At 46.8% G+C, this 68,342-nt stretch overlaps 1 protein-coding gene and 1 long non-coding RNA gene across 2 annotated transcripts; one reads left to right on the top strand and one right to left on the bottom strand.

Moving 5' to 3' along the window:
- Nucleotides 1-1,311: 1,311 nt before the first annotated feature.
- On the bottom strand, nucleotides 1,312-9,365 carry LOC149362969 (uncharacterized). The gene is made up of 3 exons (XR_016288547.1): nucleotides 9,252-9,365; nucleotides 7,741-7,897; nucleotides 1,312-1,655 (listed from the first exon to the last, which is right to left on the bottom strand). It is a non-coding gene; the product is annotated as an uncharacterized LOC149362969 (long non-coding RNA).
- A 38,098-nt stretch (nucleotides 9,366-47,463) lies between these two features.
- LOC149362970 (uncharacterized) lies at nucleotides 47,464-49,027 on the top strand. Its single transcript, XM_089569847.1, has one exon. It carries the CDS (start codon nucleotides 47,649-47,651, stop codon nucleotides 48,834-48,836), a length of 1,188 nt encoding a protein of 395 aa, XP_089425973.1. The 5' UTR covers nucleotides 47,464-47,648; the 3' UTR covers nucleotides 48,837-49,027.
- Nucleotides 49,028-68,342: the final 19,315 nt, after the last annotated feature.

Consider the following 68,342-nt stretch of genomic DNA (forward strand, 5'->3'; position numbering starts at 1 on the left):
GCATATTATGCATGAAGGTGGAAAAAAAACGAATTATTAAGAATTTGTTAACCTTTTCCTAGAGCTCATAACAATTCCCCCCCCAAGTAGACATTCAGTAGAGGGTAGCCAGCTGGACAGCTCTCGAAATTCTGGCCATTTCGTAATTCTAGTGTACAGGACCAGTACAGTCAAGCACATACTACATCCAGGTTGACTATATGGGCTTGAATTTCATGCATTTCCTTCTGATGAATGGCGAGAAAACAGGTAAAATAGAGGGTTTTTGGCTGAGACTAAGTTGCATGATATTTGCAATATTCGGCAAATGAGGACCCTTTTTTCTCAGCGGTAAGCCTGACCCATGAGTATATACATACTAACAAAAGAGCAATGGAAACTAAATCAATTAGGTAGGAGCGTCTAGATATGAAAACTTCCTTTCATGCAGGATAACTGATAGATCACTAACACATATCTGCTTGTTCTTACAGGCATGACCGCCCCTACACGTCCCTTCTTAGTTAATTACTATGCCGAAACAAAATCGTGGTTTGGTCGCGAAAAGGCGCACACCCACGTCATTCACTACTACATTGCTTCGCTAGATTTGAAGAGGGTGTTTTTTTTTTTTTGCAGCGTTAGCTTATGTTCCTGCAAGCATACATTCAAGCATGGTCCAGTTTAGGCGACAAACGACCCAGGCAGCACGCCAGCATTGTACCAACAATGGCTCAGTGTTGGAATACATTGGCATCAATATTGGGCTGGCATTGGCATAGGAGCACATTACTACATTTTCCAACCTTGGCCCATACTTCATACCAAGATTGTCCCATTGTTCAGCCATTCTGGCACTGCCAGTATGGGCATATCACTGGCCTATCCACTCATACTTCATTGGTCCTGCAAGTATCGGTCCAATGTTCAGCCATGCTGGTACTACCAATACGTACTGAATATCAGCTATTCCATTGATGTCCCATTGTTGATGCCAATATTAGTCCCATGGATAGCCATTTGGCCATACCAATATGTACTGAAAACCAGCTACTCCTTTCATATACTCCATTTATATCCCACTGTTGATGCCAAGATTGATATGTTCAGCCATTTGGCACTGTCAATGCAGACTAAGCACAGGCTTTTCCATTCATGACAGCGCATACAACCTGTCACATCAGTGGCTGAAAGATTGGCATGCCACTGCCCTTTTCTATTTACTACTCACCAGTAAAGCCTATGTTAATTTTTATCTTCAGTGGGCAACATTAATGCAAATGTTCACTCGTAAGCAACCACGCAAATATTCATAAAATGAGACAACCAAAGTATTCATGAAAAGAACATTTATTTTACGAAAAAGTCCAAATAGAATTAATCGTTAGGGGCTGGGAAGGGTGGTGGCAGGTGCTGTCGGATGGGTGATGGCCGGGGCTGTAGGGAGGGAGGGCCCTCGGGAAGTGGAAGAGGCCAGGGGATTGGGAGGCACACATGCAGGCACAGTGCAGGGGGCTGTCCCCGCACTCGCAGGTGGCGTGCTTGGTTGAAGGGGGGAGAAGACTTCGGCAAAGCGTCTCTTCCTTCCACCCGCTCTATCACATGAACCGGGCAGCTACCTGCGAATAAAACCTTGTGCCTCTGATGCATCAAATGCAGTTTTTCGCAAATGGCATCTGCACAGGAAAAGTGAACAAAGAAAATAGACATTATTTCCAAACACACAAAAATCATGTCCATCATTTTAGAAAAATGTACAAAATTAATTCGAGGAAATTGCCAATGAGAAATGCTGTACTCAAGGGCTCCAGATTAATTTTGGCCACCTGGAGTTCTTAATTTAAGATGCACCGACATCGCTTAGCACACGTGCTTCTTTGCATTTAGCCTCCAGAGCAATGCAGCTACTATGGATGGTGTTTGATCCCTCACTTGGAATCAGTAGCTGAGCACCTGAGTCAGGAAGGACATCAGGTAAAAAATATAGTAAACAGATATATTATTACGTGCCTCATAAATCAAGGCAACATACAAAACCTTGACACAACTAAACAATCAAGTAAAGAATCACTAGAGGGGCCTCAATCCATTGACACTGACTTCTCGTTGCGGTTGACCACCTTGCACCTGCTAAGTGGCATCATAGATGCCTATAAATAGAAGGCAAGTGACTGCAGCTTCTATTACACACCGCAGGTTCGAAGGGCATTTTCAGCTCCAATAAGCTTTCCAAACGATTAAAATAAAACTGTGAAAGCATGTTAATTAAAGGGAACATGAAAAACTATTTACTAAAGCTAGAATTTGTTGCCATCATTAAATACTTGTAAATGAAATCAAAACATAATTCTCTTTTCTATAAAAGGGAGATAACGCATCTGTCCAACTTCCATTTATGAACTGTGTTGCACTTAACTGTCATGCACAACAATGAATTTTAACCTGACTCTAACTCTTTAACGTGGCTTGCAAGGCATGGGCTTTGTCAAGTTGCGACGACAGTCCACCGCTGTAATATATCGCACCTTGCGGAAATATTTTACACTGTAGTTCAAAAGGTGTACTGTCTTGTTCCCTTATTGCATCATCCTTTTGTTGATGCAACCATTCATGCTATATACACGACATTACCTTTACATTTACCACTTGAAAGCAACACAGTCACTCTACTTGAATTTGTCAAAGAGAGTACACATCACATTTCCTCAAGGCAAAGCTTTGATCAGCAGGCAACGGCACATAAACCAATCTAGGCGGTCTTAGGAGGGCAGGTCTGGAAGTGGAAGGTATCAGAAACATTCCTTTCAACTGGACAACTCTGGCAGATCAATGCATCACTCTGGAGGAAGCACTTGTGACCATCACAAGGTGTACAACACATGTACTGATAGGGTTACGCATTACTTGCTTCTAGTCTAAGTGAGCATCATAGATGACCAAAGATATTTTGAATTACATAAACAATTATACCAGGTGTTTTCTGCAATATCCTGAAAACCGTGACACAGGACCAGAAGAAGTCACACACTTTTGGCAAACTTACAAATGATTCATTTTTGGCTCATCCATGTACTTGAAGCCATTTTCTCGCTCAAGCGCCGATGCAAATGAAAAAATCAAGTTCAATCATCTTTCCATCCAAGGCAAAAAACGGCAGTCTTTCACTATTATAAGGATAGATGGCTCGCTTATGCAGGATTGCTCTTTCTTTTTATTAAAAATGCTTCAACCAGTCCTCGCTCGGCAAGGACTTCCGTCTGCTAGTAATGCTCGTGTGGTGAAACAGTGGTAAACATTTGCTACAGTCCCTAACATGCAACGCCAGGTTGCTCCCTGTGCTCACATGCAATTTGTTTCCTGAGGCATTCATTCAGGCATTGCCCAGCCTGCTCGATGTATACTTTCCCACAGCACATGGGGTTGAATACACAAATCCCACCACACACTTTGTGAACCTCGTTTGGTGGTTGGTCTTGCATGCTTGTTCTCTGCACAGCCAGAGATGCGGGTGAAAAGACCAGATAGCTCATGAGGGGCTGAAAACACCATGTTGATACCAAATTTTTCGGACGCTCTTTACAGCCCATGGGAAATTTTATGGAAGAACAGGATCACCTCAGTGTTTCTTGTCTCATACTTCCATAAAATTTCCCATGGGTTGAAAGAGTGTCCGAAATTTTGGTATCCAGTTTGTGTTTTCAGCCTGCAAGAGCAACCACTAATTGGAGTTCACAGTGTGTGTAATGAGGGTTGTGTATTAAATCCATATGTCGAGTGGGAAAGTATACATCAGGCAGACTCGGCAATGCCTGAATGAACGTCGCAGATAACATGGCAAGAAGTTGCAAGCAGGCACCTGTAGCAACCTTGCTTTGTATGTGAAGGACTGTAGCAGATGCCAGCCTGTTTCACAGCACAAACATTATTAGCAGGGTTAAGTCAGGCATGAGCAAGAACTGCTTGCAACTCTTCTAACACATTATAAAAAAGAATAAGTGGTACAAACATTATTAGCAGGGGTAAGTCCAGGCATGAGCAAGAACTGCTTGAAACACTTCTAACAAATTATAAAAAAAGAATAAGTGGTTCTCTGTCCTATCACAGAAAAAAAGTGGCGCTTTTTATCAGGAATGGAATGACGACTGGGCTTGTTTCAGTTTCATATGCGCTTGCAAAAATAAATCAGCTGTAAATTCGGCGGTAGTGTGTGTACCGTCTCATCGACCTGTGTCTCAGTTTTTGCTGTTTTTTTGCTAGAACACTGAATAACGTGTAACAAATTTGGTAAACGCTGTAAGCGATGGAAGGCATGTTGACAGGCTAGTAGGCTTTCCATCTTTAAACTTGGGAAAAAAAAGAGATGAGGAGACAACGGACAGGCGCCAACTTCCAACTATTTCTTGCTCGGAAAAAAAACACATAAAATTTATAGTCTCAGGCAACGCCCACATTTACACACCAAGTGCCTTATCGCAGCCCTGACTTATCGCCTAGCACGAACATTACTGCTCAGAAAATCGTACTCCGCCGCATACAACCTAACTGAAGTGTCACTCACGCACAAGGCTGCCTTTTTCTTTATGTGAAAGGCTTCCAATAAAAGCCTCGCCTGCTTGAATTTGCTTTTGCCCACAATCCTCGCCTTTTCCAGTCGAGGTGCACACTTGCACGTGTTGCGGAACACTGTGCACGTGTTGCACATCGTGCGGAATAGTTCCTTTCCGAAGGCAGAAGGCGTAGCGTCTTGCTTGGCACATGGCATTCACAATGGAGCACACCGAAAGCTGGCGCGTAGCACGGAGAGTAGACACACAGACACTTCTGCCTTCGGAAAGGAACTATTCCGCACGATGTAAGTCTACTATTTGGTGCTGTGAAGCCTTCTTGGGGACACGTTAAGCGGGTAGGCAAGATACTTAGATCTGAACTGTGGCGCCAGGTTCGTTTTTTTTCACGACTGGCTACATGTCATCTGCCGCAGTGAGTTTCCAGAGTGGCTTGCAGAGAAGAACTACGCTTTCTTCAAGCGGCAAGCTGCCCAGCTGACAGAGGACAAGTGGAGGGAGGTTCTAAAATGTCTGCTCGGTGATGTTAACAAGCAAAAGGACAACAGCACGAGCCGCGTGGTGGTGTTAGGGGATGCAAATGTCCCAGACAGGTTGTTAGATGTGCCTGAGAGAGGACCAAAGTACGGCATTCAACCGGATGTGCCTGCCCATGAACTGCTCGCCACAAACAGGAACATTGCTGCGAAAGCAAAAGGAGAAAACCAAGAACGGTCTTTGTTGGAAGGAGTGGACTGCCTCAAAAAATCTGTTAAGATGGCTGTAACCAGTCGACTGGAACGTGATTCAGTCATGTTCCCTCTTTTTTTTAATAGGAATGAGCTGTGTCTCCTTCAGTCAGACAAAGATGGCAGGTTTGTGGTCATGAAAAAAGGACTTTACAATGAAAAAGCATTGCAAGCAGTAGACAAGAATTTTATAGCCAATAAAAAAGCAGCAGTGAGAGTTAAAATCAGGTTCATTAACTTTTGTAAGGACCTCCATCTGCCGAAGCTCGCTAGTGATATAGCGAAAAGCAAACGGAACTGTCTTTCCGTATTCTTTACTGCTAAAACCCACAAACCTGACATTCCGTTCCGCACTATAGTGAGCGAAAATGGTTCGTGGCAGCATAATGTTAGCTGTTTCTTGCAAAGCAAGCTTAATTCTCTTAAACTGGACGACCCTTTTCGGGTAAAGAACTCGATAGATGTAGTTCATTGTTTTGAAACGCATCCAGAAATTCGATCTGCCTTTGCTGTAGACATAGAAGATTTGTTTTATTCCGTCCCGCATGCTGAGCTACTGGCGTCTGTTCTTTCGTGTGTTGAAGGTACAGGGGAAATGGACTTCCGGGATGCTGCTTGTATGTCTGTGGAAAACTTTTTGAATTTATTGGAGCAATATCTTAAGGTCACTTTTATCGTTTTTAATGAGCAACCCTACTTACAGAGAAAAGGCATATGTATAGGTTCCTGTGTCGCCCCAATTTTATGTGAAATTTTTTTAGTTGCTTTGGACAAGGAACTTGCACAATTATTGGTAGGAGGATCTGTTTTTAAAATTTTTAGATATGTTGACAATTTTCTTATCCTTTTATCCACTGGTTTTTACAATTCTTTTAAAGCTAATGTGTCCAGGATTTTAAGTGTTTTTAACTTCAAAGGGTGTGTCCTAGTTTTTACGCATGAGCTCCCAAGGGAGAGGAAACTACAATTTTTAGGCCTAAGCTTGGCGTTCCGGGAGGACCATTTATGTTGGGGTTATTTTCCTCGTACTAGCAAGGAACTGCTGCCCTTCAATACGGCGCATTCAAAAATTGTGAAGCGCGCCATCGCCTCGTTATGCTTTGAGTCCTTGCTTTCGAAGTCCTGTCCGCACCAAATGCACGATAGCTTAAGAAATCAGATTGGACGCCTTTTGGCTGCTGGCTTCCCCTCGGTGGTGTTGACTGCTGTCGCTGAAACCCTCCTCCAAAAGACAAAACGCTGCACCAGTCCAAAGAATCTTGAAGAAAGGGGCCCTGCGGTAAAACCTGAAGTCATGCCTTATGTGCACAAACTGTCACACAATTTGAAGAAGGTGGCTAACAGGCACAAGGTACCGCTTGTTTTTTCAGCCCCAAACAAGTTGAGCAAACTTACACCCCGGATTTGTGGCACTGAGCGCCCTGGGTGCAGCATAAAACATCAGCGCACCTTTATACGCTGCACGGAAGGAGTGGTGTACGAGATACCCCTGACCTGTGGTATGTCCTATATAGGGCAAACGGGGAGGTGCATCAACAAACGCCTTGGGGAACATGACAAAAAGGTAGTGAATAACAAAGACAAATACGCCACTTTGGTGAGCCACGTTAACACGTGCAAGTGTGCACCTCGACTGGAAAAGGCGAGGATTGTGGGCAAAAGCAAATTCAAGCAGGCGAGGCTTTTATTGGAAGCCTTTCACATAAAGAAAAAGGCAGCCTTGTGCGTGAGTGACACTTCAGTTAGGTTGTATGCGGCTGAGTACGATTTTCTTAGCAATAATGTTCGTGCTAGGCGATAAGTTAGGGCTGCGATAAGGCACGTGGTGTGTAAATGTGGGCGTTACCTGAGACTATAAATGTATGTTGTTTTTTTTTTTCGAGCAAAAAATAGTTGGAACTTGGCGCTTGTCCATTGTCTCCTCGTCTCTTTCTTGTGTCGTGAAATCATTTGTGCCTAGGTGGGTTTTTCCCAAGTTTCAAGCTGTAAGCGATGATGCACGATATGAATAGTGCCAGCTTGCTGTGCTAAGGGCTGCCAAGTTATGAGATTACTCACTAGTGCATAAACCATAAATCCCTGAAAGAAAAGATTTCAGTCCTGCACCTTGTATTGCAGCACCCTATAAGAACCCACAAAGCCAAGGAAGCTGACCAGAGGTCACCTAAGCTTTAACAAAACTTCTGTTTGGGCTAGATGGTGCATAGCTTATTTTGAAACGAATTCAAGCACACAACAACACGCACACAAGAGAGGAAAGACACAGGACAGGCGCTATCCTGTGTCTTTCCTCTCTTGTGTGCGTGTTGTTGTGCGCTTGAATTCGTTTCAAAATAATCACCTAAGCTTCTTCGTTCGAAGAAGTACTCGATTTTAAGTCACGCATATTATTTGAATAAATATTTTACTGGTCCTGAAATCCCAACCTTTATAGAAAAGGTCCTTCTAATTATTTCACACTCATTTACCTCTGCAAACGTTCCATAGTGAGAGGGCTGCCGGGTGGATCACAGATGTTGAAACCAAGAAAGGCTCCAAGAAGGAGTCCCACTGCCTTGTCTAGACTTGTCCACTCCTCTCTGTCGACTGCAAGGGCAAGTAGGTGGATGTCGCCCATACCTGAGCCTGCATGGGAACAAAATTACTAGCACGTAATACTATTGAGTCAAAAGTTTTGCTGTGTAATTTCAAGACTAACACAAACTATGCATACGGCAAGCTTGGTGCCATAGGAAAGACATCGAGATTATACTCGGTTCACCCTTAAGGTTACAGGGCAGCGAAGGCTCTCGGTCTGGGCTGATCTTTTGCTTTCGAATATGTATTCCTAGCAAGATGCTCGTTCTAGAAAATCGGGGCCCGCTTGCACGAAGCTATCGCAGCTTGCTGCAGGCACAGCGGACCTCGGAGTTATCACGTCAAACTACGGCCAGTGCAGCAGGAACATAAAACAACCAGCGGGCCGACCGCCGCCGCCTCGCACGGCTGCAGCGTTAGGAGCCGGGGCGAGTACAGCCGACCGAAGAGCTGCAGGACAGTTCCGGACAGACGAAATAGGCGCGGCAGAGCGCGAAAGTAGACGATACAGGCGTGCTCGAGATGTCCCCGCAAAAAAACGAAGGAAAAGGCGAACGCACCTAATGCAGGTTGAAGCAATACGGCAGCGAACACGCGGGATCATCGCGATGCGGGCCGATCGAGCCCCTGCGGCTGTTCTAAAAACTGGAGGCAGGCCACGTCTTGAGCAATACGATGCGTGCGTGCTATACTTTTGGAACAGTAAGAGTTTTAAAACAGTGAGGACGATTTAATTCGAAAGCCAAATACGCACCGAAGGAGCACAATGGGGTAATAGCTGTCACATCACATCTTACCAGCCGCGCGACCAGCAGTCTAGCAGACCGCGCAAAAGCACGACAGCGCGTTGTTTACAACAGCCACAAGCGCGCGATCGGCTCGCGTGTTCCCTTCACCTGAGTGTTGAAGCATACAAGGCCACCTCTCGCGTTAGGAAGGAGCGGGCTCACAGGGAACGCACAGAAGAAAGTTTGCATCGATGGTAACCCTTGTATAGGAAAGCGGGCGAACACAGCGCGAGACGAATCCACGACGGGCTTGAGGCGAAAAACGTACAGGCGCGGACAAAAGTAAACGGAGCACGCAATTCTCTTCGAATATTTTTCACGCGTCACCTAATTAAAATTTCCAGCAGTGGTACGCGCATGCTGGTAGAGGAGGTTGGTGGGCTTTCTTGTAGACAAACAACGCTTCTTTATTACCAATGGAGAAAACGTGATTGCACTTCAAACGCACTAGCGTGCTCCGTTTACTTATGGCCGCGCCTGTACAGTACGTATGTACGCCGGCCGCCGCGGTGTGCACGCCACGACGGCTCGAACGAGACCCTCCGCGCTTGTGTCATACACCACGTTCCGAAAGGAAAATGTAAGCAAATATAGTAAACATGCAGTACACCTACCGTAATCAGGCGCACTTGGTTTGAGACAGCAGCCGCTTCCATGAATCCAAGCCTCGCCGTCTTCTCACCAACGCGGAAAAACAAAATGGCGCCAGAACACGAAAAAAAACAAGGTCAGCGCACACCGACGACGCCAAGATGGCACGAGGAGGCCAGAAATGCTTCACACGCAGAGTCCGCGCGACGCCAAACGCGACCGCATCGCGATAGGTCAACGGTCGTATGACGTTTGCGAAGAAGAGCTAATCAGAAGGCCGAGAATTTGTTTATTTTTTTGTGCTCCTCGTTGCTCTGCCCTCTCCCCCCGATCCACGCCGAAGGAATGGTCTTTTCGGAATACGCCGCGGACCCGTGAAAATTGACCAAAGGATGACCGTCAAAGTGACGGCTAGTTTTTACAGTGCAACTGTAAGAAAAGCGCATAACACTAGGACGGCTGATAAGCTCCGTTTACATGAACGCGAGAGCAGCGCAACATGTCAACTTTCTCGTGCATCCCACTCATGTAAACAGGGAAAATGCGCCAGGAAAATGCACTAATCCCAGAGGCAGGGCGCAGATCGGCAAGTGCAAGTGGTGTGCTGGGGTGAATAGAAACAGGTGCTCGTAGCCGTAGGGCACCTAGATGTGCGTGCGCTTCTCTCCGCTCTCCCCTCCCGCACATCGAGACACCCTCGTTTTGGGGCCCCCTCTTCCGCCCTGGGCGCCTACACAATACACTCTCGGAAGGAAAACAAAGCAGACCACGCTCAAGTTGTGACCGGCTGTCCCCCCCCCCCCCTCCCCCTACTTCCGCGTGCCGTGTGCTTACATGCGAGCATGGCGTCTCCCCTCCGCGAGGAAATTTCGGGAAAAGAAAATGCGTCACCAACTAGCCCCGCCGCTGGGAATTACGATGCGCTACTGCGGTATTTGTGTAAACGCGGAGCTCTTCTTAGAGAGCCTTCGTTCTCGCTCAACTAATTCTTTTTCAAGCTACAGGAGGGCTGTTGCCCCATTAATCTCCATATTTCAGAAAAAGCTTTCCAACATAGCTTCGTGACTTCAGAACGGGGATCAAGACTTTTTTTTTTTGTTTATCTAACCCACCCTTTTTTCTGCTCCTAGACTGCTCTCAATGTCGTAGGCAGCGTCGAAAACGAAATATGCGCTTTAGTTCTATTAAATAGTCTCTTCTCTTCAGTACCGGTTGTAATCTGTGGGAAGCGCCGACGCGATCGCTCGCCTGAGAAGCACTTGACAGCCGGGTTGACATCGCGTAGGACCGGCGCTTCTCGCTAATTTTCCCGGCTTCCTCCGACATGCCCAGTACTTTATTTTAAACTACTTGATCCAGAAGTATGTTTGGCGACCGTTCGCGTTAACTGAAACGGCCTAACTTGTTACCCACAAGCTAGCGACGGCGACGACTGCTGCTGGCCGTAAAGCACGGCTCGGCAGCCCGAGTCACACCGCCGCTTCCCGTTCATCGTATGCGCGTCCTGCGATGTAAGCAATAGTTGATTTCATGTCACTGTTGTCAAAACTACACTCGTTGACCATTTGCATTCGCTAGAACTTGTGAATTCGTTCTTCACAACCACCGCAGTCACCGATCCAACCCTGCAGACTCGCTAGGCCTAGTCGTCGCGGAAGGGAACGGAGTCGTCGTCGACTGAAATTAATTTGTCAAGTGCTTATCGCTAGTGAGTGTCCAAGTGTGCACATGTGAAATATAGCCGTTCGTTTCGCTTATTTCCAATGCGGATAACGTATATGCGCACATGTATTCCCACCGTCACCTCATCAGCGTGTTTTCGCTTAGCCGCCGAACTCCCGAGGGCATGAAGGCTGACCGTCCGCCGATCGGATTCGTCGGTGTCGTTTAGCCAAAAAACTTGTCCCACTACAACAATATTAAAGTGAACTAGATAGTTCACTATAATCACATGCTGCTGTTCACCGTGATAGTGCCGTTGTCGGACTAGTGTGACCGTCGTCGTCGTTGTACACTGAAAACGAGCTGAGAATTTCGAATGCGTTTGGAAAGTGTCGTGTAGCACCGCGGGAGTCCATCGAGTTCGAATGCCATTCCAAGTCTCGACTGCCATTCCACTCAGATGTCATTCGAAAGTGCCCGTGTAGCACAGGTTTAGCCAAGGCGGGGAAAACACCCGAGAAACTGGTCCAAGACTGCCAACTTCTAGAAATGGCTGAGCCAAGGCAGGGAAAACGCCCGAGAAACTGGTCCAATACTACCAACTTCTAAAAATGGCTGAGCCAAGACAGGGAAAACGCCCGAGAAACTGGTCCAATACTGCCAACTTCTAAAAATGGCTGAGCCAAGACAGGGAAAACGCCCGAGAATCTGGTCCAATACTGCCAACTTTTGAAAATGGCTGAGCCAAGGCGGGGAGAACATAGGCAACGCGGGGCCTTCATAGGACTGTAGTTTGCCAACTCAATTCCTACATTGGACCACTGTCATGTGCTGCTTGGGGAATTACCACAGGAGAGCGAACATTTCAGGCACCGCCTTTTCACAAGTGACATACAGGCTGAAATTATTCATTGCACAATCCCTCACCCAGCCACGCACATCACCGCCGGAACGTTAGCTGACGATAGCAAAGATTAGGCCAACTGTTTTGCGGCGTCGAAAGCTGCACATCGACACCGCACCGATTAGAGACATTTTCGTTGAAGAGGAACACCTTGGACATTTGGAACAATCGCTGATTTTTTTATTTTCTTTCTCTCTCCGGCAATCTTGTTGTCATAAGCAGTTTGCATGTTTAACTTTCATAGGCACCTTATTGCAGCGAGAGACAGTTATCATAAGGAAAGAACGCCAGCCTTAATCTGTCAACATTTCAGGGAAACTCTCACACCAGCGATAAGTAAGCTATGAATTTAACCTCGATTGTCGCCCGGCAGTTAGCGATCCCAACATTTTACAGTGCGCGTATTAAAATATGTAAAGCGAGTACTGAGAGGAAATGACCCGAGTAGCTCATTAGGAAGTAGTGAAACTTCAAACATGAGTTAAGTGTGTGTCACTAATTTCATTGTACATTCGATAAGTGGTCACGAAGCGATATAAAGCTGGCCTTTGTGCTCCCTACAGGGCACGCGAACGATGCAGAAAAACCCACTTCTCACCGACAGAGAGCGCGTATCATCGAGCGTGTTGAGTGACGCCCTCTGCATTTTGCTCCGAAGTGGCGGCGTATACTGAGTGGAATACCACCATGTCCAACATTCTGAGAGAGAATTTTGAAAATGGTAACTTGTAAGATACTCTTATAAAATATTGAAGGTAATGGTTCATTCTTGTGATATGTAGCAAAATCATACACTTCTTCTGGAAACACTTTCTTTTAAAGTGCTTCCAGAGGAAGGCCTGGTGAGGGGGTGGAGGGTGTAAAGTGTGTAGGGTTAATCGCGTCTAGGCATGGTAACTGCTAAAGATGATTAACAAGCTGACCTGCAAAACTGTGATAAGAAAAAGGCCAGCTCAGCAGAAATGGGTCCAGAGATGTGGAGAGATAGCCTGTGCTTGAAAGGCGCTGTGTCCAGCTGCAACAAGGGGCTTAATATGACTCCGTGGGTTTACCTTGGAAACTCAGATAAAGGAATGAGGCAGCATGGCAGAGCAAAGTATGGGGAAAAATGAAAGGAAAAAGAAAACAAGAAGGTGAGCTCAAAGTGTACCTGGAAGGAAGGGGGAAGGTGAACGAATGCGGAAGTCAAGGGTTCCTGAGAATTGGTAGCAAGTTATGCAGGGGATAAGCTAAGCATAAATTGAACACCGGGAGAGAGAAATGGTCCGGTCCGGAGGGATGGCAGGGTGAAAGAAAGGGTAAAGCGCAGTTATCGGTTACCTGGAAATGCGCTGACCATATGCAAGACCATTAAAAAAATTACGCCAGTGCTGGAATGCACGAGAAAAATTGCAAGCTACCTCCCGATATGTTGATCCCGGGAGCCGGAAAAAATGTCCCCAGAAAAATATCCCAGTAAGATACGTCCCAGGAAAAAATGTCCTGATTTTGCGAAGCTGGAGAAAATGTCCCCAAACTGGAGACATCAAACACCGCCAACAAAGAAAACGCAGCTCCGTTTTTAATACTGGAGCTCAGTAAACTAACCTGATTTAAGCACGCTTAGCGTTCGCTGAGTGTTCGTTGTTGCTGAGGTGCTTTCAAAACCAAAAATAGATAGATGAGTATGCTCAAGCAGATATTAAAACGTATTCTTCAAACGATACGTTGCAGCTAGCATGCTAGTGACGTTCGTAGTAGAGAGTCGATCGCAGTTGAATAGAGCACTAGAGATGTGTTTTGCTGTGGAAATAAAGTGAAATTCCGAAGCAGTCGCTGAGTTACTGTGACTGCTTCGGAATTCTTAGTAACATGTTCACCATGGTTTACAGCCCTTAGCGAAGTAGCGTTAATAAAGTTTCGGTTTATTTGCCCCGTAGCAACGCTCTCGAGCGCTCTCTACAAGTATGATCGACCATGTACGTCGTTCCTGAAGTACGGTTTCCGTTAGAAAGACCGCAAAAAGCACACTTACCTATTTTGCCCCAGAAGAAGTCATGCGGCGCGAAATGTTTACTGCATACTGTCATTGCTTCAGTGAAGCGTTTCCCAGTTCGAAGCTTCATCGCCCATGTCTTCCTCCTACGCCGGTCCGAAGAAAATGCGTGAAGGCATGTCTTGGCGCTCACAGCACGATCCGTGCAGTAATATACGAGCGCATCCGGTTGCTGTTGCTCGTCTTTTTGCTCATTTCCACAGACTGTCACCGGTGTTAGAGCAATGAAACAAGAAGCACAAAAAGCGGCAAAGAGCACCAAGGCCGCGAGCGCCGCGAGAACTCAGTTCCCGCAGTCTACAAAGCGTTGATCACCGGCTCGACGTTTCGAGAGATCGCCGCGTGGCGGCGACACCGTCTGTTGAAGTTGCGAATATCGACGCTGGAACTACGGGTGGGTCGAAGTGCGGTATTACTGTCTGTGTTACGTGTATCTGAGAGCCTGTCTGGGCGCGAAAGCACTAAATGAGCGGGTTCGCCCTATAAATTCAGGACGCAAATTGATGGCGAGCAGTCCTTTGGCGTATTTTAACACCAAAGGGCTCCCGTACGACTCCTGGAATTTTGACACTACAAAGGCAATAAATCCATAAAAGTGAAAATTAGCTGAAAATAAAGTTCAAATGTTCCAAACCACTGAATCACTAAGCGAAAAAGTCATTTGCGTTAATCTTCATGCTCTAAATACTTCCGTGGTATTGGTGAATAAAAAATGCATGAAAAAAAAACTACAACCTAGCGGTCGCTCTAAAGAAAAGAGAGCTCGAGAAGATAAAGGGACGGCCGCAGTCCGCAAAAAAAAAGAACATTAGACAAGACTATTCGTAAAAGATTCACAGTAGTAACCCAGCAAACCAAAAACCTCTGATGAGAGGTTTTTGGTTTGCTGGGAAACACTTTGCCGAAAAAGAAAGACAGGAACACGGAAAAAAGGCACGAATAAAAAGGCGGGAAGGATGTGAAGAATTACTCTGGAATGGCAGAGCCAGGTATACAACAATATCGCTGCATTCGTTTAATAGTCTTCGTTAAGTCCGCATTCTCTGGACATTTTATACTGCAACGTAGTGTTTACATTTCCTATCTTCATTTTTCGACCTGTCGTTTTGCAGGTCCATGGCGGTTTCTTCCGCTAAGCGTTTGTTATTCATATATATCTTCAAAAATTTTAGTGAACAAGAACCACATATACGAAAATATTTCTGCACCAGCTGAGGCGTAAAGGGGGATTGCAAAGGGTTGATCAGACCTTCTATGGCGAAAGAACGCTGTTATTCCTTCACATGGCGCTGCCATCCCGTGCATGCAGAGGCTGCCGCCGGTGGCCACGATTAGCGTAACGAGGGCGCAGGGCCTTCTATCAATCTCTCCCTGTCTTGATATTTCAGATTGAAATGGAAAACACAAATCGGTGCGGCATCTCAGTTATCTTCTTACGTCCCCAGTCCTCCTGCATTATGGCACTTCGAGTAACAAAAGAAGTATTTTCTCTTGAAAACAACTTTCAAACACAGTTCTTTGTTATTTTTTTTAATCGTAAATTTTTTAGCTTGATATTCCAGTTAACAGAACGAACATTTGAGGACCATTTAACGAGCTCATCTAGTTCTTTATTGCAGCCAAGATCCGGGGCTTGATTATTGGTATTTTGCACTGATAGTACGCCAGTAAGACATTCCTATAACGCTTCTGTGTCCAGCTTCAGGACACCATTGATTATGAAATGGAGCCCATGTATTTAAATGTAAAGAATTCATTGACGTAGATCATAACTACATTGCTGTGCACTCCAGTTTCGAAAACGCAAGAATGATAGTAGACCCCGACAAATACCATAAATTTTAACCAGGTAGTTACCACTGGCTTGACGACCGGAAGCACGTTGCGTTGTGGACATTCATACACGCAGCAACCATTGCGGTTGCCATTTCAGGGTTGAGGACGAATCTGCGGAGAAAAAAATTCATGTTTAGCCAGTCGTTTTATTACATATTATGCAGAAACCATTTATTGCAGTGATCATTATTGTATCAGCGTGATTTCTTTTTACCGGTTGTTTAGGCATAGAAACTAGCAGTGAACACCAGAGGACCGCATTCTAGCAGCACGACAAACGATCATTCCGGAAGCCTGGGCAGCCGACGAGATTTTTTCGCATTCAGTTTTTCAAATGCAACCACTGCAAGATGGCTGCAACCCTGATTCCGTGGTCCCCAAAGCGCCGGAGTGACTCAGCTCTTTGCCTGCAAGCTGAAGTTCCTGTTCTTATCGCGCCTTTTTGGCCTAGGTGGTATCTCCTCCCTCTCTCCCTCGCTCCTGCTTTCTATTGTCAAATTGTTAGAAAGGAAACCCCGGAATGCGTTCTACTGTCAAAGAGTTAGAAAGGAAATCTGGGAAAAAGAGGAGAGTCTCAAAACTAGGTCAAAGCTCTAGCACTTCTTAGAAGAGAGAAGGGCTAGCTGTCCTTAATCCCTCGCGCATGTGTAGGTCTTCTTATCTACCTAGTTTTCCATGGTCGAGTGCTTTTTGCGCTGTAGGTAACAGGTAAGTCTAGTGGTGGGGCCGTGGTATACCTCTACTCTTGCCACCAGCACCCACTGCCCATTGACGTGAAGATCTTGACGACTTGAATGTGTTATTCGAGGTGTTAAAGCTGAGCGAGCTTGATCACGGTCCTGTATACTGTGCTATTTTACAACGTTTACGTACGGGAACATGGAGATGAACAAGCGCGACATTGTCTCAGCAGCCAAGAAGAAGACAGCAAAATACTCCAAGATCAAGCAATACCCGGGGATACGAAAACGCCTCACGCTCTTGATGCGTATTCGACAGTGGTCCTGGCGGAGCGACAGCGATTCGGAAGCGAAGGGAGAAAGCAGCAACGTGGAAAGCGGTGGGAGCAGAGGCAAGGACGACAGATACGCCCCGCACCACGCCAACGTCACAAGCGCAAAGAATGGCAAGCGAAGGCGAGATGAACTCAAAGGTATGTAATTGTTTTCTGAGCACTTGAACCAGTTTAAGTATTTTGGAGCGGACAAAATTGCTTGAAGAAAAAGTGTGCCCTTTGGAGCTATTTTGACACTTTAGCTGCTGCCATTTCGGAAGCATACATTAAATAGAATGTTACCGAAAATAGACACTTTTCCTGTGCGGAGCTACATTATGTTTCAATTGACACCGGGATTGAAGAATTGTTTACTCGAAGACCTTAAGGAAGCCAATTGTGTTCCTCATATGCTGTCACTTGGTCATTCTTTGTGTTCGAACCACTGCTCCTTGTCTATACGAAATATTGAGTTGTTCTCAGTGGTCCCCACGTTTTCTGAGCACATTGATTGGAGATTTGATACCGCAGCCTACTGCGGCGTAGAACTGTGTGGGCGGGTTTATTCTGCTGTGCACTCCCTAGCCAGTAGAATTTTAGCATTACGTGCGACTCGTTATAGATTCGGAAGAAGTGACGGTTATCGACAAAGTAAAACGGACAAAATATATCCGGTACCCAGCATCCGAAGTCTCTATTTCCTGACCTTGTTCCAATCAAGCTGCTGTGTAGACCAGTTTTCACTACGCTCTCTTAGTTCCTCGTGGCGCTCTCTCCATATACTATGCCTAGGTCACACGACCAGTTTCACGGCCAAGTGTTTTATAGCTCCTACACGGCAAATCTCAATAGGCTATTGGTATGGTTCTCTCGTTTTACGCCAACCTAGAGTGGCATCGCAATCGTTACTTTCATTTTTGCGCAAACAATAAAAAAAATTCTTTTATACATCCAAACTAAATGTGTAAATACACTTTTTTGGAGTCAAGAGAGGTTTTTTGTTATTAAAGTCCAGTTGCGTTGTTTTTAAAGACGCTGCCTTTTGTACGTTTTGCTGCGAAATTTACCTCGTGTTCTGGCAACACTGATGCTGTTGGCGTTTTCCTCTTTTGCGATCGAGAAGCTACAGTTAATGCGCTTTAAATCGTACCCGTGGAGTTTTTATGTTATTGTAAGGACTAATATATTAGTGGTTTAATTAAACTTTTAGAGAAAGACGTATGCTCTTGCAACGTGAGCGTATCGTGCACAAACGTGCGCTGTTGTGCCGCTCGGAGCAGCGCTAGTACCACTGGGCAACGCTCAAAGGCGTTCAAAATCTCCATAGAATTTCGCGCTTCTTCGTTTACTCGACGGCGTTTGAAACTGCCCGTGTGACAAGGGTATTAATTTAGAACGGAAACATCGTCTCCTTAGTAGCACGTACTTTCTTTATGCGATGCAAAGTTGAATATTGAGATTGTTATCGTCACATGGCCGGCCTTCTTCAAATCTGTGATTCTGGTGTGGAAGTACCACTCAATTGTATGAGAGGGAGTGAGAAAGCACGTTCCATAGGCCACACCTTCCTAGTTGCATTTTTGTTCAGAAATATCAAAATAAATACTGTTGAAATACTTCCTACCATCATGGCATCGCGCTCATCAAATCTTAAAAAGCAAGCTGAATAGAAACACAATAAAATTTAACGATAATCAAAACGCAAAAAAAAAAGCCGCATTTTGCCCACCCTATGATGTAGAAAGAGATGATCCTACGAACTCACCATAGTACTCGCCCTTGCAATGAATGCAAACGAAGTTTTCTCCACGGACTACACAACCATTTCGCGCCTATCCTAAAGAAATAAACTGTACTAATAACGAAGCCGCCAATGTTTTCTTTTATCGACTACGCACTTCTACTGCTGAGCACTGCGTGTAGCCTAGCGACGAGAAGTTTTTACTATCGTACTTTCATTGCAACTCTAGTCTTTGCGTGTTACTGGTGATGTTTTTTTTTTTTTTGCTCAGCCGTGCTTAATGGACCTGCGAGTTAAAACATCGTAGCTTGTGGACACGACGTTTTCAGCAATACCGTAGGCCAGAAAGAACAGAGCTTGCTGCCTAATGGGAATTAGTTGTCAGTATAGCTTTTCACACCAACCGAAGAGTGTCTGACTTTGTAGTTCCCAAGCCCTTTTTACGGTTACTCAACTTCATGTTCTCTCATTTTCTATGCTATGCTGCCGTCGGCGCCATTGGGAATACCAAAACGGTTTAGAGCACCAGTGCTCCTTGCGTCTCTTTATATTTCTTTGCGTTTTCAGGGCGTTACTGGGAATTCATTACAAAGTTGTAGTTTTTTTACTCTGATACTAACGCAGAGAGCGGCAGCACATGACCAGTGGTTTAAAGCATGCAATAAAACAACTGCATATACTTTAGTCCCCACAGAACATCACAACAAGATGCTTTGTCCCCGAAGTGGCCTGCTGCTAAATTAATTCTGTCTGAATTATCCGAGGAGCAAAAGTTCTTAGCTCTTGCATTAATCCGTTACTCCGGGTTGACTGATCTGCACAGCGTTGAAAATCTGGCCTTCAGAGTTTCGCGCCTTTCCAAATGCATTTTCGCTCAACATGTCTTACTTTTGATTTTTTATTCTATTCAGCTTACAAGAATTTGAACTAGTCAAACTTGAACTGAGTAGTAGACAACAAGGGGCGGAGCCCAGCACATAGCACAGAGTTATCAAGTTATAATTGTCCGTTTCAAAGTAAGGGGCAATGAGTAGCAAACTGTCGCGTTTAATTCACTCTCTCTTCCTTGAATTCAGCACAGTCAACAGGGGACTTTCCTTCCTGCGCAGGAATTCCTTGTCAGATGCGCAAATTCTTGCGGTTCATATTTTTCTCGCAGAGTCATGTTTGCCGCCTTTTCTTGGTTATGTACTATGAGGAGGAGATAAAAATGTAAGATCTGTTTCTAGTCTCACTACCGGGATGCCATATCACAGCGTTGCTAAACACTTGTGGTCATTGCCGTGTAAACATGGGGCGCCGAAAAGAAGAGGCCTGCATAGAAATTTTCTAAGCATGTTGAGTTCTAAACAATATTTTCGATGTCTAGTTCTGCTGAGTCGCAAGCCGCTTTACTGTTCATAACATTTAGCTTCTCCTGTTGACAGATGAATACCGGACCCCCAAGCGTAGCAAGCCAAACCCCAACCCTGGCGACAACGAAGAGGCTGGCCCCTCGCGAGTGGTGAATGGCTGTATGGTCTCCAATCCTGGCCAAGTTACGTTAAAGGAGGATGGCTTGATGGGTGGAAGCCAAGAGGAACAACATCGTCCCACCGATGATGATGAGGCCGTAGACTGGGAGTGGCTCTACAACAGAATCTGTGATGTGCTGCAGGACACCCAGATTCTGGGCTTGCATCCCTCCTGATTGCCGAATTAAAAACAAAGCTGACCAAGAGATGCAAGAAATGCATGCTTGAATTTGAATACTATTCAGAGCACGGCATCTGCTTGCTCTTCCAAAAAGTGTCAGAAGTGTCCAAACGGACATGCATTCTGCAATATACTTGTTAATCAATTTTTTTCGCTGTAGGAATCTTTTACAGAATGCTTGCTTTTTTAAATGCTAAGTACGCCTGAGAAAAAGTGCCATATACTTAATGATGTGAGCACTCCTTTTTATGATAGCGTGCTATTTGAAATACATCTTTCAAACAACCTGTGTGGCTGTTGGCTTTGCGTTATTTGTGAGATGATACACTGCGCCCTGCGCATTCATAGGCGGGAATGCAGTAAAAGGTCATGAATAGCGGTAAGACGTATTGGCGTTTTGAAGCTGCATAATTAAGAACCGCCTGGAACTAAGAGGCCCTAGCAGCTTAGACAATAATGTCTGAAGCATTCTGAAAAAATTCGCGTTGCCGTTGGTCGCAGTGGTGTAAAAACTGAGCGCTGTAACTAACAACTTTTATGAAATTTATTAAGCGATTTGCAAGATTTCCGCGCATTGGTGTAGTCGCCTCCGCGCGCAGAACTGAGCAATCGTTAGTGTAATAGGGCGCAAAGTGGTACAAGATGCGCTAGGGCGACATTTATTGCTGCTGCTGCTGCTGCTGCTGCCGTGCCACGAATGAAGGCGGTTTGGCAAGCGCCGAGCAGCTGTAGATTACGGCTGCCGTTTATTGATTGTAAAACATTTTATTCGCCGGAAAAATCTTGGTAAGAGATCGCGTTAAGTGGTCAAGAGTACATAGCCCTCGACGACTTTGTCAGCCCACTCCACCGCCAAAACTTGCGTTCTGGGGCCGGAGCTAGCCAGCACGGACTCACATCGCTCGAGAGAAGGAGCGGTAACTAGATCACCCGGAAGTGGCTCTATTTTGCAGTCCCACAGGATGTGATCATAGGTGGCTCGTTTGCCGCAGTGTTTACAGTTTGGGTTGTAAAGATCTGCATAAATGTGCGCGAGGAGTGATGGCATGCGTATCAATGTCGTCTGTAGACGACGCCACGTAACCTCTTGTTCTTTAGTCAGGCTTTTGTTCGGAGGAGGGAAAATTCTTCTCTCTAGTTTAAAATGATTGGTGAGATAATGATATGTGATCATGGAGTCCATCGTGAAATTCAGGGAGCGAGACTCATCCACTGCCCGGTCGGTGAAACCTCGGGCTTTATTGTGGGCTGCCTCGTTCCGCGGATTCCCCGAATGGGCTGGGACCCCTATAAGTTAGGAATAATTTGGTGCGAATTTGGTTGCAATAAGGATTCTAAGGGAGGTGTTTGTAAATCGCCCTTTTGCGAAATTATTGATACCAATTTTGGAGTCGCTGAGGATTATGCTCTCTTGGGTATGCGCTAGGGCGAGGGCTATAGCCGCCTCTTCTGCCGTTTCAGACGATTTCGTTTTGTTTCTTGCCGAGACAATATGGTCACAATTCTCGTTCACAGCCACAATTTCAAAGGCATTCGTATGTTTGTATTCTGCCCCATCTACATAAAGTATTCCAGCGCACTGTCCGTATTTATTATGTAAGGCTTTGGCTCGGGCTTGTATTCTAACCTCATGGTGTAAGGGGTGCATGTTTTTAGGGAGTGGTTTCATTAGTAGGGCCGTCCTATAATCACGGTGTTGGTCTACTTTAGCATCTTTATTTGTAGGTTGAAAGTTAATTCCAAGCCTGGTAAGAATACTCCTGCCAGTTTTGGAATTGGCTAATCTCGCTGTTTGAGCCATTAAATAGGCTTCTTTCAGCTCCTTGATGGGAACAGCCGAAATAACAAAACGCGGACACAGAAAGGCAAACATAGAACGGAGACGAACCTGACTGTCAACTAAAATTTTATTGGAAAACCCGTGCTTTCTGTTTCCTTGTCAGAAATGATCTTGCTTTTATCTCCCGTGGGATTCATTCAAGAAGGAAATCCCTTTTCTTGATAGAGAGATTGATGGTGTACTAACGCACTGCTGTACTGTTTCCCGTATCGCCAAAGGTTCAAGGATCTCACGTGTTACTTGGTCTGCATACCTTTCCATGACTTGAACTTCATGCAACTTGGGCTATTTCAGCTGTTCCCACCAAGAAGTATGAACCAACTAGCTCAGTTTTCTACTCTATTTCTTTCAGCTCATTGTAGGCGTCATGTATTCCTAACCTCAGATGCCTTTCGCTTGAGGCATTTAGTGGGAGTCCTAACGCAGTTTTGTAGGCCTGCCGTATCATGCTATCTGATTTGTCCTTTTCTGCTTTCGCAAATTTGAGATAAGGGGTGGCATAGATTATCCTGCTTAGCGCAAAGGCCTGCACTAGTCGGCATAAATATCTTTCTCTCACCCCTTGTCTTCGATTAGCTATGCGGTGGATTAATCACGCCGTCGCTTCTACCATGCGTGTTAGCTTAGTGAGTGCGTCAGTATCCTTTCCGTTTGTTTGTAAATACAACCCCAGTATTCGCATGGTTTCTACCTCTTTGACCGATCGTCCATTGACATAGACGTTTATTTGCGGGCGGGAAGTCGTAGTACTCCTACCTCTTTGTTTACGACGGATCGCGAAGAGTTCAGATTTTTGCTCTGACCAAGTTAAGCCGGATTCCCATGCGCATGCCTGAATGATGTGCATTGCTTCTTGGCGTGCGTCTTCTATGTAGTCTTCCCATCCTTTGGTTACCCAACGCGTGATGTTATCTCCATAGAACGTGTGATGTAGGTCTAGTATATGTGTCAATTTGGGGGGAATTTTGATGAGGGAGAGGTTAAAAAGAAAAGGGGACAGGACGGAGGCCTCTGGTGTTCCTTTAGTTCCTAGTGTAATTGGGGCAGACTCTATTGTTCCGACCGTTATCACTGCTGGTCTGTTAGTGAGGAAGGATCGGATGTAGTTGTACGTCCTTTCGCCGGGGTTGATTTCTTGTCAAAATGGCTTTGTGGGTGACGTTTTCGAAAGCTTTAATAAGGCCTAACCCCATTATTGATTTCGTTCGCGTTCCCTCGTCAGCTTCAGTTATGTCCTTGTTAAGCTGCAAGAGTATGTCCTGTGCACATAGTTGTGCCCTGAATCCTAACATTCTTTCAGGTAGGAGGTTCATTTCCTCCGCATAGTTTCGGAGCCTGTTGAGGATGACATGCTCCATGAGTTTGCTTAGGCATGATGCTGCCGTTAGAGCCGGCGCCTGAACTGTTCCGTTCTTCCCGCTCTCACCATCTTCTTCTTCATCACGCGAGCATAAACGGTGGCGCCATAGGGGCTTCCGTCAGCGCGAACTCGAATTTGGCGCAAAAAGTACGGGGGAGATGCAGAGAAAAATTGAAAAAAAAGAACAGTATGGCCAAGTTTCCACATTCCGGTCAAGTTCAGGTCAAAGAGTACGTGAGGGCCGTCGGACAGGCGAAACAAGCTCACGTGGGTGAACCTGACTATTTCGCAGTGGCTTCGTGATGACACTAAGTGTATGTGCAGACAAAGCGTCCAAGTTGGTAACGTCTTCCAAGCGAAACCGGTTGGCTCGTTTACTGCCTGGTATCGGTGATCCGGATTGTTCGAGCGATGGGCTCGATGGATTCATCTAAGCGGTGAAGGAAGTGCGGCATCCACGCTCTGGAGTGTTTTGTGTAGTGCGGCGAGGTCGACGCGAACGGCAGCCGGGTCGGAACACGTGCACCAGCTGGTTACCGTGCCAGCGACACAAAACAACGTCGCATGTCGCTGCACATGCTTTCCCACTTCTTTCATCGGCGGTCAGGCACTGAACTTTCGCAAGCGACGAAACCGGGGTACGCGACTTAAGAATGTCAGCTGAAGTGACTGGAGCGCACGCTGTGCTAACTGGAGCGTAGTGAATGGAGGAAAAGAAGGATTCGGGTATGGCATTGTCACAATTGGCTGTGAGGAACAGTTTTGACTCCACCCAATGCGCTGAAAACGACGCACGTTGGTGTCTGGATGCCTTGCGGCAAACAGGGGCAGCCATGGTTGCCGCGGCTGTAATAGTGGCACAGTAAGAGTCTACAGTGTCAGAGGTATAGCAACTGGCGCGGAACGATTCAAGCAGTTTGTCTGGCGCAACTAGACAGTGTTGAGTGGCCGCTGAGACGGACAGCAGGAAGCAGAGTGGGCCACACTGTAGACAGTGGCGCAGGTTACGATGAACTGTCCGCGGAAGGCAATAGGGATTCGCATGTTGATGAACCAGTCTAAGAGATGCGGCATATAGCGAGTGGTAACTTAGCGGGTATTAGCGCAGGAGCGCTCACCAGAGCGTGCGAAGAAGGCTGAGCTGGAGCCGCTCTCAGATAGGTACTTGCAGCCGTACATGCATCCTTTGCCAAACGATGTGGAGCAGAGGCGGCAGCGGAGCGGTGGAGTGTAGCGCGGAAAAACTGAAAAGAATGCTCCCTTCAAACCGTCGAACAGGTGGTTTTTTGGCGGTGGATGGTCGAGCTCGTACCAGACGTTGGCGGGCAGTTTTCACTTGACAAGAAGGAGCCGCCAAATCTGGGGGTATATGTCCTTGGCGTATAGCTGTGCCTCCATTTCCGCGAACCATACACCGAAACTGCGGGCGCAATGGCCACAGCTGTCCTGGGGCACGAGTGGGCCGCACTCGTCTTATGGTAGGCCTATGAAGAGGCAGAAGCTCGAAGGTGCAGCTGCAATGCGCCGCTTGCGAGGGAGTTCAGGCTATCCTTGGTCACGAATTGTGGAGCGCACAGGAGTATAATATGGGGATGCATATATTGTTGCTGCTGCCACGCTATGGAGGAAGGCAATATGGCAAGCGCCGAGCAGCTGTAGTTGATGGTTGCCGGTCGAGCCGGCGCCAGAACTGTTCCGTTGAGCTCGTACTCGCCATCTACTTCAGCGCGCGAGCAGACAGAAGCGATGGTGCTACAGGGAGTTAACTCAGACGGGGTAGTTGAATGCAGAAATATTTGACTTTAATGTGGAACTTAGCATGTAACAGGAAGGAATGAACAAAACATTAACTTCAGTAATCGCCGCGATAGCTATACGCCACTAGCTAATTTTGGGGTTGTCAGTGAGCAGATGTACTAGTTGTGACACAGGTGACATAAGCCAACAGTCACCGAAAGCAAGGAGCATAGGAGTGTATTTTTTATTTTTCAGTTTGTAGTGTTTTGAGAGCAGGATAAAAAAATAGCTAAGGTTTAGCTCTGGTTAAACCGGGCAAGTTGCATAAGAATCGTCGAGAGCGCGCGACTAGGCGCGCGGCGGCGGCGCAGCGACGATCCTGCCGCCTGGTGGAGCGAGGCTGAAACAGCTGCTATGGCAACGGCTCTCGACGCTGCTTACGCAACTTTCCCGGTTTAACCAGCGCTAAATCTCATGTAATTTTTTCTTTCTGTTCTTAATTTTAGTTTTTATTTATTTTATTTTATTTATGAAACCCATCCATTCACTGGATGCGTCTTTATCCATGCTGATACCCTGAGCCTTCGTGGCGGAGTGGTAGCGTCTCCGCTTCAAAGGGCGAAAGCCCTGGTTCGATTCCCAGCCTCGACGCAGTTCTTTTTTTTATGTAGTGACGCTGAAACGGTTGCTATGGCTACGGCGCTCCATCTCTTTGACCTCGCTGCGGCTAAAGGTCAACCATGACCACCGCCGGGAGCTACGCAACGGTGCTAAACCTGGGTTGTTTTATTACGCAATAAAACAACTCCATCCCGCCAGTGGGATTCGAATCCTACCGCTCCGAATTGAGCACCCGGTGCTCTACCAACTGAGCCACGGCGAAGGCTGTCCAATCTTCTGCTTTCGGGGGTCTTTATGTGAAGATTAACCGAACCTTGAGAGTGTTCACAAGCGTGACGCTCGTCCACAACGGCACACGTGGTATCTCCTCTACTACCGCGAATGTCACGTGAAAAGTGATCAAACGGTAAGGGTGGTACTTTTCAGCATACTTTACGGTCGGTGCTTGACAACCTCAAATATTTGTTTGACCCTTTTTTGCGCATAAAGTGGTAGTATCTATAGCAGCTGGCACTGCGCATCGCGGCCTGTTGAAAACAAGTATATTAGGCCGTAGTTCACATCGTTTTTTGTTACTGGGGAGCAGCGGCGACGAGGAATGGAAATACTTCCCACTCACCTTTTCCCTAGGTGTCGCCGGTACTTAAACAACATCACATAACTTTGTAAATAAATGGCAACGAAATTAAACTGCTTATACTTGCTTAACCCTAAGCCTTTTAATTTACATTCGACACGTATCGAAACTCCTAGTATCTGTTTATGCACTTTCTCAGCTGCTGGTCACTTGAGTTCCACGAAGTCTTTTTCTCAAGCAAAAGAGTCTATCCGCTTCGGCATGAACCGCAGCGGCGCTCTTAGTGGCCTTACGACTAGTTCACACTTGGGAAATCGGCGGCGAGAGGGATCGAAATCCGTTAGCAGCGAAATTTTGCGTTGTTCACACTTTCCGGCTACTATTTCGCCGCTCGTGGCCTACCCAGATGTCGTTAGAAAAGAGTATGAGGCGACGCCGTCGACGTAACATAACCGTATTCTTGCATACGTACGCTAAACGCGGGTATTTTGTGGTGTGTTACACCATTGCTCACAATCCCTCATTTAGTTCTGCGTGTGCAGAGAGAGAGGAAACGATAAGTTCAGCCTAGTGGCGCCATCGGGACATTAGAACGGGAACCATTTTTGTCGGCAATCCGACTCAACAATTCCGCCTAGAAGCGGCAGAATCGTTGCTCAAAATGAAAAATAAAGCAACATTATTCTTATATCACTCATACGTTTTGTTACAGGCGAGATGAGACGGGGCGAGAGACCAGTTCTCCATTTATCTCCACTAAATGTACTGAAAAGGGCAGTAAAACCGACGAAATCAGTCTGAAGCGATGGATCCTGCATTGAAGGGTGACGAAATGTTTGTTTGGGGAGTAACGGCTAAGCAGAATGAGCAAATTCTGCCGTTTGTCCTTCAGTTGGTCCTTTTCAGACGAAGGACTAATTATTTGGTCCGTGAAGTTTGCACTCATCGCGCACGCGGTCACAGTTGCTCCTTTCGCGGTGCTGACGGGGACCAACGGCTGCTATAGCTCCAACGTGGTTGGAGTTACTTAAGTGGTATCCGGCTTCTTTTACTCCGAATAGATTTCCGAAAGGAAATTGCTTCGTTGCGTAGCTCAATCGAGAGGGATGTACGGAAAGAGTGCCGCGAATTAACCAACAGTGTTGACGTTTACTCCAAAAAATTTGATGACATAGCTGGTGAGTTTACAGCGCTTAAGGAAAAAAACAAGGTACTCAGAGCTGAAAATGCTACACTGTCATCTGAGCGTGATGGACTCACGAAGCTTGTAGAAGATTTTGAACAGCGATGCACTGTTCTAGAGCAGTGTTCCAGAAATAAAAACATTGAAATTAAGGGCGTTCCCGAAACTGAGCATCAGAAGCTTCAAGACACATTACAGAGGGTTGGTGAAGTGATCAATGAGTCCATAGCGCTCAATGAAATTGATGCTTGTCACCGTGTTCCTACCAAGAATACCACAATCCCGAACATCATTGTGCAGTTTCGCAACCGCTTGAAGCGGGACACCGCTTTAACAAGGGAGAAAAAAACCAATATGACTACAAGCGACCTTGGCTACCCCGGACAAACTTCTATTTACATAACTGAGCACTTGTGTCCCGCCCTGAAAAAACTGCTAGGAATGGCAATTTCGCGTAAAAAGGCGAAAAGCTGGAAGTTCGTCTGGACACGTCATGGCCAGATTCTAGCTAGAAGGGACGAAAGTTCGGATGTGGTCAGGATCGCTTGCCTGAAAGACTTAGACAAGATAAACTAGGTGTGCCCTCCCATACACTTTTTTTGTTACTTAAGTGGTATCCGGCTTCTTTTCACTAAATGATGTTTCATCTTTGTACGCAAAAAACCAAAAAGCCTCAACTTTTTTTCATCTGAACGCACAGTCACTCTGTAACAAAGAAGATGAAGTTGTTGCCCTTTTCGATGATTTTACCTTTGATTTTGACGTTATTATGATAACCAACACGTGCTATAAAAAAGATACGGGGCCATTGAAACTGCCGCAGTACGATATTCATCTCCAAACTCGCCTGAATAAAAAGGGCGGAGGCGTGTTGATAGCTGCTAAGAAATGTTTCCAATGCTGCCTTATTCCAGAATTCTCAAAAACGAACGAAAATTATGAGATAATTTCTTTGAAATCTGGCCGCAATGTATTTTCTGCTGTATATATACCGTCCCCCAGGTGGGAACATCTCAGTCTTTTTGTCTTTTTTAGATCAAATGTTATCTTGGGTAACCGAAAATGACTTAAAGCTAATACTAAGGGGTGACCTTAATATTGACTTTTCGTCCTCATCTCCCGAGACACAAGAAGCAAACAGGTTGTTCGAATGTTACGCCCTTACCAACTTCAAAAATGAAGAAACGCGACCGTCAACACAGACATCCATTGATGTTTTCTGTAGCAATGTGTCAAAGGAATTTATCAAGTCTGGAGTGGTACTAGCGCAAGTTAGTGATCACCTGCCAATTTTTCTTTTTGTCGAGTTGCCAACGGCATTTCGAAAGAGTAAGCCTTCCTATATGACATACAAGTGCATAACAAATCAAACTATCGAAAATTTCAGAAATGAAATACGAAAAGTTGACTGGAATCACGTCTACAAAATAACTGACCCTAGCAAAGCATATGACACATTTATAAACACACTAAAATTTTTGTACAATAAATGCTTCCCTTATAAAACAACTAAGAGGCCTAGTAAAGCGCGCAAGCCCTGGATAAATCGTTGTTGCTTAAATATGATTCAAAAGAAAAATAATCTTTTTAAACGGTTTCTTCGAACTAGGTCTTCCGACGACTTAGCCAAATTTAAATTATATCGCAACAAAGTAACTTCATTTCTTCGAGAAACCAAGAAGGAATACATGTAAAAATTAATTACTGGCAATGTACAAAACCGAAGCGACCTCATGTGGAAAGAAATAAATAACGTTCTAAACCGTACAGAACACGAACCCGTCGAGCTAGAAATCTTAGTCCGAAATCAGAAACTTTCGGGACAAGAACTAGCAGATACTTTTAATAATTATGAAGACATAAATATACGCAGGACACAGAAAAGATGCAGACAAGACGAGCGTAGCCCTGTCTGCAGTTGTATGTCTTCAGAATGTCTTACCAACTAGCCTCTCATCACACACTTCTAGATTTCATTTTAATAATTACTTCGTGTCTTTAGTTAACAGTGTACAGAATCCTGATTCTCTGAGCTATCTCAAATCTAGAAATCACAGTAGTGCATTTTTATCACCAACGGATCGTAGTGAAATTGAAAACTGTTTTCTTGCTCTCCGAACGAGTAGTACAAGGTTCAACAAGGGGAAGCTTTGGTACCCACAGTTCAACAAAGCCACCATCATCGGAAGGGGCAGGTCGAGGCTTTAAAGAGAGATTTTAGAAGCGGCACACATGCGCAAACTTGGGCTTGATATGTGTGTGAGTGAGCCTTCCGTGGCGCTTTCAGATAAAGAGACACGGTTTCTGTTAAGCCTGTGACGGGCATTTCATTGTTTTTTGTTCGTTTTTTGTTCCTTTCGATGTATTTCATTAACTATCTCGTGTGTTCCACGTGTCACTATCTCCGTTCTCGTACGCTATGCGCAGATGCAACCTTTGCTGCTACATGTCTTTTTTCAATAAACTTCAGTTGCTAGTTACCGCTCGTCCTGTCCTCTTCTCGTTCTTCAGTCCTGTCAAGCTTGCGGTTATTCCTCCCCTCCAACGAGTAGTACAAGGGACATAAATGATCTAAAAATTCAACCTATTAAACATACCATAGATCTAATTAGTCCTGTTTTAGAGCCTATACTTAATCTATGCTTGCACTTGCAAGCATAGATCACACTTTAATCACACTTGCAAGCATGATGACAGAGATTGTAATCGAGCCGCCGCGGTGGCTCAGTGGCTATGGTGCTCGGCTGCTGACCCGAAAGACGCGGGTTCGATCCCGGCCGCGGCGGCTGGAATTTCTTTGGAGGAGAAATTCTAGAGGCCCGTGTACTGTGCGATGTCAGTGCACGTTAAAGAACCCCAGGCGGTCGAAATTTCCGGAGCCCTTCACTACGGCGTCTCTCATAGCCTCAGTCGCTTTGGGACGTTAAACCCCATAAAACCAAACCAGAGATTGTAATCCGCTTTTCGATAGGACTAAGATTATCGGACGCTCGAGGGATAAGAAAGAACGAGAAATTATCGAGGCCTTGGAAATCGCGAGGTTAGGGCCTGATAAGTGCATTAGCGATGCTTCAGTACACCTGTACCGCAAGGAGTTCGAGTTCCTTGATTCCACGAGATGAGTGTCGCTTCTGTTTTTTGTTTTTGTGGTTGGTGCGCATGCGCTTTGCTGCTGAAGGAAAGAGGAGTAGGTGGAATAAATCAGTTGTCAGTCTGCGTTTGTCCCGTGTGGTTCTCTTTCTCTTGTCCCGTCCTTTTGCGCAGTTACTTTTGTTCTCATAATGTCGTACCAACTAGCCCCTCACCGCACTCTTCTATGCTTTCTGCAGGGAGTTTTCCCACAAGCCTTGCAAGTTGCTAGGGTGACAGTAGTTTTTAAAGGTGGCGAGAAAAATAATTTGCCGAACTATAGTCCCATATCAATCCTCTTCATTTTTTCAAAATGCCTAGAGAAACTGCTGTACAAAAGGATCATTAGCTTTTGTATCAAACATAACTTATTGACACCTCATCAACATGGGTTTAGAACTGGCCATTCCACAGATAGAGCGCTTTTAACTCAAAAGGAACTAATCTTGCAATCTTTCGAACAGCACCAATTACCTCTGGGTGTATTTGTAGATTACTCAAAGACATTTGATTCCATTAATCATCAGACAATGCTTGCTAAACTTGAGTTCTATGGCTTCCGTGGCGTTTTTCATGACATATTGAACTCTTATTTATCAGCGCGAGCACAACAAGTAGTAATTAACAATAAATAATCCGACCCGAAATCAGTTTTAGCAGGCGTCCCGCAGGGAAGCTTATTGGGGCCTCTACTTTTTATCATCTACATTAATGACATCGTTCTCATTGACCCACGCCCGACATTTATAATATATGCTGATGATACGAGTTTATTTTTCACCTCTAATAATATAGCCCGAAAGACGCGGGTTCGATCCCGGCCGCGGCGGCTGAATTTCTTTGGAGGAGAAATTCTAGAGGCCCGTGTACTGTGCGATGTCAGTGCACGTAAAAGAACCCTAGGTGGTCGAAATTTCCGGAGCCCTCCACTACGGCGTCTCTCATAGCCTTAGTCGCTTTGGGACGTTAAACCCCATAAACCAACCAACCAATCTAGCAATATACATAATCGTACTGAACAAGCAAACACGTGTTTACATCTTTTAAATCATTGGTCGATCGTAAACTCACTATCTATAAACATAACTAAAACAAAAGTCGTGCTTTTTAGGCCAAGAAATAAAACAGTGTGCGATAGCGACATTTCACTTCGGATTGGGTCTGTGCCTTTAGAAGTTGTCCCCGTCGTAAAAAGCCTTGGAGTATATTTTGAGAAGCGTTTATCGTGGTCAACACATGTCTATAAAACAGCGGACAAGCTGTCAAAAATAACTGGTGTGTTAAGTAAACAGCGCTATTTTCTGCCACAAAAAGTGAAGCTAATTCTTTATAATTCCATGTTTGCTTCCGTTTTAAACTTCTGTTTCACGGTATGGGGAACTACCACACTCTCAAACTTAAACAGGTTACATGTAATCCAAATACGAGCCATAAGAAGCATTGCAAGCATCCCCCGTAACGTCGCGTTACGGGTTTTGTCGTAACGTCGCGTTACAACAAAACCCCTTTTTAATGCCTTCCACATAACTCCAATACAGGAACTATAAAATGTCAACTTAATAAAACGATATAGGAGAAGTAATACCTACCGTAATTTTCTTGAAACTTTGTCTCAACTAACACGTAGAGAACACAGTCATGCCATAAGAAACCGCGATAAATGGTTCATTCCCCAAATACAAACTAACTATGGACGTCAAATGCTCAGCTACCACTTACCATTATTGCTAAATGCTTTGTGTTAGTCTTAATAACCAGTATTTTTGCATCTTATTTCTTTTGCTGTTTTTGTCTGTTTTTATCTCTTTTTTATTTATTTTTTCCGAGTCAGTTGTGTCTAATGGTGAGTTACAGCCTCTCATATGTCCGCTTAGACCCTTCGACCGCATTGGCATTGACTTCTACGGCCCTCTTCCGTACACAGCTGCCCGCAATCGCTGGTTCATCGTCGCGGTTGACCATCAGACGAGATATGCCGAAACTGCCGCACTCCCAGCTGCCACAGCCCGTGATGTGGCCGGATTCTTGTTGACGCACTTCATTCTCCGTCACGGTGCTCCTCGCGAATTGCTCAGCGACAGCGGCCGTGCTTTCTTATCTGACGTCGTTCAAGCCCTGCTCGCTCAGTGCAAAGTCATTCACCGCACTTGCACCGCCTACCATCCGCAAACAAACGGTCTTACTGAACGATTTAATCGCACCCTCGGTGATATGTTCGCGAAGTACCTACGTTGGATCCGATCACACCGACTGGGACATTGTGCTCCCTTATATCACCTATGCATACAACACTGCTACGCAATCCAGCACGGGTTTCTTTCCGTTCTTTTTGCTTTACGGTCGGCATCCATCTGCTCCCCTTGATACACTGCGCTCCTACAAACCTGATGCCTCTGAATGTACCACCGTTACCGAAGCTGCACGGCACGCCGAAGAATGCCGCTAGATTGCCCGATCGTTCACGACCGACTCTCAATGGCGCCAAAAACATCACCATGACACCACTCAGAAGAATGCACTACACTTCGCTTATTTTTCCTCAAACGCAATTGTTTTGTTAGTTGCAGCCAATATATGTAAGTAAACAAACCTTGAAACTTTGTACAGGGGCGCAGGCGCACAATCAAGCTCCAGTGAGAGCTTTTTGTCTGCGCCCCTAACATCTGCATGCTGTAAATAAAGATTTGATTTGATTTCATTTGAATTTTGGCTAAGAGTGTAGGACGTTGTTAGTGTAGCCGTATTCGTTGACCACTGCCATCGCCTCCCAACGAATCATAAACTGCGTTTCCTTTTCGAAACTGCTAAACATTCCTGAACTTTTATACATAATAATTATTTGACCCATCATTCAGCACTGCCAGTCCAGATCACTGATCATGCTTTGAGTTCATCCTTTGAGTGAATTAGAAAGGCAATGCCATCAACCTATCACAGATTACTAAGGTATTCTCTATTAAAACATTAAGTTGGGCTAGTTGGTAATTAATTCTCTATTAATTGTTTTACCCAGCAGCTCCCAGTTGAGACCTCGGGTTTATACCTCCTGAAAACAGGCTAACAAAGGCACTGGCGAGATCCTGTCTCCATGCCTGTCACCCTTCCTTCCTGTAATTTTATTGCTATCGCCACTGACGACTGTGATGGCTGTCCTGCAGTTATAGGTTTGTTCCTCTCTTTTTACCTAAGGCTCATCTCCAACCATATTCCGCAAAGCATGGATGACTGCGAGGTATCGACACAGTCAAATGCTTTCTTATTAACCTCTGAAGGCTATATGTTGCATTGGTTACATTTTTTGCATTTCTGTATAATCTGGTTGACAGTGCGAGTATTAGTGCGATGGCGTTAAAGGACCCGTTCAGCAGAATATCCATCGTCGGCGTTGTGAGCAAAAAATCTAGGTCATCGCTCTGGCAGGTGGTCCCGCGAGATGGTCGGGTGGTTGTCAATGAGTAATTACTCCCTTATTACAAATCTACTCCACCTTGGGGGATTCCCCTCCACTTTTGAGCAACACAGCTCCCGCTTCGAGTTGTTGATCAATTCGCTCTCGCCCTACCATAAGCTTGCCGTCCCGGTTAGCTCACTTGGTAGAGCGACTGCTCCAGTCAAACGATTGTCCAGGGTTCGAACCCCGGAACAGGACGAATTTCACTTTAACTGCGAAGTTTCTGAGAAAGCTGTATGGCTTTCCTTTGTGGCCGTATGGCTGCGCTCGGGTGGATGTCAATTAGTTTGGTTTGGTTTATTCAGGTTTAACATCCCAAAGCAACCCAGGCTATGAGAGACGCCGTAGTGAAGGACTCCGGAACTTTCGACCACCTGGGGTTCTTTAACGTGCACTGACATCGCACAGTACACGGGTCTCTAGAATTTTGCCTTCATAAAAATTCGGCCGCCGCGGCATGGTTCAAACCCGCGTCTTTCGGGTTAGCAGCCGAGCGCCGGAACCACTGAGCCGTTGCGGCGAGGGGATATCAGTTATTAATTACTCCCTTATTAGTAAGAAAACTGCCCACCGCGGCAGCCCGTAGGTAAGTCAATATTTCGTCGCTCGAAACGAGAGACCTGGTTCGCACAGGGACCACCGCTGGAAGCATCTGCCATCGCAGGACAGTGACGACGCATCTCTTAACCGCTGCACCAGGAGGTATATGAATACTGCCAGGTATCTATCAATGTAAAACAGAGGATGACTATCTGCATATATGCAAATTAACTCATTTCGCTTCAGCTTCATACCCTTAAGGCGGAGCTTAAGTGCCTCCCCCCACACCCTTCAACGTCTCCCCCAATCTTTTTTTTTCAGTGACCTTTACAAAAATCTGTCTAATCATATGGATAATTTAATCCCTGTTTTATCATTTTCTTAATTTGAAGTCTAAAGTTTTCCTCAGTCTGTTAGGGATTACCTTATTAAATACCTTACAAGCAACGGACAGTAGTACACTGGTCGGTCTGTAATTTATGAAGTCCTTCCCGTCTCGTTTATGGGTAAGGATGATGTTAGCGTTTTTTCAAGCTTCCGAAGCGCTCGAAGTCATAAGGCATTGAGCATAAAGGGCGGCTAGTTTTTGTAGCACCAACTCTATAGCGTCATTCAACAGATCGGCTTTTACCTGATCCTCAGCGAGTGCTTTCCACATTTGCATTACTTCTAAGGCCTTTTTCACTTCTCCATTCGTTACTGGGGGGATGTTCTTTGGCTGCGCACTATTGCTTCTCTCATTAACAGGCTGGTTACATTGGGTACAGCATACATTTGTGGATGTGTCTAGAAAGGAAAATCATAGGCCTAACGTTATGAGACTTCTAGTAGACAGATAGGGGCAGTTATCAAACGCATGTTATGATATGCTACTCAAAATCAATAAGAAATGAGCTTGGGCAGAGCTTGTAATTCGAAGGAAATAATGCTGCTGGTCTTTAATGGCCTTGGGCACGGCATGTAATGCGAAGGCAAGACATGTGACAGTCGTTAAGGGCAATGGTCTGGATACCAAAACAAGGCAGATGTTGCTGGTAGTAGAAGAACGTAAGGTGGGTGGATTGGTTTCAGATGTTTTTGGGAAAAACGTGCCCGCGTTTCGGTGAGGACACTTGTAATCGGAGACATATGGGAAAGGCCTTTGTCTTGCAGTGGGTTAGTCAGGCTGATGATGCGAGTTTACAACTCTGTCAGGAGTTTCCGGCATAGACTGTGTAGAATGCAATCCAGAGACAACGCTAAACACGAAGAAAAGTACGGATTTGAAGCGGTCTTAGTGACTGAAGATTACGACCTCGCAAGACGTCTTTTTCTTGTATCAAGATGCTTATTACCTGGACAGCATTCCCGGTATTTCACTAGCTGTTATTGGCGTTAAAACAATTGCTTCGATAACAACAAACAGTACCAAATACAAATCTACAAGGGCGTCTATTGTCCGCTCAGAACCCTAAAACATGTTATGAAAAGAGAGATGAATTTCGAAGGTAGGCAAGGAAAATAAAATCTGGCTGATATCAAGAGCTCAGCGGCACAAATATGTATCACTGAGGCAAAATTTGCGTTATTGGGAGGAAAGTTGCATTTTATGGAAAATAGTTGAAAAGGTGGTCCGAGAAGAACAACGAAAATGATCGCGAGAGGTGCTGCCGACAGCGCTGCAAAAAACTGCATGCCTTCATAACACCTTTCCAGTAACCCTGTTCTCCAAAGAAGGCTACTGATGATTACAGGTAGTCTGATGCCATTTTTTGCAAGCCAGGAGGTTTGACGACTTCTCGAACAGTTATCTCCGCGAGTGCATTAGATAAATTTGCGCTACTTTGGAACACTGCGGCTGTCTCCGCGAGAGGCTACGCAATATTTCGCAAGCTAAACGCGAAATGTTCGGCTGACACTATTTGGGAAGCAGCATGAGCCGAAAACTGGCATAAAATTGGACATTTTGTTCTTACTTTCTTTACTTTGCAAATTATTCATACTCTGCTGGTGATGTCGGCCGCCCGAAAGAAAGGAACCGGGACATTAGCTTACGCACGAGCATCTTCATTGGCACTATATCTGTTTGTGAGCTTAATGTATTGCTCATAAACAAGTGCGCTTAGAGGAATGTGGCTGCAATGCAAAAGCCGAAGAGCGAGTAATACAGATAAAAGCTTGTCCGTTTGGACATTGGTCATGCAATACTTCTTGAATTGAAACTGCACAGCTATGCGTAGGCCTCCGATGACTGGCGATGAGATGGCAGCATGGAATTTTCTGCCGTCTAGGCCCGCTTTTACTGCTCCAGAAACGAAATATCCAGGTCCGGAACTGGGGCGTCCTGCGGCAAATCGAAGGAGTCTTCGTACAGCCAGCTCCAGTCCACGGGCTCCTGCTAGGCGGGTCAGTGCTGGCTCTATTGCTCTCTATTATTCGAGTCAGCCTTCTTCAGCATGAGAACGAGGGGATTGGCTCCTACAGCACAGGTCCACCTTGTTGATGGGCGGGCTTCATGCTCGTCTCCGCAATTCCTGTTTGTCTTGAGCCTCTTGGAAGCTCGGTGTTCATCTACGAGTATGAATGGAAGACCAGTTAGAAACAGATGACGGTTAGGTGGAGAATTAAACTATGAAACGATATATTGTCTCGGACTAGACATTTTCAATTTTCCACAACGCGAAACGCTACTTAGCAATGTAGCGCTGGCATTTTGAGATGGTAGCGTTGAAACTAGAACATATAGAGAGAGCATAGCGATAAAAATTGAGTTCTTAACACATTATCTGCGAGCAACAAAAGAAGGTCTTAAGAGCTAGTTTTAAAATAATACGAAAATACAGGTGCCACGCGGCACCCGCGGCATCATGCACGAACTCACGCTCACACTATGCGTGAACAGATTACTTGACACATCATCAATCTGTAAATTTTAAACAATGTTACAAATCAGATAATGGGGTCCCTACGATACGTTGTTCTCCACGATGTAGTGACTGGCAATCAGGTGTTCAGAAGGTTATTACTTACCTTTAGGTTCTTTTCGCTGTCCTGTCGTAGCCTTGCTGTTCCTTTTGGACGGGTTGCGGGTCGTGGATTTCTTGTCAGTGCCTTGGCCACCGCCCTTTTCCTCGCCTTTCCCTTCTCCGTCTTCTTCTGAGTCGCCAGGCTTGGTCCACGACCACTCTTGAATGAGGAGCCAAGACATCAGGTGTTTGTGGACGCCGAGACCTTTGAGACTCTTCTGAATCTCTTCTATTTTCCCGCTGGCTTCGGCCAAAATGAGGTCTACGTTCATCCCCATTGTCAAACACACAAGGATGCGCTCGGAAATGTCACACAGGCTTGAGCAACTGATGCCAAGATAGCCCGGCTTCAACAATCCGAATGACACGTTAAAGTTTTCCAGATCTTCGCATGTTTGTGAAAGCGTAGCTCTTGAGGAGAGTAAATCACGGCTGCGCCAATAGGATTTACCTTCAGCGCGCAAAGGTAAACTTGATGGTGGTGGCAGACAGAGCGATAAGAAGATTAATGTGTGTAGTTGCCTAGTCACCAATGGAACCAAATAACAGAGGGATTAAGGAGCTGACGCTATGTTTCTAGGAACTGTAGGAATGTTTACCTCCTTTTTGGGACTGCCCTCTATTTCCCAGCGGTTGTTTTCCGCTATTTTACAATGGAACAGGCTTTTAGGTGTTGGAAAGGGCTGAGTAGGAAGATATTTCAGCTGCGTTCAAAGGTGCGATTACAGACTGTCTAGGAAGCAAGCAGCTGAATCAATCTGGAATTCCGGAGACAACAGCACGACCATTCTGATGGTACCGCAGCTACCATGGGGAAAACTAACGCAGAAACACGTATCTGCGGGTGTAGAAAATGTGGACAGCATCCGTGTATACCTTAAAAAACGATGTCATGCGAGAGCTGCGGTTCTCATTGTGTTGATTTTATGTAGGAACGCATGTGCCTCGTCGTGATGATGTCGATATACCTCTTGCCATATAAACGTAATCTAGAGATTTACTGTTAGGTACTTCATATTTTTATAAAACAAAAGCAACAGAAGTGGCCTACAGTTTCATTCAACTGCAGATATTGACAAAATGCCACTTCTTCTGGCCAAGCTTTCTCATTATCATGCTCCAACCAGGCCCAACAGAAGTGTTATTCAAGCTCCCTTACACAGCAGAGATGCTAGCGCACGGAATGAAGGCCGATGAATCACCCTCGAAGGTTTCCTATTAAGGAAACAGGGAGTAGGAAGCGAATCTTCGCAGCGTCTATCCTCGAAACCGATGGTCGTAGTCGCGGATGTTCCCGGCTTCAGACCCCAACAGCTCGGAGGCCTGTGTTCTTTTTATCATACCTGTACGTTAAAGAAGGCAGTATCTCAGGACACAGGTAGGCCAAGGACATTGAATGAAATTTAGTAGGCTAGCAATTATTTGGAGACAATTATGCATGCTACCTGCATCACTGAAGCGTTTACTTTTAAGTCATTCAGGAGGATGGAAAAGTAGCCATTTTCAACCTTGCGTCACCCTTGTCGCCTAACCCTGGTTCCGGAAAAAAACGTCCTCATTTCCTGCGCATGAAAAATGTCCCGAAATGAGCGCCATCAACTGTCTCATAACCCGCTGTGATTTCAGCATTCGGCCACCGCGCATGAAGCGGATCTAAGTTGCTGGACGGTGGAAAGAATCACTGACCCGTAAAGTCAACGGTATGGTCAACGCAAGTATGGCAGTGGTTTATCGCTTAAGACTCGGAGGATTTTCGACACAAGTGGGTGCGTTCCTCTACCACTACGAGCGGACGTGCGCCACATGCGCTCCGCAGTTTTTGGGCTTTTTGGCCCGGTCAACTCAACGGAACTGCCAAAATTTTGGTGGGAGGCGACGCAGGAAGAGAAGCGGATCACGAGGACACCATTTTCAAATCGGTGGGCCCAATATTTTTGGATTTATCCGGTCTTGAAGATCAACCACGTGGAGGAATGAGCTAAGCTAACGCTAGGTCTAGCGACTAGGCTTCACGGGCGGCGACTTCCGCGGACTCCTCGACCTCGGCAGGCGACGGAGGCAGCGGAAAGATGGCCCAGACGCAAGACATCCATGCCAGACATGAATTTTTGGCAAACCGAATTATGGAGACCCAAGAAAGAATGGAGGAAGACCAACGAGACGCCACCGCCGGGGGATCCCACGTACAGGGCCCGACGGTGAACACCCAAATCCCGGGAGGCAGCACACTAACAAAAACAGCGCAGGCGAGTCGCAAATACGATTCGGACTCAGACTGGACAGTAGCCATGTCGCAACGGCGGCACAAGAAAATACGGAAGAGCCAGGAAGCGACGGCAGGCCACGTGACGGGGGATCCGAGCCCCTCAAGCGGAGGGAAAAGCACAGGCGACAAACAAAGCACAACCAAGCAAGGCGAGAGGGAAGGAGCGCCGAAAGAGGAGACTCCCTCCCCTACCGAAAGAAGATTTAAAGGTGATCCTGAGGCCAAAGGGACTAGCAGTGCGAGAGCTGCAAACACACCAAGTGGCGCGAGCGGTGGTTGCAGCCACCGGGCATGGATGCAAGGCAGAAGACCTTATAATCCGACTGCGCAACGGCTCGAACATCATAATCGTCAGCACGAATAAGGAAGAGACAGCCAAACAAGTCAGAAGCATAGCGCAGCTCAACTTCGGTGGAAGAAGCTACCAAGTCACGGCACACGTGGCGGCGCCGGAGGGAACGCTACGGGGAGTCATCCACGGGGTAGACCCGGGAACCCCAGAAGAAGAATTAAAGGCCAACCTAAGGACAAGAACGCACGGAGTGAAGATTTTGGCGGCACGAATGCTAGGGAGATCCAGCACAGCAGTCATTACCTTCAGCGGCCCAATCCTTCCCAAGCAAGTCCTGCTCTACGGGGGAGAGATGTGGTGCCACCCATACAGACCAACGAGGCAGATATGCTACAACTGCTACTAGCAAGGGCATCGAGCAGATGTATGCCCAAACCCGGAAAGCAAGGCGTGCAGGCAATGCGGCCAAGCAAATTCGGAGACGCAACACCAATGCGTACCGAAGTGCCTCGTGTGCAAGGGCTCCCACGTCACAGGAGCAAGGGAATGCACACAGCGACTACAATCATTCGGAGAGCTACGAGCCTGGGGTCAGCAGCAACGCGGCCGCAGCCAAGGCAGAAATGGAGGACGACGACCACGCTGGTTCCGGAACGAGGACCAGGAGAAACAACCTGACTACCGAAGCGAGTCCAGGGGACGCTGCAACAGCCGTAGCCGGGACCGGAGCCAGAGCCGGGGACGAGGCGAGGCGAGCCAGACCACGGCCAGCCAGCAGCAAACGCAGCAGAAGAAAAGCGGCGGAGTTAAGGTAAGCTGGGGAGGCGGCTCTCCCAAAATACTTTTTGCTCCGCACGAGGAAAACAACATAACAGACACCAAGGCAGAAAACGAAAGCCTAAGAGCAGAAATCAACAACATAAGAAAGGAGAATAGGCAGCTAAGAAAGCAGATCAGCGACTTAATCGCAGAACTACAGGAGATACGGAGAACAGGTTTCTCACCAGTGAGAACGCCAACACCACCACCACAAACTATAGAGAACCCACAAAACATGGGGGAGACCAACACGGCAGGGGAAGACCTAAAAACACTCATGCTGCAAATGCAACAACAAATGCAGCAACAAATGCAACAACTAAGCCAGAAGATAGCTTTGCAAGACCAGAGCTTCCGTAATTACGTTAAAAATCAAACAACACAGAGAACACTAAACGACGCCAGAGACCGCCTCTTTAATGAGCGGAGGTTCGGTACAGAAACCCAAGGGAACAATAGTAGCTGCAACACAGCAACATGGCAGGAGGACAACAACTAGAGATTTGGCAATGGAACTGCAGGGGCTACAGGCGCAAGCAGGGGCTCCTGCAGCAATTCATTAGCACTAGGCAAACCCCACCAGACCTAATCTTATTACAAGAAACAAACTGTACCCCAACCCTAAGAGGCTACTCATGCCAGGAAAAAGGGAAAACAGCAACACTCATTAGCGACAAAATAACAGCAATAAATCATGGGGAAATAGCAGACACACACCTAGAACACGTGATAACTGAAATAATTCCCAAAAGGAAAAGGAAAGCAAAAAGCACATTTGTTATAAACATATATAGCCCACCTAAAAACAGGGGAGACTTCATCAAGCTTTTCGCGGAGGCAAAGAAACTTGCAGGGCAGAACACCCTAGTTATAGCAAGAGACTTCAACGCGAAAAGCCCGCAATGGGGCAGCAAAAAAGAGGACATAAAAGGGCGGAGCATATGTACAGCAGCAGAAAACACAGGCTGCGAGCTACTTACGGATGAGAGCCAACCCACAAGGCAAGGCAACAGCGTAAGCGTCGACACGTGTCCCGACCTAACCTTTGTCAGAGGAGCTAAACAAGCAGAGTGGGAAAACACACAGGAGAACCTAGGCAGCGACCACTCTATAATCAGTGTGGCCATTGAAGCCGAAAGCATCAGAAGGAAAGTAGGCAAGGCAAGACTGACAGACTGGGACGCTTTCCGCACCCACTGCAAAAAGCATCAAAGGCGACATCACGTCTTTAGAAGAATGGAGCCAACAACTTAAACAAATAAGAGATACATATACCAAAGAAGTTAACCGCACAGAACAGGCACCAGAGGTAGACAAACGACTCCTCGGCCTATGGGAGGCAAGGAAAAGCCTAACCAAACGCTGGAAGAAACAGAAGCTTAACAGGAAACTAAAAAAGAAGATAGCAGAAATCACCAAGCGAGCGGAAGAATACGCAACACAACTGGCTAGACAGGGATGGCAACAATTCAGCACAACACTGAATGGCATCCTAGGCACGGCCAGAACGTGGCAAATACTAAGGAAGCTCATAGACCCATCGAAGAACAAAGCAGAAAGTAACAAATCGATACAAAGACTGATCCACCAATACGAAGGGACAGAGGAGCAGCTAATCCAAGCAGTAAAAGAGAAATGCTACGGAAAAGAACAGGTGAAAGCCTACCAAGGAGAATACCAAGGGAAAGAAAACCAGGACATGGACAAACCGATAACAAGAGAAGAAAGCAAACAAGGGAAGGGGATGAGGGGCTCGTTATAAATATGACAGAAGCCAACAGCCACAGAAACCAAGGGGCAAAGGGGATTTTTTTTAAGTTATTTATTTCGTGGTGTTGATCAATTTAGAATATTAGTGAATATGTTATCGTTTAAAGATAACTGATTAGAAAAGCAGAAGAAAAAACAACCACCTGCCGCCGGTGGGATCCGAACCCGAGACCTCCGAATTACGCGTCCGGTGCTCTACCTCTGAGCTACGGCGACGGCTGTCAATTCTTCTGCTTGAGAGTGTTCATCAGCGCCACCCACGTTCATAAGCGGCGGACGTAGAACGTCCTGAGTTACCGCAGGTGTGACGTAGAACGTCATCGAACGGAGAGGGTGGAAGCTGCGTGAGAACCCTCTTATGCTTCCTAAGGCGTCAAGGCTGCCAGAATCGATGCCCTCGCTACGCAATTAAGCAAACAAGGGAAGGGGATGAGGGGCTCGTTATAAATATGACAGAAGCCAACAGCCACAGAAACCAAGGGGCACAGGGGATTTTTTTTAAGTTATTTATTTCGTGGTGTTGATCAATTTAGAATATTACTGAATATGTTATCGTTTAAAGATAACTGATTAGAAAAGCAGAAGAAAAAACAACCACCTTCCGCCGGTGGGATCCGAACCCACGACCTCCGAATTACGCGTCCGGTGCTCTACCTCTGAGCTACGGCGACGGCTGTCAATTCTTCTGCTTTCGGGGGTATTTATGTTTACAAGTAACCTAACCTTGAGAGTGTTCATCAGCGCCACCCACGTTCATAAGCGGCGGACGTAGAACGTCCTGAGTTACCGCAGGTGTGACGTAGAACGTCATCGAACGGAGAGGGTGGAAGCTGCGTGAGAACCCTCTTATGCTTCCTAAGGCGTCAAGGCTGCCAGAATCGAAGCCCTCGCTACGCAATTAAGCAAACAAGGGAAGGGGATGAGGTGCTCGTTATAAATATGACAGAAGCCAACAGCCACAGAAACCAAGGGGCACAGGGGATTTTTTTAAGTTATTTATTTCGTGGTGTTGATCAATTTAGAATATTACTGAATATGTTATCGTTTAAAGATAACTGATTAGAAAAGCAGAAAAAAAAACAACCACCTGCCGTCGGTGGGATCCGAACCCACGACCTCCGAATTACGCGTCCGGTGCTCTACCTCTGAGCTACGGCGACGGCTGTCAATTCTTCTGCTTTCGGGGGTATTTATGTTTACAAGTAACCTAACCTTGAGAGTGTTCATCAGCGCCACCCACGTTCATAAGCGGCGGACGTAGAACGTCCTGAGTTACCGCAGGTGTGACGTAGAACGTCATCGAACGGAGAGGGTGGAAGCTGCGTGAGAACCCTCTTATGCTTCCTAAGGCGTCAAGGCTGCCAGAATCGAGGCCCTCGCTACGCAATTAAGCAAACAAGGGAAGGGGATTAGGGGCTCGTTATAAATATTACAGAAGCCAACAGCCACAGAAACCAAGGGGCACAGGGGATTTTTTTTTTAGTTATTTATTTCGTGGTGTTGATCAATTTAGAATATTACTGAATATGTTAACGTTTAAAGATAACTGAAGTGAAAAGCAGAAGAAAAAACAACCACCTGCCGCCGGTGGGATCCGAACCCACGACCTCCGAATTACGCGTCCGGTGCTCTACCTCTGAGCTACGGCGACGGCTGTCAATTCTTCTGCTTTCGGGGGTATTTATGTTTACAAGTAACCTAACCTTGAGAGTGTTCATCAGCGGCACCCACGTTCATAAGCGGCGGACGTAGAACGTCCTGAGTTACCGCAGGTGTGACGTAGAACGTCATCGAACGGAGAGGGTGGAAGCTGCGTGAGAACCCTCTTATGCTTCCTAAGGCGTCAAGGCTGCCAGAATCGAGGCCCTCGCTACGCAATTAAGCAAACAAGGGATGGGATGAGGGGCTCGTTATAAATATGACAGAAGCCAACAGCCCCAGAAACCAAGGGGCACAGGGGATTTTTTTTAAGTTATTTATTTCGTGGTGTTGATCAATTTAGAATATTACTGAATATGTTATCGTTTAAAGATAACTGATTAGAAAAGCAGAAGAAAAAACAACCACCTGCCGCCGGTGGGATCCGAACCCACGACCTCCGAATTACGCGTCCGGTGCTCTACCTCTGAGCTACGGCGACGGCTGTCAATTCTTCTGCTTTCGGGGGTATTTATGTTTACAAGTAACCTAACCTTGAGAGTGTTCATCAGCGCCATCCACGTTCATAAGCGGCGGACGTAGAACGTCCTGAGTTACCGCAGGTGTGACGTAGAACGTCATCGAACGGAGAGGGTGGAAGCTGCGTGAGAACCCTCTTATGCTTCCTAAGGCGTCAAGGCTGCCAGAATCGAGGCCCTCGCTACGCAATTAAGCAAACAAGGGATGGGATGAGGGGCTCGTTATAAATATGACAGAAGCCAACAGCCACAGAAACCAAGGGGCACAGGGGATTTTTTTTTTAAGTTATTTATTTCGTGGTGTTGATCAATTTAGAATATTACTGAATATGTTATCGTTTAAAGATAACTGATTAGAAAAGCAGAAGAAAAAACAACCACCGGCCGCCGGTGGGATTCGAACCCACGACCTCCGAATTACGCGTCCGGTGCCCTACCTCTGAGCTACGGCGACGGCTGTCAATTCTTCTGCTTTCGGGGGTATTTATGTTTACAAGTAACCTAACCTTGAGAGTGTTCATCAGCGCAAGAGAAGAAGTTATTCAAGCCATAAGGGCAACGACAAAGAACACGGCAGCGGGGGCGGACAAGATCCAGAACTCGTTGATAAGAAATCTCAGCGATGAAGCGGTAGAACAGCTCACAAAATACTTAAACAAACTCTGGGAAGAGGGAACGGTTCCGAAAGAGTGGAAGCACGCGAAAGTCGTTATTATACCCAAACCAGGCAAAAAAACTGCAGATAGAAAATCTCAGACCTATCTCGCTAACATCGTGTCTGGGCAAGCTTTTCGAAAGAATCATCACTAAAAGAATACAAAGACACCTAGAAGACGGAGGATGGTACCCCAACACCATGTTCGGCTTCAGGGAACATCTATCGACCCAAGACGTGCTGCTTCAGCTCAAAGAAGAAGTACTAGAAACAATGCCAAGCAAAGGGGAAAACGTAGTCATGGCCGTGGACATCAAAGGGGCCTTCGACAACGTATCCCACGCAGCAATCATGGAAGGCATCAACGCCACCAACTGCGGAAAGAAAACACACGACTACGTGAGAAGCTTCCTCACAAACAGAACTGCAACGGTGGGTTTGGGAGACCTACGAAGCGAGGTCTTTCAAACACCATGCAGGGGAACTCCACAAGGCTCAGTGATATCACCAGTGCTCTTCAACATATCAATGATCATCCTAGCCAAAGAGCTCAGCCAGATACAAGGAATCAGACACGCAATGTATGCGGATGACATCACCATATGGACCAGCGAAGGCTCGCTAGGAAGCAAAGAAGAAAGTCTACAAGCGGCAGCCACCTGCATTGAAGGATACATGAAGAAGAGGGGACTAAGGTGTTCCACCGAAAAGTCCGAACTTCTCAGAGTAGGAAGGCACCCTACAGAGGCTAACCTCGAGGTGAAACTAGAAGGGCAGAACATACCGGAACAAAGAATGATAAGAATACTCGGTATGTGGCTGCAAGGTAGCAGGAAATGCAGCCACACACTCAGCCTGCTACGCAAAGCGGCGGAGCAAGTAGGCCGAATGATAAATAGAGTAGCCAGCAAAAGGCATGGCATGAAGGAAGAAGACACAATCAGACTGGTGAACAGCCTCATAGTCAGTCGAATAACATACTCACTACCATACCACGTAACCATCAAAGCTGAAAGAGAGCAAGCAGAAGCTATCCTTCGCAAAGCGTACAAGATAGCCTTACATCTACCAAGGAACACGTCCAACGAGAAGCTAATGCAACTAGGGCTAAACAACACTTTTGAAGAGCTGAGTGAATGCCAAATAAAGGCACAACTTCAAAGACTCAGCGACACAAGAACCGGACGAGAACTTCTGACTAGGTTGGGTCGGGAGACGGAGAACCATCACAACAACAGGGCAAACATACCAGACGCACTAAGAAGAAACATAAGCGTACAACCCATCCCCCGCAACATGGACCCAAATCTCCATGCCAGCAGGAGGAGAGCCAGGGCAGAATACTATGAAAAAACAATAGGGCACAGGGACAGCACGGTATACACCGACGCTTCCCCGTAATATGGTGAACGAGGAAATAAAATGGTGGCGGTAGTCGTCAACCACCAGGGAGAACACATAACGAGCCTCACGGCCAGGGCATCAAATGTAGCAGAGGCGGAGGAGATAGCGATAGCCCTAGCAATGAGGGAGGGGGATAGAAAGGGGAGACCCTTGAATATCTTAACAGACTCACAAGAAGCGTGTCGAAACTACACAAAAGGAAGGGTAGGCAAAACGACACTCAGGATCCTCAGCGAGGGGACACCCTCGGGGAGGAGAGAGAAACATAACATAATTTGGATACCAGGCCACGCGGGGGTCTGGGGCAACGAAAGGGCGGACGAACTAGCTCGAGGGCTTAATATCCGAGCTGGGGGGTCACAAGCCCCGGAGGAGCTCTGGACTAGCCTAGGGGCTGGGTACTCTGAAACACTAAGTTTATACAGGGGCCTAAGATACAAATACCCCCCCACCACACAAAGAGCTAAGCAAGGAAGAAGCCGCAAAATGGCGGAAGCTACAGACAGGCTCCTTCCCCAACTTATATATACTGTCAATGGACAACGAAGAAGACAGTGCTGGGCTCGTGCACGGAGCGCGAAGAGGACGAAGTGTGATCTGTGCGCCGTTGGCCGGCAGTGGTTCGATTGAGCTGCTGTGAGCTGCTGTCAGCATCCCTCAGTGACTACTTCTTGTGTGCCTACATTTACGTAACATCTCTTGGTGGAGGTGCGGGGTACGAGCCGCCATGCCGCTGACCCGACGAGCCGACGAGCCGACGAGCCGATCCGTCGAGATAGCTACCGACGCGCCTGCCACGCCAACTGTCGTCCTAGCCCACCCTCAAGACCCGGGCACATTCTGCGGTACCGATGGCGTGGACGTCGAAGACTGGCTCTCGCTGTACGAGCGTGTGAGCACACACAACCGGTGGGATCCCACGCTGAAGTTGGCCAACGTCATTTTCTACTTGACGGGCACTGCAAGGGTCTGGTTCGAGACACACGAGGAAGAACTGACCAGTTGGGACCTGTGCAAGCAGAAGCTCACCGAATTGTTCGGTAAGCCATTCGGACGTCAGCTGGCTGCGAAGAAGGAGCTTGCATGCCGCGCACAATCCTCAACAGAGTCATATGTGTCTTATATTCAGGACATTTTAGCCCTCTGCATGAAAGTTGATCCCGCCATGTCAGAGAGTGACAAAGTAGGTCACGTTCTCAAAGGAATTGCAGACGACGCCTTTAACTTGCTGGTGTACAAGGACTGTGGAACGGTTGACGCCATCTTAAAAGAATGCCGCCGCTTTGAACAAGCGAAAAGCCGCCGTATTTCCCCTCAGTTCACGCGGTTGCCGAACACGGCGGCAACGTCGTCCTGCGTAGACTCATCCCAACCGTGCTCCCTGCCAACATCCGACAGCCTGACACGACTTGTACGCCGAGAACTAGAGGCAGTGTCTCCCACAATTTCCCAATTATCGGTACCGGACAGTGCCCCTGCAGTATCCCTTATACAGGCTGTTGTCCGACAAGAATTCGCCAATCTCGGGATCCGACCTGTATGCTCCATTAGTTGCCCAGATGCTCGCAATGTGTCTCCCGTGCTCGGTGCCCGACATCCGTACCACACTCGCCGCAGCCGCAACCCGGATGAGTGGAGAACACCTGACGACAGGCCCATCTGTTTTAACTGCTCCCGAGTTGGTCACATCTCCCGGCACTGCCGAAGCCGTCCGTCATCGACCTACCGCCGCTATCCTGATTCTTTCTATCCCCGCCGCTCGTCGTCGCCCCATGAACCACAGCTCGCAAGCTCCGACGCTCAGGCCCCTCCAACTAACCGCTCGTCGTCTCCTTACCGTCGTCGATCTCCGTCGCCCCAAACTCGACGCCCATCATCTCCTGGCCCGTATGCTCGATCCCGTTCGGAAAACTGATGGCTGCAGCGTCTGGAGGTGATGCTGCTCCGACGACCGACCTTGGAAATCCTCCTTTGACTCTACAAGCTCGACGGAATATACTTAGCGTAGACGTGGACGGGATCCCTGTTACCGCTCTCATCGACACGGGAGCGCACGTCTCCGTTATGAATGCCTCTCTACGCCGTCGCCTAAGGAAAGTGCTCACTCCTGCCCACTCCGCTGTTATTCGTCTCGCCGATGGCGGTACTTCCGCTGTCGTTGGAATGTGCACACCCCGTGTGTCAATCGCCGGCCGCCATACTTCGGTTCTCTTCACTGTCCTCGAACACTGCCCTCATGACCTCATCCTTGGCCTTGACTTTCTTTCCGAACATTCTGCCCTCATTGATTGCGCCACAAGTGTCGTTCAGCTCGCCCTACCTTTTAACGAGGAGCCACCGGCTCCAGTTGTCCATCGCCTATGTACCGTGGATTTTGTCCGCCTGAACCCCGAAGCCGTCACTTACGTATCATTCTCTTCCGTCCCACCAGTTCCCGATGGCCAATACATCGTTACTCCAGCCCTTGATGTAACTCTCACAGGGAGTGTTGCCCTCGCACATACAGTGGTCACTATGTTTGCCAATCGAGTGTCCCTTCCGATCCTCAACTTTTCATCGCACGTTCAGCCGCTTCCCCAAGGCATGTCGCTCGCCACGCTGTGCCCTGCTTCCGACTGCGTTGTGTCAGCTGTCACCGGCTGTGAACCTCCCTCGCCGAAATGCTCCGAGTCCGACGTACCACCATCTGACCAATACGCAAATATGATTGCCCCTGACCTCTTACCAGCACAAACTCACGACCTCAGGTGTCTTCTTTCCTCATTTCACGACATCTTTGACTTCGACAACCGCCCTTTGGCTCGGACCTCTGTGGTTACGCATCGCATTAACACCGGTGACGCCGCTCCTATCCACAGACGTCCGTATAGGGTCTCCAGTACAGAACGGAACATCATTCAGCAGGAGGTGGACAAAATGCTTACCAAAGACATTACAGAGCCATCGTCGAGTCCTTGGGCCTCACCAGTTGTTCTAGTTAAAAAGAAAGACGGGAGCTGGCGCTTCTGCGTTGATTACCGGCACCTTAACCGCATCACGAAAAAGGACGTGTATCCTCTCCCCAGAATTGACGACGCTTTGGATTGCCTTCACGGAGCCACATTTTTCTCTTCCATCGACCTTCGATCCGGCTATTGGCAAATTGCTGTGGATGACCAAGACCGTGAAAAGACTGCATTCGTCACACCAGACGGCTTATATCAGTTCAAAGTTATGCCGTTCGGTCTCTGCAATGCGCCAGCTACCTTCGAGAGAATGATGGACTCCTTGCTTCGAGGATTTAAATGGGTTACATGCCTGTGTTACCTAGACGACGTCGTGGTTTTTTCGCCCTCATTTTCCACGCACCTCGAACGACTGACGAGCATTTTTCTGTCTTCCGTAAAGCCGGGCTGCAGCTCAACTCGTCGAAATGCCAATTCGCTCGTCGCCAACTGAACATCCTTGGACATCTGGTCGATGCCTCGGGTGTCCGCCCGGACCCTGCTAAAGTTCAAGCTGTCAAAGACTTCCCTCTTCCGCAATCGTCCAGGGACGTACGCAGCTTTGTAAGCCTGTGCTCTTATTTCCGACGTTTCATCAAAAATTTTGCTGGCATCGTACGTCCCCTCACCGACCTCCTTAAGAAAGACAGCCCTTTTACCTGGGGCCCTGCCCAAGGAGAGGCCTTTTCTTCCTTAATCCAATTGCTCACTTCCCCTCCTATATTGGCCCATTTCGACCCGTCGGCACCCACTGCAGTTCGCACAGACGCCAGCGGATATGGTATCGGCGCTGTGCTCGCCCAACGTCACCAATGTCAAGACCGTGTCATTGCGTACGCCAGCCGTCTTCTTTCCACCGCCGAGCGCAATTACTCCATAACGGAGCGCGAGTGCCTCGCCCTTGTTTGGGCGGTCGCTAAATTTCGACCCTACCTGTTTGGCCGCCTTTTCTCAGTTGTGACGGACCACCACGCTCTTTGCTGGCTTTCTTCGCTGAAGGACCCCACAGGCCGGCTTGGTCGTTGGGCATTGCGCCTGCAAGAGTACTCTTACACCGTTGTTTACAAGTCCGGGCGCCTACATCAAGACGCTGACTGCCTGTCTCGTCACCCTGTGGAGCCGCCAGATCCTGGAGACAATGACCTCGGCCCGTGCTTATTCGCTATCTCTGATCTGCTTAACATCGCGGCCGAGCAACGGCAAGATTCCTCCTTGCGTCCCCTTATTGACCGCCTCACCTGTGCCAACCCCGATCCTTCGCTCCAACTCTTTGTCCTTCAGGATGACATCCTCTACCGCCGCAACCTTCGCCCTGACGGCCCTCCGCTCCTGCTCGTCGTTCCTCAGCGTCTCCGCTCGTCTGTCCTCGCGGAACTACACGACCTGCCCACCGCGGGACATCTCGGTGTCTCCCGCACGTACGATCGGGTCCGACGCCGCTTCTTTTGACCCGGCCTTTACCGTAGTGTTCGCCGTTACGTTGCCAGCTGTGACCTCTGTCAACGAAGGAAGCGGCCCTCCACTTTGCCTGCCGGCCTTCTGCAGCCCATCGACTTACCTCTGGAACCCTTTCATCGTGTCGGACTAGACCTCCTCGGACCTTTTCCTACGTCCAGTTCCGGCAACCGTTGGATCGCCGTCGCGACTGACTACGCCACTCGGTACGCTATCACACGTGCCTTACCAACCAGTTGCGCCACCGATGTCGCCGATTTCCTGTTGCAAAATGTCATCCTTCATCACGGTGCCCCACGCCAATTGCTGACGGACCGCGGCCGCTATTTTTTGTCCCGGGTAGTTGACGACATACTCCGGTCCTGTTCCACGCAGCATAAACTCACTACAGCGTACCATCCTCAAACGAACGGGCTTACCGAGCGCCTGAATAGGACCCTCACTGACATGCTATCCATGTACGTCGCACCCGACCATCGTGATTGGGACATTGCCTTGCCCTATGTAACATTTGCTTATAATTCCTCGCGGCATGACACCACGGGCTATTCGCCTTTCTATCTTTTGTATGGCCGGCATCCTGCGTTGCCACTGGATACACTCCTGCCGCTTTCTTCGGCCTCGGCCACGGAGTACGCACGTGACGCCATCGCTCAAGCAACCTCGGCCCGCGAAATCGCTCGCGACCGTCTCACCGCCTCCCAGGCCTACCAGAAGTCAGTTTACGACCGCCGACATCGCCCAGTCCACTACACGCCAGGATCACTCGTCCTCGTTTGGTATCCCTCTCGCCGTGTCGGCCTTTCAGAAAAACTCCTACATCAGTATAAGGGCCCTTATCGCGTGCTCCGTCAGGTGACCGACGTGACTTATGAGATTGCCCCCCTCGACCCTCCGTCGTCATCCACCCCCCCTACCACTGACGTTGTTCACGTGGTTCGCCTCTAGCCATACCGTGCACCTGCTCCGTCTTCCACTTAGCATCGGGACGATGCTTTCGCCGCCGGGAGTTGTGTCAGTGGACAACGAAGAAGACAGTGCTGGGCTCGTGCACGGAGCGCGAAGAGGACGAAGTGTGATCTGTGCGCCTTTGGCCGGCAGTGGTTCGATTGAGCTGCTGTGAGCTGCTGTCAGCATCCCTCAGTAACTACTTCTTGTGTGCCTACATTTACGTAACAATACTAAGCAAGATGTTCCCGACACAATACCGCGCCACATGCCCTTGGTGCGAAGCGAGGCCAACACTATACCACATAACATGGGAATGCGACAGAAACATATCGTTCCAGAAACACGACACACGAAGTGCGGAGCAATGGGAGGGCCGGCTCACCAGCTGCGAGCTAGAGGCCCAAAGGGCACTCATAGCACACGCAAGCGAGGTGGCCAGACTCAGTGGAGCCCTGAACTAGGGGACCACCCAAGGTTAAGGAGGCAACCTCAAGACTTGAAGAGAAGACTTGAAGAAGACCTCCACCGCAGGCTAAATCTTAGAAATCAATAAAGTTTCTACTCACTCACTCACTCGACACAAGTCGAGAAGGACGCCAATTGGTACACACATTGGAGCCAAGCTAAATACAAGCAGAAAATCGTAGATTTCAGAAAGCAGCTGTACAAAAGATATATCTTGTATGTATCGGACCATAAAGAAAAGAGCTGACTTGATAACCGAAACTTTAATGCTAGACACCCTCTATAAATAGGTTAAGGATACCAGCACTGTGCACGTCCCGTACACTATCACTGCGCTATCACATGAGCCCATGGAATACCTAGAAGTTGGTATGTTCAGCGTCTATGCATTGCTCTTGGAGACAGCAGCTTCGCCCTTCCACTAGCGCTTGCGAAGTAAGTGTACGGGATAGCAGATGTGCTGTAACGGTATGCGGAGAGCAAAAAGTTGTGTACAGGTCCTAGTATTGATTTAAACGATGCGGTATTTATTTTCAGAATTGATATTAACAAGGCGAGCACAAGAGGCATGAAGCTTTCCCTTGACAGTTTTATGCGCAGGGTCCCACAAAAGTTTTCGGAATACAAAAATTACAACAAAACTTACTACCCCTGTCAAGCGTGCAGGTTAAGTGCACTTAAGGAGAGTGTACTTCGATGTAAGTACCCTTTGCCGCATCTAAACGACGGAAGTGTAGTGTCACTCGTGGAAGAGTGCACTCCGCTGAGAGTGCGTTCACGGACCACACTTTGCTGGTCGAGTGCGTAGCCTCGACGCCAGTGGTTCCAATGGTACAAAATTTATAGTGCATAAAAAGTACTTAGAACTTTATTTTACGTGCTATAACACTGTTTTCAGAAAAAAAGTTCCTTGGTTATAGCTACAAGCGAAGCAACAAAACAAGTAAACGTGATGAGATGCAACATCGCTGCCCGCCGCCATCTTGTTTGTTGTCAAGATTCTGGATCGTCTTGGCTGGTCTTGGCTTTTCTTCTATTTTCATTTCTTTTATCGCTAAAAACTGTTGAACCTCGTTTTATTTGCGCTATCACGTTAAAGGGGCTGCGGAACACTGCCTGGGGGAATACCGGCTATACTTCAGGTGGGTTCTTTATGTCACACAGATGCTGACTTAAAAAGAATTACAGGAATCGATGCATAGGAACGGGAGTTATTCAGTGAAGAAATTTCAAAATACAAGGAAACAACACGCTGCCCTAAACTCGATTTTGGCGGGGCTTCCCACTCCTATTTCGCTCTCCCAATGACGGCACCTGGCGCAACCAATCAAAACAGCCAGCCAGAGCACGTCGCGGAAGTTTGTACTCCATGGTTGCCTGCTCTCTGTGACTCGTTCTTGCTGAGACTGTCAGCGTTGTTTCCATGCCATTGCACCCCTGGTGGTGTATTGTTATTGTACTTGCTTTGCAGGGCTTTTATCTAAAATAAGCAAGTTGTTTTTGTTGATCTAATATAAAACGCAGACAGGTGACAAAATGTACCTCTGTTTATTCACAAAATTTGCAGTATATTTACTGTTTGTCCAGTCATCAAGCTCGCGCCAGGTGATGTCATATCCGCTGCTAAAACCCCGCCACTGTGTGGCGACACCATCACAGCCATGAAGTTGTTTTTGGGAGTACATTAAAATATTAAAAAACGGAATGTACGCGGTATTACCGACCCTACTAGCACCAATATAACTGACTGTATGCAATCAACAGGCAAAACAGTTAACTAAGATTTTGTTTCTGGGCCCATTTAAGCAATGGAATATCATGAGTCTTTTTTCTTTTCCATCGTCCTGTTCAGAAATTCCGCTCATTTTCTGTCGCCATTTTTTTTTACTATGGGTGCACTTTGCTTTCCCGTTTAGCACCGAAGAGCCCAGTGTGTCCCTCGGGATGCCGAAGCGCACTCCCCGTAAGTGCGCTTAACTTGCCCGCTTGACAGGGGTATTAGGTACACTTCCTGGGAGTGCCCTACGGCATCCCGAGTGACACGTAAGGCTTCGCGGGGCTAATCGGGAAGGCAAAGTTTAGTCGTAGCAATAAAAAAAAATCAGTCATGAAATGGGGGGAATTTTCGTTGAGGTCGCAACTACAAAAAGAACGGATGCAGGGCATCCAAAGAAAAATGATGGCGGCGGCAGGCTAGTGAGCCTCTGTATTCGCGCTATTCTGCAACATTGGCGCCCCCACGCGGTATATTTTTCTGAAACGGTCTACCTGCGTTCGCGGCGCTCACAGTACAAGCAGCTACCCGTGAAAAGTGGAAAGCAATGGTTTGTGTATCGCCCCTGTACACAAATCGTGCGGTGTCAGCCTGAGCCAGCACGGTTCCTCTAAGTACAAAAATTCGCAACCACTTCGTAGCTTGGTGCTGTAGATCCGGAATACAGTGACTGATTAGAATGAAGTGGTCGTGTAGACTGAGCAGGTCTTGAAAGATGATTTCTTCTTGCGTTATCCCGGTAGGGTTAGACGCGAGAGTGACTGGTTACGGCGCTCCTCGGTCCGAAGTTTAAGAAATCAATCGAGGGTCTGAACCCTGTGAGGCCAAGGTTGAAGGCCGGAACCGTGTCGTCGCCATAAATTACCGGGTAGGCGGAAAAATGTCCCCAGAAAAAACGTCCCCGGAAGATACGCCCCCAGAAAATACGTCCCCGAAACATACTTTCCCGGTAAACACGTCCCGATTTGTGAAGTAGGAAAAAATGTTCCCAAACCGGTGACTTCAAACGTATGGTAAGCCGCCATAACTTCAGCATCCGGCCGCCTCGTATGTGTACATGCATGCGACACGAATGCGTATACGGCTCGCATGCGGCGGATACAGTATGCTTGCCGATGGAACGAGTGACTGACCCGTAAACGCAACGGCATAATCAGACCAACGCAAGTGGGCCAGTGATTAATCGGTGAACGCTTGGCAGGTTTGCAACAAAACACATGATGAGAAGGACATCTCGATACACAAACTAAATACAAGCAATTATTGTGCACTGCAGAAATCAAGTGTAAAAAATATATATCTATCATCAGATCATAACGAAGGCACTTGACATGATGACCTAACGTTTCTCGCTGGGGATCGTATTTGTAGGTACAAGGACTGCGCGTGTCCTCTACACTATCACCGAGCTATCACAAGAAACCGACGTAATATATTTAAGCGGTGGTAGCTAGCGCCAGCTGCACTTCTTCACCGTGATATTAAGGATTGGACTGCGTTCCTTTTTGGCAAGCAATAACATTGCAAGCTACAACGATTGCAGATGTCGGCACTGAAGCGACTGAACAAAGAACAGATACGGGGCGTCCGTGAAGAACGATGATGGCGGAGAAAGGGTAGCGGTACAGAGCATGTACGTCTATGGATCGTTCGGCGCTTCTGCGAAGTCACCTGCAGAAAGGATTTTCCTTTGCATGACCTGGACTGCATGACAATGGCGTGGTCTGGTACTACAAAATACCTCATGCTTACATCTATTCTCAAGTAAAAAGCAGAGTCTAATAAAGAGAGCAATTCGGTGTCAAGTGGGTTCCGGAAGGAATTTTTTTCTTTACATGAGGAAATATTTTCCTAGACGATACTTCCTCATGGGACCTTTTTCGCGGGGATGTAGGTTCCGGGGACGTTTCTCCCAACACCCAGATAACTGCTCACTCTCATGACATGGCGTCAAGAAAGCAAAAAAAAAAAATAGGGCACAAGCCGGTTACGGAGGTTGTAGATATGTGTTTTAAAGGTGCGGTTTTAATGTGAATAGTTCAAGATGCTTTGACCGTGGGGCTCATGATATATTTAAATGCCGTGAACCCCTGTCAGTCAGCAATGTTTTACGAAACGCTCTGTATTTTAAGCTTGTTATCGTGATCACGAGTTTTGTGGATAGGGCTAGGTGAAAACAATACATTTGTGCCGGACGTGGGTAATTCTATAGCTTACCATACGCAGCGCGCACCTGTCACCAGGGCTGAGTGTCTTCTGAGAAAATTTTTCTTCTTTATTTTCTCCACGCCCGGTACATATAGTCCCTAGGAACAACATGTGCGACCGGTGCATAAAAATGTATGTGCACGCACAGCGGAAGTGTAACCTCGTAATACAATAGGCGTAGGGAATTTTGATGGCATATGCGGCAATATTTTAAGATACTGTACAGTCCGCGCCTATAACTGGTGAGCAAAGCGAGAAATTTTATCTTTTAGAATTGCACAGCCCGCGCAATGTATATCTGAAATTATGTTACATGGAAGCCAAATAGTTAGTCATTCATGTGACAAGGTTGCCAAGCAACCTAATAAAAAAGGGGAGAAAACAGGGAATAGTAGAGAACAGGATAAATCCCTACAGTCCATTGTCCCCCATAGACCCCTCTCTCCATTGTAGCGCCACTCCCTGTGTTGTCACCCTAGCAGGTTCATGAGAATCGGCCATTGTCAATGCATTTAATTCCTTTGAAAGGGAAAAGAAGCAGTGTTCTCTAGCAGCAGCCCTTCCTCAGAGGAACTTTTGCTGTGACCTTTCTTCGGGGAAATATCTTCCAGGAACTATCTTCCAGGAAATATCTTTTCTGTTGAAGATTTTTCCTTTCATAGCCCACATATTACCACATCTCTCGTGCACAGGTCGTCGTTTAGAATCTGAAAAACACTTTCTCCTCACTTTCAAAGAGCTTTTCTCGGAATAAGCCCAGTTGCAATTCTTGTGAATTGCAAGTAGGCACTTGCTCGCCGCGCCCGGCAGGAAACAAGGGCATCTTGATAGAATTGCTCCTAATCTTAGCATGAGACGTACGGGACAAACACGCTCCGAGAAATTACCACATATGGCGCTATCAGACCCCATGATAGCGTAAAACATACCCATTTCTGCCATAAAACTATACGTTGTCGCTGTCGGAGGCGATACCCAAGCGACACGGGTAATCGGCCCAATGTTGCAGTTGATTAATTTCACCCTGTTCCTATCCAGGACCGGCCTTTCCGAATACGTTTCCAATATTGGCGTGATTGCCTGTTCCGCTTGGGTAGATGCTTTAGGGCGCACTAGGGTTGAGCAAAATGTATTTACACCAATCAGACCTGTCAGTAAAATTCAATCGGAATCAGTTTTAAAACTGCACTGTGGATGAGTCAAATTCATTAAGAAAATGGGACATATCAACAAAGGTCAATTAGAACAAGGCGGCCGGATGTGGCCTGTCGAACATCAACTGTTTCCGTATCCAACACACACACATTCTGTTAGAAAAGTTAACGCTACCGCATCTTTCTGGACGTAGTTTACAGAGTCAAAAGTCCTTGCTGTACTTAGCTCTCCATTTTCTTCCTGGCATCTGCAGAGTTTTCTAATTTTATACAAGGATTGGTGATGCGCGAAACTTGTTTGATTACCATCTAATAAGAGACACAAAGCAGAGATACTAACAAAGATATCCATTTTTGGCCATTTTAATAAAAGGGAGCATCTGGAGCTCAGGGTCGCGCGCATAAAACATTTGTCGCTTTTAGTTCTCCCCACCCAAGCGATGTGGCGCCACAAGAATGCCTAAGCTATGATCCCTGAAGCGCCAGTCTGACTCATCTACTTGCTTCCAAGTTCCAGCCTCAGTTTTTATCGCACCTGCTAGCCTAGCTGGTATCTCCTCCACCTGCCCCTCTTTCAATACCTAAAAGCCAATTCCATTGTTAAGGATGTGGGAAAGGAAGCAGCGAGAGAGAGGAGGGCTCTCGTCTCCTTATTCCCTCTGCTTTCTGATTCCAAGTATCCCTGGGGAACCACACCCATTGTCCCCTTATCTCTCTGACTCGCCAGTGCCAACAATATCACCCTTGTGTACTGAAGATGAAGCCTATTGGTGCAGCACAGGATCACTCTCGTTACCAGCGACCATTTCTCGCACACGTGGATCCAAGGGTGGATTGTGCGACTTGGGTTGTCATACCTGAGCGTCCTTTGTCGCATTCGCTGCACACTGTGTTCTGGATTGCGACATTTCCGAGCTTATTCCTATATCTTTCATCGTGAAGATGGACCTGAACGGCCTTATAGCTTTATCCAAGGAGAAAATAGAAGAAATGGAGAAAAGCCATCCAGACCACAACATTCGCAAGCGCCTCATGCATCGGCTCGTTCATCGAAAGTGTTTGTCGCTCAGATATAGGTTCTGTGGTGGCAATGGGAAGGCCGCCAGAGCAGCGAGCCGCGAGCCAACGAATGGAAGCGGAAAGGGTTCCAAACGATTGCAACAGGAACATGAAGGTAGGTTGTGGCCTTCTCTCCACTTGAATACAATTTAGTAGTTCCGATAAGACAACGTAGTATAGAAAAAGCAGATTATGCTTTGTAACTTCAATCAGAATTTTGTTTGCGCCTCGTACGTAAATTTTTTCATACAATATTGTAATCCGACGCGGTTTAAGAGTGAACGTATTTCTGCCGGCAGCGAGCAGTACCGGCATTTTCGAATTGCTCACAATTTAGTTAGCGCCAGAGCCACAAGTTGTTTTAGATACTGTTTTGAAAGCACGAACTGATGGGCGAGTTGGTTATGCACGCTATGATTGAATTTCAAATTATTTAAAGCAGAACCATTAAAAACCTCTTGTGTTGCTCGTAGGTTTTTTCTTTTGCCTTCGTTGTTTTGAAATTACTTCCCCGTGTGAGTGCGATACATGCAGTTTTACTAAGCTGTGTAGATTTTCTCTTCGCAATTTTGAGTCCAAAGAATGTCGTTCGGCCAATACTGCTGAATATTGCGTGGTCCGGTTTGCAGTTATGAGGCTACGACGACGCAGTAATAAAGAGACCGGGGATTAGTGGCACGTTTGTTGCTTATACATTACTAGCTTATATTGAGCTCTTCTGGCTTGTTCAACCTTGCTGAAAAGCGATTTTGGGTAGTTGAATGTAGTCCGTCTTGAAAGCAAAATCCAGCGCACACTGACAAAGGAGAACGTAGCGACAAGAAGTGCTGTCTTACAAAGGTGTATTGTAATAGGAAGGATGCATGTATAGATATATACAGCTATTCGTCCGTGCGCACTATCTTTTGTTTTCTATATAATTCTAACGTGGCGATAACATTCCAGGTGTCCTCGCCTGTTGCTATTTTAATCCAGCTTTTTTGTATAAATGGGTTTTGCATCCCTCTAGAACCTCTTCGTGGCTGCAAATCCGATCATTTAAACAAAAACAAAACCGGTTGTTTCTTTGTGCGTGGTCGGTTGCGTGGCATGATCGCAATTATCATGTTGTCAGGCGGTCACATATTCGCGCTTCTGATTTCGTGTCGTTGTGTCTGTGGTTTGTATGCACTTAAGCTCCAAAAGCTAGTAACGCCTTTTTCCGCCCAAGTCTCTAGCACATGCAAGTGCCAGCATCCACGTGCGCCAGCTAATCACAGTTAATCGTATATGGCGCTCTTTTTCCGTTGCTCTGTTTGCAACGAGGACATGATAAAATATATATTTGCGATCTAATGTCCCTCCAGCACACACAGCCTACATTTGCATGCCATTTCTAGTTACTACAAGGCAAAGCAGAGACGCCGGACACAAGAACAAGTTGTAAGCCTCGTCTCATTTTTCTATAGCTCCGAGGAAATGTTATCTTGTTTTGTTCAGTTGCACAGCAAACAGCTCTTTGATACTTACTGATCGCCTCTTCATCTTGACAGCTGAATACCGGGCCTCCAAGTTTTGCAAGCGCAACCAGAGCGACAGCGAGGGGGCCGGACCCTCAGGTGTGGGGAGCTGCGGTGACGCCTCCGATCCTCGGCGACCGATGCTGAACAAAGCTGGCGGGACAAGCCAGATCTAGCGGAGCTCCGTCCGGGAGAATCCGTGGGTGTAGGCTGTATACCTGATGAAGCCTACATTTCAGCGCTGCAGGCTCCGATTCCCGAATCGGAACTAGCCTTCCTGGAGAGAGAGTGGAGCTGAAGATCCGAAAATTGCGCTCCCGCATTTCAATGCGCGACCGTAGCTGAATTGCCGCTTATTTATTCACAAATACTGCCGTCTGTTTTGTTAACGACATAGCGGCGGTTCATAACACAGCATTTGAATACAAGAGCAGAAGTAATACGGGTAGGCAGTTCTATGTTAAATTGATCTGTCGACATTGTACGCGAGTGTCATCTAACTTGATTCCATATCTCAGTAGTGTAAGGCAAAAAAGAAAACTCATTTCATCTTTTTGAACTAAGCCTTGTATTATGAATAATGACCCAATAAAAATTCATGTGTCAATGTGCACTCTGCTCGCCTTTTTCTTTGTGAGGATGTCTGCCTCACCGAAGTTTTTTTGTTCCGCACTGTATATAACTCATGAGAAACTGAATATCCTCATGATGTGATTTATTTTTCGTACTTTGCTTTTTATGCGACATATATTTATGAAAAAAATCGTCATGGCTCTTTCTTACGATTTTTTGCAAAAGAATAGAACTAATTTATAGTCGCTTACAACAATGCAAGGCACACACGCCTACGTGGCCGCTTCGCGAAGCTGCTATTGGCGGCGAGCGCGCACTACGATTGTGAACTGTGTGTCTTCAAACTACGCCCACGCTCGCAAGGGCACATAAAAGCATATTAATTTGAACGTGCAGCGTTCCTCTGTTTGGGAACTGACACTCGCTACGAATGAAGGCTCCGGATGGTCGCTACTATTTACGCGCTATATGGGAGGCGCGCGCATCGAGGCAAACAAAAATGTGTCAGGGCCAAGTGAGGCTGCATTCGGTGTTCTTCAGTCGCGCTGTAGCGGCAAACCTGGGGCGGCATGGTGTCAAGCCACCACTCTACAAATTACTGCAGCACCGCATTTAATTTTTTGCCGGAAACTTTGTATTTCTGGACCTGCCAGATACTGACGCACGGCGTCCGATGAGACCGGAAGCAGCGGCTGCAACGTACCAATAGCAGCGCAGGCAGCCTGCTCTTCCGGCTTGGCTGCCTGTGCCTGCTTGTGCCTGCCGTCGCCGGCATGGCCGAAGAGCTACGCTGTGATTTTGGCGACGAAACGTTGTTATCTTTAACATAAACGCTTTATCATAGATGAAATGTCACTTTTTCTGAAACCCGACCAAATCTTCGATAGAAGTGGCTGCTTTTCCTCTCTGAACCGAAAATGTCGCAGAAAATAGCTGCCGCTGGTATCCCAGGATGGGCGAGCATCCAAAGGTACGCGATGGCATGCATTTGAGCACGCAAATCCTTATAGACACGTGAGCATGCGTGCTAGAATTAGTACAGTGTTGTCGAAATGAACACTTCCGTGACATTCATTGAAGGGTCAGCATCGCTGCTCTCAAAGAGCTGCTCACTCAGTGGTATTTGCCGATTGTCAAATTTGCTTTCCCGGCGAAGCATACGCGGCAGCGCGCCGCCGCTTATTCGCTCCATGTATCTCCGGGCGGCCGTCGCTCCGCCAGACGTTTCCTGCCGAGCGAATTTCGTCGGAAAAGAAAGATCGCATGTATTTCCGGCTTTACGCGCCCGCGGGAGTTAGGGCGAAGTTTGTTGTCACTTGGTGCGCCATATCAGAGAGTGCGTGATATAACAGTGCCGCAACCGCTCCTGCCGCGGTAGCCGTGTATTTGTGAAAGCGACTTGCGTGCTGGATCTTCGCAGTTGGCAACGCACTAATTCCTCGCGGATTACAGTAGCTCAGCTAAGTGTTTTGGAGGTAGGCGCCGTTCTTATTTGCATTTTCTTTGTATGGATTTTAACGGAATAGCGATAAGGCCTCCGTTCTCCAGAAAATCCGGTGGTGTTTTGAGCGGCAAATGAAGTGACCCGCTTCAACTTTTTTACGTAATTACGATGTGTCCACTGTAGCAAACAAGTGAGAAATTAGCCGCGAAAGGTTGCTCGGGAAAAGCAACCTAGGTAAAGCAGAGAATGACTTACTCCCCATATATGGGTATGTAGGCAGAGCCTTGTCTACAGAAAAGGCGTATGCTTAAGCAGGAGGAATCTCTAATGCAGGGGTTCTCAAACTTTTTTGCTTGGAGGAACCCCAAAAGCCTTCAATAAGTTCCAGGGAACCCCCCCCCCCCCCCCCCGCTTTCACTTACCAGTAATGTTGTCGAGTGCATTTTTGCAAAGAGAGAGTTGCAAAAGTTAAATGTTTATTGCACAGATTAATACAAATACTAATGTGATGGGTGGTACTGCTTCCCTTTTAAGAGCAAGTCAAAGCGTGGCTCAGCAGCCGTCAGAGCCAGTCTCATATCAGCTGCCGGGTCAGGGCCGGTGAGGGTTCTCGCGGAACACAAGAAGAGAGCCCGCGGAACCCAGTTTGAGAACCCCTGCTCTAATGAAATGACATCGTACTCTTCAGGAAGTGGAACACAAAGTGGACGACATGCCGCTGAAGGGATGGATCCCTTAAATCTTTACGTCATACCCTTAAAGGGATACCGAAGAAAATTCTTGAATTTGAGCAACAATGCCGCTAATAGATTCTCGGAAAGTGATTACAGCGAAATCTAGTCGTCACTTCAAATATTTTCTCGCAGATAGTTTTATTTTCCATGTTTTATGACCGCGCTAAGACCTCCCGGCCGCCGCGAGGTGAAAAGCGTGACGTCATGACACCCTAGTCTGACAGGCAACCGGTCGCGTCACTCGAAGCACGATGTTGGACTGCAGTTTGGGTAGACCAAGCGATGATGCTCTGAACGTCCGAGACCCGAACTGGCGAAACCCGCGAGCAGCGATGGCAATCGTGCTCCTGCGGGAACAGTGGGCTCGCGGGTATTATGAAGTCTAGTCGCAGCATCTACAGGCGGCTGCCAGGTGCAACGATACGGCAATAAATCGCGAAAAAAACGTGCTATCCACCTAGTTTCTCTAAAATGCTTTTTCTCTAAAAGGGGACGCAGTAGGCAGCGCCGCGGACGATGATGACGCTGAAGGCGAACATGGCAACTCCGTGAGCCGTCAAGCGACCAACACCAACAGAACAAGTCACGAACAAAGAGAAAAAAATCGAAAGGTAAGTTATTTCTTACTGAGCACTTGCATACTATTCAGAGCTTCGTATAGGATAACGTAACGTGGGTGCCGCAGATTTTATTTTTTTTTAATTTTAATGGGAATTTTGATTGCAGCTACTGAGAACTAACGTTGCAAGTGAATATTATGTTGCCGTGTGGTTACGCATGAGTGCGTTTCTGGCTCAACTGGTAACTCGAATTGTTTAAAAACAACTGCCCTTGATATTGCTCGTAGATCGATTCTAAAGTGTCTATTGTTCAGAGAGGGCTTCTTTCTCTGTGCATAGCGAACCTGCAGTTGTGTGGAGCTGCAGGTAAATTTTCTAACACCGCCTTGTGGCTGATACCATGCACCATTGCGTGGCGCCTTTAGAGCGAAATTTTATTCAAAAATATTTAAACCTAAGCTGTGCTTAGATTTTGCAAAATATTTGAATCTAAGCTAAGGATGGGTTGCGTCAGTACAGTGGCATACTGGTAATTACCATGACGTTTGGCAGCCATTCATCTGTTTTCCGAATGTCCTGTCGCCGTGGCTTTGGTTTGCATTCGCTTCAGGTATAAGTGGTTTAACGCCTTGTTGCGGCCAATTGGGAAACGCTTGCAAGCGGTGCGAAATTTCTCATGCGGAAATTAACCTCCTTCACTTGTATTTCGCACACTTCGGTTACTAACCTCGCAACGCGGCGTGGATAATCTTGATACCTGAATTTCAGTATCACTTCAGCAACAGCGTGGTGTTCATTGGCATTGCCTGCAAAATACCATGCGATAGAGACTGCGTAACAGTTTTAGGTATTAGGAGACAAACGAGGGACGCCAAAAACAGGTGTAGGCCTCATCTTATTTTTACTTCGCAGCAAGGGAATATTGTGTTGTGTAGTTGAATTGTGCGGAGACCTGCTCTTTGGTTCTGATCCTTTGCCTGCTTTCCCTTCTGAGACGAGATACGGGCCTCAAAGCGTTGCAAGCAAAAGCGCTGCTACGAGGACGGCGAGGTGGCTGCTCCATCGGGAATGGAGACCTGCGGTGTCAACACCCATCCTCACCAACCGACGGTGAAGGAAGCTGGCACGACATATCCAAGGCAGGAGAAGTGGCTTCATCCGGAAGAAAATGGCGAGCCCAAAGACCTGGCCTGGATCTTCGACCAAGACTGCGTTGCTCCGCTGCTCACTCCTATTCCCGACTCGGACCTCGTCCTTCTGGAGAACTAAAAGCGCAGCAAAACAGCTGAAAAATACGTACTTGCATCTCAATAATAGTCAACACAAGATCATAGCAAGCTTTGTGTTCGCTACCAAACGTCCAATAGCAAACGCCGCTATCATTTTGCTCGTATTCAACCAATTCTTCTTCCTTTTTGACTATATTTTCAAATTAAACCTATAGAGTAGAGCTCAAGGCCACCCCTTACAATGTGTTTCTTCTGTATATTGTTTGCAGTGTGAAATAAATGCTTTGAAAAAAAATTATGACTCTGTCTTCCGAAATATTTACAAAAGAATCGAAATTAAGTAGTTGCTGTATTATCGCTGTGGACAATGCCCTAATATCCCTCAGAGAAATGTACCGTGGATAAGGCTGCTGTGAGCTCGTAGAATATTTAGCACCCTCGGCTGGACGTGTCTGAGCCACATGGCGCAACCTGTTTGCAAGAATAAGGCTCAACCTTTTCAATCGGGCGGCGGCTCAAGCCACCTAGGCATGACACGTGAAATTTTACTTTGCCTGTATCTTGAGCCACCTGTTTGAAATCTATTTTTCCTTCAATCTCCTTAAACACCAATGCTTTGAATAAATCAGCCCCGCTGTTTTTAATTGTAGGGCGAAGCGCTTTACAGAAAAGTATACAGTGTTCAGCTGTTTTCTCCTCCTCTCCGCACGCAACGCATAATGTGCCCATCTCGTTGTACCTGACTCGGTATGTGTTAGTCCGCAAAATTCCTGCCATGGCCTCGAGCAACAAAGAGTTTCTCCTAAAACTATCGTACATATTTTCTTTGGCTTTTTCCTATTTACACATTCTGCATGTTCCCAGTGCCGATTTTGCCAGCATCCCTGTTTTCTACAGAGCCATCTCTCTTTTTTTTAACTCTTTTCTTAACCGATAATTGTTGATTTGTCCCCCAACTACTGTCCAGATATTTGCATGTCTGTTTTCTAGCTCATACCCACAGGGTGGCATGTATCTCCTTGGCCTTTGCTGTTTATATATTGAATATGTTTTTTTATTTGTGTTTCCCAGAGAGCATAGAATGTACGTCAGCCACGGGTGGTAGTGTTTGATTTTGTCGACCTTCTCTCTAGTTGTAAATAATTGGTATAATATTCGAGGAGTGTAACGCCACGAACCTTTGCCTAGTTTCCTTATCGATGCTCTAAACACCCTCCTCCAGCTGAGTGGGGGACTGTGTGCTTTTTTTCGAAGCCGCTACATGAACCTAGACGGTTTCATGTAGCGGCTTCCTAAACGTCTCATCTGAAGACAGACCTTAATTCTGCCATTACTGGTATACCTTTTTCCTGGAAAACTAGGCACATACCATAAAGACAGTATTAGTGGCGATGGTTATCAGCCGACTTTACGCGCTTCATGGAATTTAGCGTGTTGTCCAGTTCAGAACGCCTTCGTGCAGGCGGAATAGTGTACCGAACCACGAACCGCCGCCGACAAAGCCTTTCCCCCAGAGTAGAATGGATCTCCTCGGCCTTTGTCTTTGTATTATTGGTTGGTTTGTTTTTACTCATGAAGTTTCCAAGAGGGAGCAGAATTTAGGGTAGAATTTAGAATATTACTTATGTTAATAAAAAAATGGCACCTGGGATACGAATTCTTGTCAAAGCACGACCCTACTTTAGCTTTAACACATTGATCGCATTATATCACTCATTTATACATAGTCACATCACTTATGGCTTAACATGCTGGGGTAATACTTACAGCTCTCACCGTGCATCAACTCAGGTAATCCAGAACAAAGCTATAAGAATTATTACATCCAGCTCGTTGATTACTAACGCGAGATCTTTACTCCATATGAACAATATCCTAACTGTTTCAGAGCTCATAAAATTTCATTTAGGTATATTATTCTTCAGAATCATCAACAACCAATTACCAACAGTTGAGTTTTTATCTTCCACACTCACGAATTCCAACACTACTCGGTTTGCTTCTAACAACAATTTCCTCCTACCAAAAGTTCGTACTAACTATGGCAAGCAGACTCTTCAGTACTCATCGATTTCCCTATGGAACACCTTACCTTTGAATGTTAAAAACTCGCGTTCGGTATTTAATTTTAAAAAGACCTTAAAACAATTCTTGATAGCAGAGAGTTGACCATTAGTTTCTTTTTTTCTTCCTTTTTTTATCTTTCCTTTTTTGTTTTCTTTGTAGTATATGTTCCTTAGTTCTTTGTCTACAAATGTTTGTATTGTGTCTCAATTTGGTACCATCTTTCATTCTTAAAATGCTGCGCTTAATTTACTGAACTCAATGTTATCATGAACAGGAGGTCCCCTTTCAGTCATTCGACTATGGGACCTCCTTCTTCATATCATTGTACACTGCTCAAATGATTGACTAATAAAAAATTCTGATTCTGATTCTGAATGTTGAAACAAAAGAGCAGCATGAATGAGTTCAAGGTAAACATGCAGGCCACATTTTAAGCAAATATAGAATTAGGTTAGGAGTTTAGGCGCTGTCAGTCGACGAAAGATGGTAGTGTTTGATTTTGCCTACCTTTTCTTTAGTAGTAAATAATTGGCCCGACGCTTCTATTCGGGCGGCGTAATAACCCAAACCATTGTCAGCTTTCCTCCCTAGTTGCCCATGCTGTAAACTTCCTTCGCCAGCAGCGTGGAAGGCTGTGTGCTCTTTAACAGGCCTCTACATGAAACCAGACGGTTTAAAACGTCGAAGAGTGGAACATTCTTACTTGGCCCAAGGCCAGACCGCTGCTAGAACGACCCAGGCACAGAGCACAGGCCGCGAGCACAGGGCACCCAAGCCCAGAACACGCGCACCACCGAGATGCTTCACCTCGTCTTCATTCAAAATTCCGTTGCGTTATTATTCAGGAGCCCTAGTTACGGGGCGCATTTATGCTCCTTAAGTGCTAGAGGTGCTTCACCTTCAGGCATTTACCAGAAAGGCTTTTGGGCCTAAAGACCTTTACCCGGAAGAAATTTCCTATGCAGGCCTTCACCATGAGCTCGTTACCTTAAGGCCTTTGATCTAAAGGCAGTTTCTACAAAGGCCCTTGCTTTAAAGGTCTTAACCCTGAAAGGCATTCACCTTTAGGGCTTCCACCCAGGTGTGCCCTTCCCTTACTCGTCACCCAGGTGAAGGCCTGCCTGGTGCACACAACTGGCTGGTCACCCACAACACGGTGGCCAACCTGCCACAAAGAAGGCTTCAGGGGTGTGCGAGTGCTCGAAATCGGAAAATAGATTAGCAGTGCTTCGCCACTAAAAACAAATCCCTGAAGCTTTGTACAA

The sequence above is a fragment of the Amblyomma mixtum genome, chromosome 2 (genome assembly GCF_055824585.1).
Source record: "Amblyomma mixtum isolate Tamu chromosome 2, ASM5582458v1, whole genome shotgun sequence".
In the NCBI taxonomy this organism is placed as follows: domain Eukaryota; kingdom Metazoa; phylum Arthropoda; class Arachnida; order Ixodida; family Ixodidae; genus Amblyomma; species Amblyomma mixtum.

Coding starts and splice junctions, on each gene's coding strand:
- LOC149362970 (XM_089569847.1), top strand. CDS start 47,649: ATGCCGCTGACCCGACGAGCCGACGAGCCGACGAGCCGATCCGTCGAG.